Genomic DNA, 72089 nt, shown 5'->3' with positions numbered 1-72089 from the left:
TAGGATACTATTTGTTCATTTTTTTTCGAATTTATGTCTTGAAGATCTGCTTTTTATTTAACCTACTAATATTATAAATGCGAATGTTTAGATGGATGTGATGTGGATGGATGGATGGGTGTCTGAAGATATCTCTAGAATGGCAGAACGGAAATCGATTAAACTTGGCATATGTATAGAACATAGTCTGAAAGAACACATAGGCTACAATAATTCAGTTTTTTATACATCCACGCTGACGGAGTCGCGGGCGACAGCTAGTTTAATATAATCAGCTATTAAAAAAATATTACTTTACCGTGTTTTCGCCATGCGACTTGTCTAAAATCCTAGTTTTGAATCAAGCATTTTTTCATACTGATAAGAAAACCACTAACCGCATTTAAATTCACTATTTTTGGTGGTGTCTGAATGAATTAACCACAGTAATATTTTGTACTTGGCGATGACTAAATATATTTAATTTACTTTTGGCACTTTTTTGTGACTGAATTGTAACTATTTGCCTTGAGGAGGCATTTATAGTTACACCGGGCTTGAAGTGGCCGAACGCAGATGTTAGCCTAAACCTCGTTTAAGAGTAACTAAGCTCAAGGATTCCCTCAGGAACCTCGGCTCGGGTCGTTACTTCGTTATTATTACCGGATTAGACCTTTGTCGCAATCTTTCCTATGTATATATTCCTCTGCTAGTCAGAAGAACTTCTTGGAGGCATAGAAAAAGATACGACTGATTTCATTTACTTTAACCCTCTCCTACTTAATCAGCTTACTATACTTCTATGCGTTACATTTGTTCAAAATTATTAAGAATAATATATATTCTAATGCTTCTTGTTAAATGATCAGACAGAGTCAGCATCATCTCTATTATCTCCCCGTCTTTCTCATATTCCGTTCCTTCATTCATTCATTCTCTTCTCGATAATGCCAACAGGATAAATATTAATCAATTAATGAACTATTTATTTGCCTTGTTTATTCCCTGTTCATGTAATATGTTATGCACGTTTACGTCATAGGATCGCAGAGACGTCAATGAAAAGCAGACCACCGCAAATACCATAACATAGTTGTTAGTCATGGATACCTCTGACTTCTAGGTACAAAGTACATTGAAGGTATTACGAGTACTAGGAGTAGTTTAAGTGAGAATTGATTTTAAAGGAGAGGTTGGATCGTTGTTTAATTTTAAGTTACCAACTTTTGTCGCCAAATTTTGAGAAAAGATATATTATAAATAATAAAATATATTTTAGTTATGTATTATTTAAAACTAACTAAACACATTGTTATATTTTCTGCGATTATTGTAAATCATTTCTTATATGTATTTTTTATAGTCAAAACTAGATTTTTATTGATTAATGTCAAAATGGTTGCCGTCTCCTGGTACGAAATCCAAAAATAAGAGTTATTTTCCTTCTTGCTGCTTCGTTATCTATCTGTCTCTATATCTCTATCTATAATTTATAATATTTGATTGTATTTTAAAAACCCAAATGAAACAAAGTTGGAAATAAGTGAAGCGTAACCTCAGACGGCGCGGCGACATCAGTTTTTGTCATGTAAAACCGTTGTTGAGCATTGTCGGACTATCCGTTCATATTTTTACGTCTTAGAAATGACAATATGTTTTTAAATTATTCAAACTTTCGTGAGACATTATAATAAACTGATATAAAAACGGCTTAATACTCACGTATCGCTCATTATCACTCCGGTAGCGGCACCGACTAATTTTGAGCCCATCGAGGGCCGTTCATCAGGGTGAGTTGGACTGGTTTGACAATATGTTTTTTTCATGAATGAAATTGTAACATTAATATATTGTGTTATACTTCAATTTAGATTGTTTCCTTGTCTATTTTAGTGTAAGAAAAGAATATTTTTTTTCTATAGTATACGTCTAATTATCGAAATATATTATTTTATCGGGCTTATTGATTTGATTAAAAATACTTCTAAGTAATTGATTGTAGATATTAATTTTACTAATATAATAATTTCGAAAATTTGCATAGATTTTTGGATGGATCTGGATGAAATATACATATAGATAGTCTAGAATAACGCATAGGAATAATATGTTTTCTTTTTAATTTTGCGCGGACGAAGTCGCGTGCAAAAGCGTAATCATAAGGAAATTATGAATGAAACCCTAACGTCATAGGTAAAAAAAGACTCGAATCCGTTGCACAACAACGCAAAAATATCCGCAATTAAATGTTACCTACGGTTTGCATCACTTTTATGTCTAGGAGCATCTTAGAGATGAAAATGTAAACAAAATTAAATAAGCCCAAACTCTATGAGGTTATGTCGTTTCATTGCGAACATCCTATAGCCACCTTCTAGCTTCATCATTATATTAGTACTATGTCATCATAATATTGCATATCATGTTATTTACACTTGATTGCAAAATTTCAGCCCTTTCAGTCATCTGGAACTTTAAACTATTAATCTTACTAATATTATAAATGCGAATCTTTGGATGTATTGATGAATGTTAGAAAGTATCTGTAGAACGGCTGCATGGAACTCGTTGAAATTTAACATAGATGTAGAACAGTCTGGAAGAACACAAAGTACTACTCTTTTAATTCCGCACAGACGGAGTTGTGGGCGACAGCTAGATAAAATAATACAGCAGTTGTATCACCAATATCTACTGGCCTATTCTAATTTAATTATGTTAATAAACTGGCCTTTTTCTTTTTTCTTTTTCCTGTAAAATTTCGGTAAAGTATGATTAATTTATATTCAGGAAATATTGAATAAGTTTCAGTATATATATACGCATACCGCTAAAAGAATTAGGTTCAATGTTAATCAAAGCTTTGCTACGTGTAAATGTGCTGAAATTTATGTTACAATCAAGTTGTTATAATTATCAATAGTTTATTAAATTATTCAAACTTTCGTGAGACATTATACTAAACTGATATATAAACACGGCTAAACACTCACGTATATACGTCCGGTGGCGGCGTTTAAATTCAAAAGGACAAGACAAGAAACACTGCTATTATGGTTTCCATAACTTCTCTTTTTATTGTAAGACTTTTTTTATTATTTGAAATATTTTTCAAACACCCACGCACACACACACACACCCACACACATATATATATCATACTAATATTATAAATACGAATGTTTAGATTAATGGATGTACTTCAAACTCCTGAACGGTTGTACGTTTCCTGATGAAATTTACCAAACATATAGAACATAGTCTGAAAGAATAAATAATTAATTATGTTTTTTTTTAATTCCGACGATCGCTAGTACTGCATAAATTATACCCTATTTAAGATTAAACTTAAGAGAATACACTATCTCCTGTAACACACGTTCCCCTAATAATAAATATTAGTAGACAAACATCTACAAATAAAAAATCACATAAATATAACTACCACACCACCACAGTATGCAACTTAAATTTGATTTTATATATACTTATCTTCTTTCAGATTGTGTTCACTTGTATCCAGCTAACATACAGCATTGTATCAATGCAAGGTCAGTGTGACATGTTTAATATTTTTTTATATAATTATGCTACCGACGAGTTCTTGGATACGTTGGATATATTGCCCGAAGACACCCTGACACCTGGACAAATTGGTTGTGGTTGGAAAGATAGAGGGTTAAAGGTCACGGGGTAACCTCCCCGCTGGTCCGATTAAGTGCAGGTTAATTTGGGACTTAATATTACAACTGCCCTAAGGCAAGCTGAAGGACGGCGTGGAGGCAGCTGGTCAAAGCATTCGTAAAGGCATATCAAAACGAGCACGACCTACAGTAATGAAATATGCCAAGTAGAAGAAAGACAATTTTTTTCAAATTAATATATGTTTCTCTTGTCCTTGTAGATATATCACAATTGAGACGAGTGTTTGGCAAACCACGTAATGTTGGAAGTTATTGGCCAGAGATCCACATCATACGCGTACCTAAGGAGTGTGTTAACAAGACTTATTGCACCATCATGCCCAAATATTATCCACAAGAACGATTCAACAAATTGTTTGAAAATAAAGTAGGTTAATATCGAAAATTCTACGAAATATTACGTACTACTAACTAATAAACTTATTTAGCAGCCTATGTGTTCTATTTATACCAAATTTCATTAAGATCCATTAAGCCTTTCTGGTGATATCTACAGACAAACATCCATTCAACCAGCACCAGATCGCAATCCTACTAAATATTAGTGGTGTTTTGGTATATAGTTTTGGATAATATTAGTTGGATTCCTTGCGCGCGAGTGGCGCGCTTTCGTTACCAAGTCAAATGTCAGATTGATTAGTGAGGGGACATAAACGTTGATATTTTAATAAGGCTAGTGTTGGGCCGATACACCAGTACAGTGTCAGCTTTTCTTCCTAATAATAGTATGGTACTTAACATACCTAATGTCAATCAAACAACTAGTCAATTATGTGATATATATATATATATATATACATTACTTACTTCTGTATTAAAGAATAAAAGAAAAATAAAAAATATATGTTTCATATAATCTTCTATTATGATTCATCATCAGCCCACCATACGTACCCACCGAGGGGCTCGGAGCCTACCCTAAGTTAAAGGTGATTAGGCCATAGTCAACCACGCCGGCCAAGTGCGGGTTGGTTGACTTCACACATATCTTTGAATTTCTTCTCAGATATGTGCAGGTTGCATCACAATGTTTTTCTTCACCGTAAGAACGTCGGATAAATGTACATATGAAAATCGGAAATCGAAAAACACATTGGTACATGGCGGGATTCGAACCCAAGACCTGCAGATTGCAAGTCAAATGCTTGACCACTGAGCCACCAACGCTCCCGCTATTATGATTAATTGTATTTATTTCCACAGACTGTAATCTCACAACCATCACTTCTGTACGTTGACCCAAACCTCGCTAACAGAGTCGGCGAAGAGGATTACGACGCCTGTGAAAGTACTTCAGAGGTAATCTTGACTATCAAAAATATTATGTCAACTGCGATTCCATCCGCTATATTAGTTCCATATTTCATCCAGATCTGTCCAGATGTTCTGGAGTTACTTGATTAGAAAGGTCCATACAAACTTTAGCATTGATAATATTAGTAAGAAGTAAGGCTAGATGTTGTTATTTTAAGGTTTTACCCGCCGTACTTAACAGGGAGGCTAGACAAAGTAACATTCGATTAGCGATGTTGCTAATCGAAAAATCAAAAATAAATGGAAGTATTAGGAAGAAAATCCGACTCTGTGCCTGTGTATTAACGCAACACTAGCCGTTCTAAAATGTCGACGTTTTTGTCCCCTCACTAATCGTTCTGACACTTGACTTTGTAACGAAAGCGCACTCGCGCCAAAGGATTCTAATTAATAATGTCTAAAAGAAGTGACAATACCTTCAATATGTTACGTCTTTTTCCTAAACATTTTGACACGTTTTGTCGATTCTATTAGGGATAAATATAATCCAACATTGTTTAGTCACATTGTGTCGTTTAAATTTGGTTTCCTTCTTTCCATTCATCTCCTCCATCTTTTAATTGCTTGTAATTTTTACCACGTGACAGAGTGAAACAGCTAATATGTACTATATGAAGGTCTAGAATTATTTATAAATACTTCATATTAATTTCAGATTAACCCATTGTCCATGGTTAAAGATCAAAATAATATTTGGCGGTTGGTGGTGCAGGCGCCCGAACATAACTTCCGACAAATCGTTCATATGAAAGTCTGCAAGTACGTACGTTTTTTTTAATACGTAAATACATTCGTAGACATATCACCAAATCACCACCATAGTACCAAATCTTATTAAAATGCGAAAGTTTGGAAGTGGATGCTTAATGCCATAAATATAGAACATAATCTAGAAGAACACATAGGCACGACAGCTGGTTATAGTATAAAGTGTATCGGCGGCACAGTAATCAGGGTTCGATCCCCACCATGTTCCAATGTGTTTTTCGCATTTAAAATGTACATACAATATGTACGTACAAAATACATCGTGAAACAAATTGCAAAACTACAAAATATATGCAAACAACTTTCACATTTATAATAGTAAGTATTATAATTTTTTAAAAGAATTAAATATTAAGATTTAATATTAGATATTTTTTTTAGGAATCCATATAAAAAATGCCAAAATTACGGATTCCTACCTCATTATATTGTCTCGTACTGCAAACAGAGTTACGTCACCGCCAATCTTCTGGTAACCAAAGGTGAAAGCGATTTTGAAGAAATAAAGGTAAAGTTACCAGCCTGTTGTCACTGTACTTGTAAGAAAATATAATCACATCACGCTGCATAAGAAACGCAAAGACCTGCGAAGCTACACAAAGTGCATGCGCTCCTAATCGTTTTCATAACGAACGAATAGAATTATAGATATATATTCAATTTGTTTTAACTTAGCTTTCATATTTATTTCTACAAAAGCAATAAGAGTAAATAAAAATGTAAATAAAATTACCTTCTTTCATTAAGTTTTCATGCACCACTAAACAAACTTGCCTTTCTTAGTTTTTAAACGCTTAAAGTTATCGGACACCATATAAAAAAGTTCAAGAAAATATCTTGTTATTACTAAAATATAAACTATATTTTATTTTAACTAAAATTTTGTCAAATTTTTAGTGATATTTGTACATAACCACTGATTTCAACGAGTTAAATAATTTACCATTGGTTTCTGACAGAAATGTCTCTGTATAAAACATATTTTTATCTCTGTTTTGTCAAATAATGAGAGGGATGACGATATGTTTTACAGAGAATTGGTTCTCAGAAACCCACGGTTACTAAAACATTGTAAACATGTCGACTGAACGTACGTGTTTGAGAGTAAAATGCCTTTTCCGATTACAAAATGATGAAGTTCACAACTGGTCGGTAGCATGTTTAGATTCAGTTGTGACGTAGAATATTCCCTTGACAGCGACTGTCAAATGTCCAATCGGAGTCGTGTTTGTAGTACAACTGCCAGCGATATAGGCGTCATATGATGGACATGCGACAGCCTGGTAAAAGTGGGATCTCAGTACAGATATAGTCCAATACAGTATACAAGCCTTGTGGTAGCATTTAGCTAGATCTTCGTCACTAAGACCTGGGGAGAGGCAACAAACAAAAAATACAGTAAAGAAAAAAGTAAATTGAAAATATTAAAATCTTTAGCATATATATTTTTAGAGGGATCACGTTACCTTTACATCCCGGCTGTATTTTTCCTTGTTTGTTAAAAAATATATCCGCATCTCCAATAGCATTCGTCGTTCCCAATTGACCGGCGTTACAGTGGTATACATCTACAAAACCCGCATTCCCAGACCTTAGTTGTTCTTCCTTTGAAGCGTTTGCAAAACAAGGACCTGCTGGATCTAAACCAGTAATTCTCCATACATTCTCTGATGTCTCTACATTGTACCTTTCTCCAGCATACCCCAAAATATGGGCACCCAAACTATGTCCGATACAATGAATATTTTTTGAAGGATAACCATATCTATTGAAGCCAGCTAAAAATTTACCTAACCCGTTCCCGATATAAAAAGAATAAAGAACAGATCTTTCGTAACTCCTTAATTTTTCTTTAGTCTCATAAGTATATGCAGAATGGTCAATAATTATTAAATATATATCAGGAATTGTCTTGTACGTTTGTCTTACCAACTCTTCAATATCACGTTTGATAAAACATTTGTATCCCGGCACAAACACTATTAGCCGTCTAGATATATCAAGACTTGTTGTATTTGTGATGCAATCAACACCTGAATTTATTTTGCACACAATATTAATGTCTTTACTAAAATCATAAAAGTACACTTTCGTTTCACCGACTTGTAGATCTAGAGTTTTGTCAAAATTACCTGAAAATAATATAAATACAGGTAACAGTAAGCTTCTCATTGATTTCTAAGACCAAAATCCTTGTATTCGTCATGCCTCTTGTTATATTATAAATGGGAATGTTTGGATGGATGGATGTTTATTTAATGATATCTACAGAACGGCTGTACGGGTTTCGCTGAAATTTGGCATACATATAGAACATTGGAAGAACTCACAGACTACTTAATAAGTTTTTTCCTATTTCCACGTAGATAAAGTCGCGGGTGACAGCCAGTCTTTGTGAAAACAGAGCAACCCAAATGCAACTTTTATTTGTTACTCTATATAGGTATTCATTATTTTAAAATCATAGACCTGCAAGGACAAATGCAGACCTCCATATATTCAATCGAAATTAGAAACCAAAATTGACCTGACTATTTAGAAGTAAACAATTCTAAAACATCGTGAGATGTGATTGTTGTGGGCATACTAAAAGCACGCATCGCGATTGTCCAATCGACTATTTACTGTTTTTAAAAAACACCAAAACAATATTCAACATTCCCGCCATTCGACTATTGTAAACTATCTCCTAGCAAAGCCTAGAGCTTAGTTGGAATGGTAAAAGAAATATTAGTAAATTTACAAAAGAAAAACTACTGATATTTAAAAAAAAAAATTATATACGAACTGTTAACGTTCTTACTTACATTTTACTGCATCTGAATAAAGTAGACGAAAACGTTCATCAAGTCTATCGGTATAAATATTTGTGAAACAAAAGCCAACAATAACAAACACTGGTAAAACCTTCATCACTTCATTGCATTTAAAAACAAAATAAAAAAGTAGAGTAAACTTGGTCATAAGTTTATTTGTTGACGTCATAATAACCGTGTTAACATTTGCGATGATTATACGATATTAAGGTACGTTTACACTGTTATTAAGATAGGACCAAAACAACATTTTAATATTTAAGTAGTAGTAACTAGAGATTTTATTTTATATGATAGCTTTTTATTTGAAATTAAGAAGAATAGATCAATCCGAAAATGTGCGCCAACCGTTCTAGTATGAGATAAGGACAGATAGGGGAGCCAAAACAAATTAAATAAACAAGAATGATGAAATAATTATTACATACTATCTATCGCCCGCGACTCCGTCCTCATTCATAAAAAAAAACTTATAATAATATATAGATAAGTTAAATAAATGCAGCTCTTCGTGGTATAAATTAAAAAAAAGGAATGACTAGTATCCTATGCCCGTCTCCTGGCTCTAAGCTCCTCCTCATCAATTTTTAGCCATATCGGTAAAGCCGTCTTTGAGTTATAAGTAGTGTAACTAACACGACTTTCTTTTATATATATATAAGATAGATTAACACAATACCCGTAAGACACAGGATTGTCAATTTTTTTTCAATCTTTTCTTTTCTTCTTTGTTGCCTGTTGGAGCTGAAATAAGTAACAATCCAACAGACTAATTGTGGTTAGAATCCCGCTTACATTTATTTTAAAGATGTAGTTTTAAATTTTAGTCAAGTTTTTATTAGCATTCGTAATCACTTGCTTCCACTTGTACATTAAAAATTGATTATTATAATAATTGTTTATTTGTTCGTGTGAATAGGGCTTTATAAAAATGCAGACAAAAAATGTTTTGATCTCAGCGACCCAGGCGTAGTTATCATTTATAGATATTATTCGAGTCCCTCATTGGTCAAGTTTTTAATAGCACTGGATAATAACAATTGAAATTCATCCGTTAAATTAAATTATTACTCATATAACGTCTAGAACACTATCTTAAAATAGTATATTAATATTTCAGGATAATTTTAAACTTCGAAAGCTAAAAATCGATCTTTTAATAGATATTTTTTCGTTAACTAAATGAATGTTTTAAAGCAGATAGTGTCTAAGTAATTTTAATAGCAAAGTTTAATCAAGACAGTTACATTTTTTTCACAGGCGCTCAATTTATTGCTGACCCCGTTATTAAAAAAAAAAACGAATTCTTACATACAGAAACGCTTACCTTTTAAATAGTTTGAAGCATTTTCTTCAAAGAGGTGAAGTTTGCTTAGCTATACCAGTATATTAGATATTTATGTACAGTCAAACGTGTATAAGCGATAGTCCAAGAGACAGCGACATTTTTCTCGATTAGGCTTCTCACTAAATCAAGTGTCTCCCTTATTGTAGTCATCCATCGGTATACTTGCTTATTCATTTTCAACTGTATATCAATACTAGTTGTCGCCCGTGACTCTGTTCGTGCAAAATTAAAAAAAATAGCCTATGTTTTCTTTCAGAGTATGCTCAAGCTATATGTCTAATTTTATCGAGATCCTTGAAGCCATTTTGGAGATACTTTTAAACAAACATCCATCCATCTAAACATTCGCATTTATAATATTAGTAAGATTAACTGCAATATGCATTCCCTAGTAGTTTCATTTGCAATAGTTTCGTAAGAAGCAAACCCTAAAGGACGGTCGTAAAGAAATCATTTCCATTGTTCAATGCATTGCTTAACCTTTAGAATAGCAACAATAACCATGGCTATTTAAATATATAATTTGACATACAATCATTGTCCGGTGACATATTTCGTAAGAAAAGCTAATAATTTCTTCAAACTCTTAAAAGATCACTTCGAAAATAATATTACTAATTTTATAAATGCGAATGTTTGGATGGATGTTTGTATGAAGGTATTTTCTGAACGACTGAACTAAACTCAATGAAATTTAGCATACATATAGAACATAGTCTGGAAGAACATATAGGCTACTTATTAAGTTTTCTTTTTTTAATTCCGCGCGGACGAACACGCGGGCAACAGCTAGCAATAAATAAAACCATTTCTTAGCAACCCAAAACAATAAAAAAATTTAAATTAATATATTCAAACAAAATATATCTAATTAATACAACAACATAATTTACACCCACATCTCACAGGGGTAGGCAGAGACCATGGACCTCCATTTAGCGCAGTCCTAACACCTTTCACTCGCCTCATCTTATGATGTAATACATATATAATTGTAACTAAAAAATCCTAATAATAATTAAAACATGACTGTTTCATACAAAGTCAATGATCTCTTGTATAAATGTGAATGTTTAGATGGATGGATAGATGTTTGTTTGAAGGCATCTTCAGAACGGCTGAACGAATCTTGTCGAAATCTGGGATAGATTTAGAAAATAGTCTGGAAGAACATATAGGCTACTTATTTAGTTTTCTTTTTAATTCCGCGCGGACGAAGTTGCGGTCAACAGCTATTGCGTAATATTATAAGAATTGTACAGTTACGAGTCATATCTGGTTAAATTTGACACACTTGTTTGTTAATCGGAACTTCCTTGTTTTGATTGACGATCACATTTTTTTTTGTGGCCATATATTTTATTTTTGTGGATTTAACCACGAGCTTCTTATGTCATGCTTTGAGTGAATTAATTCCATTTATGCCCGACTTCGTATTGAAAATAAAAACATGTATAATGACTATTTAACCAGAAATGTAATATTTACTTAAAAATTAAGAGCTAAAAATATACATGGATTGTAAAGACTGTATAGTAATATTTAAAAGAAATTACTACGAATATTATAAATGAAAATTTTTGGATGGAACGGCGGCATCAATCTTGGTGAAATTACTTAAAAAAAATACAATAAACAAGACTAAACGTTCCTTCTGTTATATACTTGACACAAGGGTGTCGTTGGCATTGTTAAGCACCTTACCGGACTGTAATCTTCACGTCCAGGTTGGATCCTCGCCCCTTACGCACCTCACATACAAGTGTAGTATTCGATATTCAACATTTTTACCATTAATACCACGTTCTTATGGTGAAGATAACTGTGATGCAATCTGCACATATCTTCGAAGAAATTCCATTTTAGTAGACAACCAAAATACAACGCGTGGCGTGGTTGTCCGTGGTTTTCTTTTTCTTCGCCGCTCCTCTCTAGTCTATGCTTTCAGTAACCCTTAATTGTTTATGCTCCTCATTGGTATGTCCCCATATATGAGCTGATGATGTACTTGTATCATCTTAGTCATTAGTTTGGCAAAATGAATGATGATTAAAAATTGCAAATATGTTTCTAAATAACTGTCATTAGAAAAGTTAATGGGCCATTTGTCGTAACCAAACGTGAGGAGTGTGACCGTTCTGTTGGGAAACCTACAAAACCATTGTGTGTTTACATTTCGCGTAAGCTTTGTTATTTTTAAGGGATTACTGTTAGTACTAAAAGTATTATTATGTAAGATGTATAGAATAGTTCAAAGATTGCATAATAACATTATAAAGGACAAAGTTTGGTTTTTTGATACTTAGTTGATTCATGACAATGATTATGTTATATTACTTAATAATATTACAAATGCGAATGTTTAGATGGATGTTTGTTTGAAGGTATCTCCAGAACGGCTTAACGGATTAGATTTAGCACAAATGTAGAACATATTCCCGAAGAAAAGGCTTAGGCTTGAATATTAAGTTTTTTTTAATACCGCGCGGACGGAGTCTCTTCACAAGGAACCATGGCACAAGCAAGCGACTTTTTTTTATATCGCTATAAATGAAAACACAAGTTATTCAGTTGTTTTTCGTTGGAACGATTTCATATAGCGTTAATTTTTAGTAGCTTTATAGCTAAATTTATCCAGGTCAATCGTAATTAGAAAGTGTCCGGGACTTATGTCCTGGTATTAGAGCATATGTCAGGAAGCCAACGGATAGGAATCTCCGTGCTGTATTGAAAGTCCGTCTTACGTAAACTTTTCGTAAGCGCCCAACCAGTACTTTACACCCGGATTAATCAATAAAATAAAAGTAAATATAGATATAATTTATATATATTGTTAAGGTAACGATTTTCCAATTTACCCGAATAAAAAGGGACGTAGTATCCCTTTTTTATTAGGGTAAATTGGTATGTGTAGGCCAAAGATAGACTACATAATCAGAAAGGGAGATACAAGTGAAATGGTTAATCGATCGATTTAGTACACCAAATCTGTTGTGTCCATCCCGTGAGATAAGGACAGGGAGATGAAATTTTCTATTTCATTTTAAGATAATAAATTAAATTGATTTATGTATAAAATTCAATTATTATTTTATTAAAATAAATCGTAAAGCAAAGTAACGCACTACGTTATTAAATATCGTGAAATACGTCAAATTACATTTAATTATTCATTTAAGGAAATAGATTAATGGGAACATAAAATGACAGCGATATTTTGTGTCATAGATAACATAAATAATTTCAACACGTCACAAAATATATTGTGAAGAAATGTTCTAGTATTATAACCTCATTTTTGTTGCAATCCTTCAATATAAGTGACGGCATGAATTTATGCTTACTGACATTTTGTACTTAAACATTAAGATCGTGTGACAGTTTCTCAGTTGATGCGTCGACGGAATATCGGAATATGGACAGCTTAAGTAAGCTAAATAACCGTAGACTTCTGACAGCTAAATCTTAGTATTAATATTGTAATGCTCCTAATTATCTTTGACAGAGAGAATAACATGTTTTAAACTGGAATTTTGGTTTCAAAAACCCACAGTAAGTGATACAATTTTGACATGAAGAGATTTTTTTTAACAGATGATAAAACTTGCAAATATACCTTAAATGGTATTTGTAATTTTAAGACCTTACCGTTTTTATATTTTTATATTATAACATTTTATATTTTTGAACTTTATTTTACTATAATGATGTACTTATTTCACATAACTACGATGTCCTTAGACCAATTTTTACAACTTTTTGTTTTATCTCCAGTCTTATTTGTGAATTAAGTTTATAGTTAGTTTTACAAATATAATAAATTATAAAGTAAGTATAAAATACAAGATATAATTTTACTACCTCGCACAGCCGCGTTGTGGAATGCTCTGTCCCCGGCGGTATTTCCATACCGCTACGATAGGGTCCTTCAAGAAGCGAGCGTATCACCATCTCAAAGGCCGGCAACGCATCTGCGGTTCCTCTGGTATTGCTGATGTCCATGGGCGTCAATGAACACCTCGGTGTTTCAGTTGCTCGTTTGCCCTCTTCTCTTATAAAAAAATAAACATTGGAAAAACCTCCGTAACATACATTCTTTGAGAATAATTTTTTGTACTAAATCTTCTCAATAAATTTATAACATTCATCAAATACTTACATGCACCATAATTACGTCACGTAAAAAAACTGAAAAGGAGCAATTCTGTAATCCCACCATCATAATCAATTAAAAACCATCTCTAAAACCATACCAATAGAGTGTAAATTATATTGTATGCCAGCTGAAGAAATTTTCCGTAAACGCTACGCACTGTTTCCACTTGAAATTGTCAACATTATTATAGACGTGTAACATTTTAACACATATTCTAACGTAATGCTACCTCATACCTCATAATATCACATTATAACGACTCTTTGTTTCAAATATCTGCTTAAAATTATGTCAAAACTACAAAGTAAATGATATTACATAATTTGATATACATAAACAATAACACATTAATCTTACTAATATTATTATATAAATACGAAAGTTTAGATTGAAGAATGTTTGAAGATATCTGCAGAACGGTCGCATGAATCTCGCTGTTTGGTATAGATGTAGAACAAAGTCTGGAAGAACACGTAGGCTACTAATTAAGTTTTTTTTTTAATTCGGCGCGAACGGTGTCGCGGGCGACAGATAAGGTAACTATTTATTTCTTTTTCCTTATTTTAACAGGCTCTTTGTCGTTGCGTTTTTCGGTGTAATTTTAATAATTGAGTTTTTAATATAATTTGCGTTATTAGGAGTCATAGTTAATTAAAATTCTCGATTTAAACTGCAGTTATCGATCTGGTTATACACCAGTACCGTTTTATCTTTGAATTTTGGGACACGCTGTATATTTAAAGTATAAATCTAGGACGATTGCACATATCGGATATAAAGAAGGATGTACACGACTCAGATAATTTAATCGATACTTTGATGTAGGGCGTTGTGTAACTAGCAGTAAACACTAAGGGCTGTTATTATAATTTATCTAGATTTAAAACAGATCCAAGAAAGATAACTTAATATTAGAACGTGTCTAAACATTTTATGTATCCTTTTTGTAGAAGATATATCCACTTATTGCACAATATTGAGGTTAATTTGTTACAGTTACTATAAAATACGCAGAAAAACGGATCATACGAACTACTGCATATACATACTCAAAATAGAATGCATTATTTACTAAAATAAATTAATTAAGAATATAATTATGTTACAAAGTATTGCAATAAAGAGATAACTGCATTTTATTATAAATAGTACTCATATGTTTTACTGTTTTCAGACATAACTAACCTCTATAATATCGTTATGCTAAAATAAATGCAATTACGGTTTCGTAATTCACGTCGATACACAGATCATCCGTCCGGGCGGCCTCAATAATTTTTGATAACACCTGATGCTGTTATGCGATAATGCACAATCTTCAAGAAAGTGGGGATTCGATGTTTAAATAAAAGAAAATAGCGCACCGCCGGCGAGAGTGACAGCGAACCCGCAAACGACGCACGTTCGACGCGCGAGAAAGTTATACGAATTTGGCGGTAAAACTGTCAAAATCGACGCCATCTTGAAAAACATAGACAAATATATATTTATTTTTAATTTATTACGAATATTTTTAAGTGTGTATTTTAATAATTATTAGTGTTTAGTGAACTTTTTGTGAACGTGTCTGTGACTTTCGCTGTTTGAAAAGCAGGATGACTAACACACGCAAATTAAAGGTGAGAGTCATTAATTTTTATAAGTCTGTAGTTCTTCGCTTAAGGTAAGGTGATCTTTAAAAGTGAAAGACATGTGTTTGCTTATAAATTAAAAATTTAAATGAAAATATGATTCGGTACTCTTAAAAAGTAACTTTCCACTTGCGGTTACCGAACAAGTTATTTTAAAGTTACTCGCATTGCTACTTAAATTATTGAAAAACTTCATAAACCAAAATAACTTTATTCTTGTTACTCTTAAATATATCCCTGTATTCTATTATTTAGATTTATACGTACGTAAGTTATTTTATCCTGTTGGTCACGACCGCATCGTAAATTCGTAATGATGTAAATTTTCCTTACATTTCTAATGTGTTCAATAGTGGTCAATACCTTTTTAGACAGTTGTAAGTTTACTTTTAAGGAAAATCGTGAATATGGCTACATGAATTGCTGCCATTTAGTTTTTCTAAACTTTAGTCTCGAAGTTTATTCGAAATTCAAAAAATAAACTTAAAAAAAAAAGGGAGTTCTTAGTGACTTCTGTTTCTAAACATAATAGACAATCATTGAAATATTTGAGATATAGTTAAATTCAATTGTTTAATATGTATGAACGAAGTATTGGTGATTTTACGAAGTTTCGTAAATAAGGAATCTTTCTTTATGAAGTCTACGTCATGCCAGTCTATGCCAGGACATAAAATAAATATATTTTGAAATTGGAAGATTTTATTTACTATATTAATTATTATATAAAATTGTCGATGACATTTACAAGATCTGTGTATTAATTTTAGCTTTGTTTATAATGTTATTTTTGTTATAACTTAAAATATTATTTGTCCAAGTATATATTATTTAGTTTGGTTTAGTTTTGGTATATAGTTTATTTAATATCGTATTATTTATTCATTTGTTATGTAGTGGTTAGTTATTTAGTAAGATTATAATTGAATTATTAAATGTCTAGTATTAGTTAAGAACGTAATAGAATTATCTAAATAAAATAAATGATTACAGATTAGTAAAAAAGTCAAATAAATAAATGAATCTCGAGATTAGTCTCACAAGTTAAAAATCAAAATGGGCGATATAAAAGTTACGGTGAAGCATATCTGAGAAGAAATTCAAAGATATGTGTGATGTCAACCAACCCGCACTGGGTCAGCGTGGTTGACTATGGCCTAATCACCCTTAACTTAGGGTAGGCTCCGAGCCCCTCGGTGGGGACATATAGTGAGCTGATGATGATGATGATAATGGATATAGAAGTCGATGAATAAGTTTTTAAAATATTATTCATATAAAAATGTATTAAAATTAATTAAGTGAAATTTTTAATTAACATAGTCTACTTAACCACTGACAAAACTCAGAATTTTAAACCGAAATTAACTGTAACTTTGAATAACATTCAATGCGTTCGTATTAAAATAAATAGCAATATGTTTATACAGACATCGTATTTATAATTACGAGATGAATATGGGATGCAATACAATATCAAGTAAAATATAAATCTTACTAATATTATAAAGTTACTGTGTGAAGTGAGTGAAGTGGAAGCAACTCCGAGTTTCGTCTGATGAGTGTGCGTCTCGGAGGCCTAAATTAGTCCTCTTTCCCTTCCTACCCTTTTTCTTATAAGGAAAGGATGTGAAGTGGAAGTGGATTTTCCGAATGAGAGGATGCATGGAAATGTTTTCTTTCTGTGCATCCTCTCCTCCGTCGATGAAAGGTAGGCAACGCATAAGCAATTGCGTATGTCTATGGGCAACGGTCACTTTGCTATTTCTGCGATTTCACGTGGCCACTCGCTCGTTTGCCACTTTATAACATAAAAATGGGAATGTTTCGATTTATGGATGCGTGGATGTTTATTAGAAGATATCTCCAAAACGGTTGAACGGATCTCGATGAAATTTGGCATACATATAGAACATAGTCTGGATAAACCCATCCATACTAATATTATAAAGTGGAAGAGTTTGTTTGTTTAAACGAGCTAATCTCAGGAAGTACTGGTCCGGTTTGAAAAATTCTTATTTTGTTGGATAGTCCATTTATAGAGGAAGGGTTTAGGCTACATAACATTACGCTACGACAAATAGTTTTTTTTAAATTCCGCGCGGACGGTGTCGCGGGAGACATCTACTATATTTTCAAGAGTTACTTTAAGAGAACAAACTATTTTTATACAGATATAACAGTAATTTTATAGACTAGCTATATACGTGGATATCTTTATTATTTTTATTTATTTAATAAAGTCTTAACCATCAAGTCAACGAATTTAATTTGCTTCCCATTTAGGTTCAAATATTTTATAGCAAACTGACAACGTAAAAGCTTTAATTTAATATTAGCTTTAATAATATTTCACCGAAATGGGTGGGAAATTAAAGTCCACGACTGTACTAATATTATGAAGTCAACAGAAGGCTTCGCGGCCATCGACACATAACGTAACATAGCATCGAAAGTGAATCCGTTTTGCTTTCTGACTACCGCAATGCGTCGGACAAATTATCGATATTACTAACATCTGTTGACACTAATATGCGGAAGGTTGTCGATAGAAAGTGGCACATCCCTATTTGTTGGAGGAAGGAAACGTTGAATTCATTTATTTTATTCATTATTAAAATATTTGTATTAAATGCATAAAATTAAAGTTGTTAAGTTAAAAAATCAAAGTCAATGACTAAACATCACAATTTTAAAGTTTGCTTCGTTTAGAGAATCACGTAAATTAAGAATTGCAGATAATAGTGAAGCGATAGTACCCTTTTTTTTTTTTTTATAGTCAGGAAATGCATTTACGCACGCCTACGCCGGGCGGTGCAATGGCGTAGGGAGTGTGGGACTCGCCGGCCACAGAAGGTGACCAGAATACCCACTAAAACCTGACTGCCCTCTGACGCATCGGGACGGGGCCACGGGCACGCTTTCGCTCTCGTCCGCGGCCCAAGCGATAGTACCCAATTATTTAAGGAAGGCCCCGAGACATTAACAACACTTAAATTTTATACACTAAAGCGAATATTTGTCAAAAATGTTGTAGTTATAACTATGAATAACACATATTAAAGTAACCGACACGCGACTCCAATCGAGCGGTATTAAAAACAACATTTAGTAGCCTATGTGCTCTTCCAGACTATTTTCTACATATATGCCAAATTTCTTCGAGATCCATGCAGCCGTTCTCGAGATATCTTCTAACATCCATACACATACACAGGGAGAAGCACCACCATGTAGTCCATCGATTAGCGCTAAAATATTGTCAAAATTAAAAATACAAAGATAAAACAAAGGTAAAATGTAAAATGTAAATAAGTCAGAAAAGTAAAAATGTAGTTGTGAAATAAATAGTAACGTAAATTTAATGTTAAAAAACGTAAAAGCAAGTTGAAAATTGTAATTTAAAAACCAAAATTTTAAAATTGTTGTAGAAAACTAAATTAGGATGAACAAAGACTCTGACCATACATGTCAGGGGTGAAGGCGAGAGCGGCACAAAGCCGCTCTCATAAAAAAAAAAAAAAAAAAAACATCCATACATCCAAACATTCGCATAAGTAAGAAGTAAGATTGGCATAAGCAGACATAAGAAGGATTATAATTAATGAAGATATTTTATTGCAAAACAATTTGCGGATAATGTTTTCGGATATGTTAATCACAAGAATTCCGAGTCGACAAAGCGGATTTCTTCGTCCTACTTATGTATTGTTATATAACCCGTGACCCCAGAGTTGAGACGACGTGTTTAGAATCTTTAAACATTATCTTCTCACCTGCTTGTTTCGCTTGAAAAAAATCATTTCTCAAGTATTGATTTTACATATTGATTACTATTCTACCTAATCGATTAGATTACGACTATTATTAATTCAAATAACCTACAAATATTACAAAATAAAACTGATTTTTATTTCTTAATTAGCCCTGTTTTTGTGCTTAGTTATCGCGTGAAATACTGTCTTCAAGTAGCATTTTAATTATTTAGTTTAATTATTTTACTATTCTTTTGTAGAATTATTATCTATTACAAACATTAATTTGCACATTTTTAATTGGCCGTTTAGTTGACTTTATAAACACGTTTATTTCCTGATGCCTCGAGTGAGATTCGTATCTACTCTGTTACGTTAGCAAGAGAACAACAATGCGCAGGCGCACTGACGTAATGGCACGCTAACTGTCAAAAGTAATCGCTTCGTCACGCATTCTTTTTTTAAAGTGTTCCATATTCAAACAGATAGTTTAAACGTAGAACTCCATTGCAGTGCCACTTGTATTGATAAGTATTTTCGTCTCTGTCTTATCAATGAAGAAGTAAGGGACGACAGTTATGAATTAATAAATTCTGCAAAGAAAATTTGTCTTGTGGAAGTAACTTTTGTCTACTAAAGTACATTATGTATTTTACGGCTTTAAAGTACTTTACGGCACTGAATGTTACCGTAAATTTTTTAAAATAATTCTGTAGAGCTCTTCTTAATGTAGGGTTCTCAGAGTACTAAAAAACTTAATAAATCGTAGAAGTAACTATAATATGATTATAACTTCTTTATACAACGAGGAAGATAGCGTCTAGCTTTCTATTTGAAGCACTCAAAGTCGACAAATACACGTCGAGTATTATACTTATCGGTTAGAACGAGGAAACGAAAAGCCACACAGCGGCTCAGACGACTCGCGATATCCGAACTGAGCTATTTATATAAATCTTACTATCTTACTAATGTAAAGAGAAGTCTGGTAGAACACATAAGCTACTAATTTAGTTTTTAATGTGCGGACGGAGTCGCGGGCAACAGCTAGTGCAAGGACAAAAGTGTCAAACAAATTGATATATTTTTGAAAAATTGAAACAAAAATTGAAGCTCAAATATTTAAGTAATTTCATATCAAGTTCAAATAGATTTTTTTTGTTATTTGGGAAATAATAATGAATCTTTTTCATAAAAAAAGTGATCCTATAAGGGTTCCGATTTTTTTCTATGAGGTACGGAACCCTAAAAAGGAAGAAATATATCGTTACAAAAGAATGCCACTATAGAAAATATTTCCTAACTAGTCACAGCTCTACCACAGCATAACTGACACGGTGTCATAAGTGGCATGAGCTACCATAAACAATACAGGTGGTAATCAACATTGCCAGGCTTGCGTGAATTTTGAAATAACTAACTAAAGTGGCTATTGTCTATTTCCTGTTATATATTTGACAACAATATGATACATAAGATACGGTACTTAGTTTTATTTATAACTAGCAGTTGCCCACGACTTCTGCGTGGAATAAAAAAATCTAGTAATAAATAAACCCTATGTCCACCGGGGATAGTGTAGCTTCCCAACAGTAAAAGAATTTTTCAAATCGGTGCAGTAGTTTCGGAGTTTATTCAATACAAACAAACAAACAAACCTTTCCTCGTTATAATATTAGCATAGAAGAATTATTAGATATGTTTTAGTCTTGGTTCGATGAGAAAGAATATTTATATTAATACGTGAAATAAAAACTTTTCATACATTTTTAAGGAAATTACGTGAACGGATAAACGTGATATTTGTTTAAAGTTAAAGTTAATGTAGATAAGTAGAATAAGCTATTATTAATCAATAATATGTTTTATTTTGTACTAGCTGTGAGATATCGTCCGCGTGGATTAAAAAAAATAGTTACTTATGTTCTTCCAGACTATATCCTACATTTATGCCAAATTTCATCGAGATCTATGCGGTCGCTCTAGAGATACCTTTTAATAAACATCTATCCATTCATGCATCAAAAGATTTGCATTTATAATATTATTAAGATTATGGTCGAATTTGGAATAAAGTCACAAGTTTTTTACTAATTTATAAAATAAACGTAAGTACGTAATAGAGCGTCGGTGGCTCAGGGGTCGAGCACTTGACTTGCAATCTGTTCTGAGTTCGAATCCAGCCATGTACCAATATGTTTTTCGATTTCCGATTTACTTACGTACATTTATTCAACGTTCCTACGGAGAAGGAAAACATCGTCATGCAACCTGGAACATATGTGAGAAGAAATTCAAAGATATGTGTGAAGTCAACCTACCCGCACTTGGCCAGCGTGGTTGACTATGGCCTAATCACCCTTAACTTAGGGTAGGCTCCGAGCCCCTCGGTTGGGACGTATAGTGAGCTGATGATGAAGTATGTAACAGTACAGAGAGTGATAAAAATAATTCTCTCAGATAAATGAATAAACTACAGGAAGTAAAAAATTGATAATTATTACGAAACAAACACAAAAAACCTAAATTCATTAAATTAATAGCGATTTGCGTAACACCCTGTAGAACTACTTTTTAAATTCTACCTTCACGTTTTGATACAGCGTGTTCTCGTTCTATAGGTCAAAGTTTTATGATGTCAAATCAGTAACAGACCAGTTAAGTAAGCTTTTAGGTCATGTTTTGGACTTTCTAGAATAAATATATTAATGCTTTTATGCAATAAAATAATTGATCTTAAGCAATTTGTTTTTTTTAATCCAATTGATGCTTTTTACGCAATAAGTATTTTTGTTTATGTTTGTGTGTACGATTTTATTTCTTGTATTTTAGAATTTCAGTACAAGTATGTATTTAAGTTGTAAAGTAATTTTATTTTTAATATGTTTAGTATTAGTTTAATAGTGTATTTAATTACACACAATCACAATCATCTTTCGTTCGATAGTTCATATTTAGTTCAGTCAGTTCATCTTTTGAATCTTATATCTTTAAATGAGCAATTCTTGTATATATATATATATATATATATATATATATATATATATATATATATATATATATATATATATATATATATAATTGGAATCTCGGAATCGGCTTCAACGATTTTCATAAAATTTTGTATAAAGGGGGTTTCGGGGGTGATAAATCGATCTAGCTAGGAATCATTTTTAGAAAATGTTATTTTATTCGTGTTTTATCGATAATCAACTTAAACATAAACTTAACTTTTTCTATCGGTCAGATCGAAAAATATTATTCCTATTTCATCATTTTAGTAATTCGTACTTAAATATAATTTCCAAAAAACACAATTAAAAAAAATACCGAGGTCATCCAGGTACTGAGAAATAAATAATTTAGAAAAATTAACTTTTGTTACTAATGTTTACGTTCATCAATCAATCCAATTTCTTTGTAAAGATGTTTTTTTTTTTACGATTTTTTTTTCAGTATAAACACAAACAAACTATGAATATCTCTTATTCTTATGAACTCTACGTTGTCTGTGTTTAATATAAAGAAATAAAAACTTACTTTCTGTTTGATTAAAAATAACTAAAATAACTTTCTCATGAATTAAGTAATTCTTAAAAAATATTTTTACGAACTAATCTAGTTATTGAAGTTTCTAGATACGCCAAGTATTTAAACAGTGGGGCCACGAAACTTTAAATCATCACTAGGATAAAGCAACATTGCTTAGTGTCAAGTGTGTTTACAAATACTGCTAGACAAGGCATTCGATGCAATATGAACTCAAAAATAATTTTATTAAAGTTGAATAATATTTTTTTCTGCATCGTGTCTTTTTTTTAAATTTTGTACGGTCTCATTCTCCCAAAGAATTAATACAATCAGTGCAGTGTTTACTTATAGGGAAATAAACAAGTTAACAATCAGTAAATAACTGGAAGAACACACATCCTACAAATTACTTAGGCTACTATTTTTTTTTAAATTCCGCTTGGACAGATTCGCGGGCGACAGCTAGTATAGTGATAAAGCTGTTGAAAATGAGAATTAATTATAATATTATTACATCATTAAATAATACGCTAGTTTTAGAGCTCCAAACACTGCGGTGCGGCGACCGCGGTGACGTTGCCACAACTTTCGCTTTTCACTGCCAAGGCTCGCGCCGCGCACCGACAATCAGTCGGATCTTACACTTTATTTACGCACGTATACTTACTTCCTCATGATTTATTTATCGTTGGTTTCTTAGACCAAAATCTCTGTAAACCTATCGTCATCCGTATTGACAAAACTACGAGAATATGTTATAAAGATCGATTTTGATCTCAAAACATTTATATGTTATTATTAGAAGTCTAATGAATGTGTATAGATACTCCGGTCGCGGATGATATGGTTAGATTGAGTGAAAGGAAACTTGGTTAAGAACTGGTGACTGAACTGGCGGAAGAAAGGTCGATTTATTATCCAGATAAAAACCTGGTGCGTCAACCTTACATGGGATCACAGGAAGATGTTGATTGGTTCTGCAAATACGTTCGAGCGTAACATTCTGTAAAAAATTCCTAAAGCGCTATATATGAGCCTACATTTTAACGAATGCCATAGTCGTATAGGCTCGGGAGAGCGTTGCTTAGAAACGGGTTAAAAGCGACGTCATGTTGTTGTTCCCATGTTATTGTACATGGGTAGTAGATAGCTATTTGTTCAGTTCATAACTATAGAGACAATAGTGAGAAATAAAAGCAATGAAAACAAATGACTACTGATCAGGCCGAGATCAATTTTTCTATCGACTTTCCTTACAGAAGAGAAATTACACTATTTATCTAGCTTGTTAACTATATTTTAGACTTATTTCGACACAATATTTGTTGGCACTGGCATACTTATTTACCACAAACTTAACTCAACTTAACTTAATGTGAACCGTCTTAATGTTTTGATATCAAAGTAAAGAATACACATATCTCTTTTATTATTCCAGAAAGACATTGATACTAAATATATTTCATATAAATAGAGTAATATACTTATACTTTGTTTCTACAACAGATATGGGTGTGCCTATTTTGCTTGGCAACGTCGCTCGCAGCGCCTGCGCCACGCGCTCCCCTCGAGCTGGATATCATCGACATGGCAGCCATTAGCCGTATGACACCGCAGCAGTTGGAAGTACTAGCCGAGGGTCTCGCAGCTGAAGAAATTATGAGGTATAATGTTCCGCCAACACACATCGACCCATGACCAAATCGCGAGAATGCGCGCGTAGTTATGTAACCAATTTATTTGTTCACTTAATGTTATTTGGATGACTTCGACGCAGTAGAGTCCAGTCGTGTCGTTAAGGCTATAAAAAAGTTTGTCTTTATCGCTGTCAACAATTGCGTCCATTGAATTAATATTTCGATGTGCCGAAGGTAACAACTTAACTTTAACTTCCTTAAAGGCCGACAACGCATCTGCGGTTCCTCTGGCGCTGCGGATATCCATGTGCGTCGGATCAAATAATATTAGACGATTCGTTGCTCGTTTGTCCCCTTCTCCTATAAAAAAAAAACAATTATATAATACTAGCCCGCGACTCCGTCCGCGTGGACATATAAAAAATTTAATTAGTGTAGCCCACCCACCCATCCATCCATCCACATCACATCCATCAAAACATTCGTATTTAAAATATTAGTAGGTTAAATAAAAAGCAGCTCTTCAAGGCATAAATTCGAAAAAAAAAAGAATAAATAGTACTTATGTCCGTCTCCTGGCTCGAAGCTACCTCTTCAACAATTTTCAGCCATATCGGTAAAGCCGTTCTTGAGTTATAAATAGTGTAACTAACATGACTTTCTTTTATATATATAGATTTAGAACGCCTCTAGCTTAATGTGAGATGGTATGTTCGAATGAAAACCATTCACATATTTCTGTTCATACAAAAGACATAAACGACTTCATACTTTAAACATTTTATTTTTCAATAGAACAAAGCGATCGTCTGCTCAATCATTAAGTGCGGTCGCTTCGAAAGCAGCGTCAGGTATTCAGAGCAAACTCGGCCTGCTGGGTCAGGCGTCAGCCGGAGCTGCATCATTCGTTTCTTCCGCCTCCAGTAAATCTGAACATGGAGAACATGGATATTCTTATGAACCAGTAAGTACTAAGGACTACTATAAATAGTAGCTACAATCCACTATCATTATGTCTCGAGATTTTCTAATAAGCTTATCTCTTTGGTAAAATAGAAATTAATTTTATACATGCAATAAAAAGTACACTTCACTTATACAGTGACAATAAAATGAACTATCCGACGGTCACTAAAAAGCAACATATAACAAGGAATCATAAAATACATGCAAATTTTTAAATAATGAGTAGCTTAGAATACCTATTTAAAAAACAGAAAAATAACCTTAGCAAAAAACAAATGAATGCTTACTAACTAATCTTAATATTACTTTCTACAGCATGATGAAAAAGTAGACTACTGGGGCTTAAAGAAATCCATCCTGTACACTTTGTTCCAAGCGGTGAAGGCTATCACTGGAGGTGTGACAATCCTAAAGGGTCAGTTGATCAAGGGAGGAGGTGCGTTAGCCGCTAGTCTAGGCAGAGTGATATCGTCTAAAGGTGACGTGGTCAGCAATCTTGGAAAGAAGATCGTAAGCTCTGCAGCTTTAAGTCATAAGAAACCAGCAGGTAAGAACTGACAAGTTTTCCTCCAACAAGTAATACTTGTTTTACAGATCATCAACCTGCCCTTATCCCTATCGAGGGTCGGCACAGCATGTACTACTCCTCCATACATCTCTATCAGCCGTCATATCCGAGTCTACCCCCTTCTTACGCATATCCTCTTTCACACAGTCATTCCATACTTTTTTTGGTCTTCCTCTACCCTTGTAGCCATCCACATTCAATCTCATTACTTTTTTGCTTATATCATCATCATCCCTCCTCATAACATGTCCAAACCACGCTAATCTTTTACTCCTCAATTGTACTTGTTTTACAGATAATCCTACTAAATCATTGTCACTCCTGACATAATAGGCTAGAGCCCTTGGAGAGGATTTGTCAGAGCTGACACTAAACCTCTCTTACGATAAATGAAGATTCAGGAGATGTATTAAGTAAAAATAACTCTTTTATCAATTTCAATCGTTTCTCTTTTGGATGTAAAAATAATAAACTTTGTAAGAGTTTCCTTTGTTCATGATGACATTTATCACTTCAACTTACGTAACATATGCAAAGTTAAATATAATTTTGTATTGTTTACTTCACTCGTATGATCGTGTGAATTATACTTATAAATTATATAAGCTTCATTATTATACAATAATTTTATTACTAACAGAATTACTGCATTATAGAGATTGATTTATGACATTTTGTTATAATCGTCTGAAAAATATAAATTCAATTTCACTTTATGTTTTTCTTTATTTCAAGACATTTTCCTAACCATAAGAAACACATATACTGTAACTTGATGCCTAATTTGACTTTTAAAAGCATAGAAACAAAAGCATACACATTTTATTTCTTGTTTCCAATTTGTATATTACCAGCGGTTTTAGTTGGCACAAGTATTACACGAGTACTCATGTTCTTGAAGTGCCAAATTAAATGTGTGATTGTTAAATTTGTTATATAATTTCAGCGGCGGTAATATACGGTCCTCCACCTACCTCCCACGTAGAGTACGGACCACCACCCAGCGCCTATGCGGCGCCCACCGCGCCCGCACACTACCCGCACACCTCCTCCGCCCTCGCCGCGCCTACAGGCTTCGCAGCGCACAAATACCCTTCGCACATTGACGGTAAGCTTTAAAAGACAAACGAATCATCATCAGCTCACTATACATCCCCAATGATTTTTTTCGTAGATATGTGCAGTTTGTATTTTTGATGTTTTCCTTTACCATACGTCGGATCGAAAAAAATATTGGTACAAATTCGAACCCAGGACACAAGACACATTACAAGTCTAGTGCTTAACCCCTAAGCCACCAACGCTCACACCGATTACATGATATTAAATGAGCACCGCTAAAAAGTCGAACTCTCGGGGCCTTTGAGCTCAGTTACTCCATCTAACGAATACCAAAGCGACTTAACGACCTTCCAATTTGGTAATAATTATTAGTGATATGTAGGAATGGCAAAGATCGAGGTTGTCGCAGGACCCCTCGAGCTAAGTTACTCTACAATGCTAAAACTACTCTCTAAATTTAAAGCGACAACTGATAAATAAAAACAACCGTTAGCCTTCAAGTGATGCAATGAAATGACTTAAGGCAAACAAATGTGGACCTAAAATACTTCTTATATTTTCGAAAATAAGCAAAACTTTATTTAACATTCAAACTAATTTGTGTCGCTATTTTTTGTGATAGATTTCAATCTTCTTCGTAATCAAACATATGACGATTAACCTCAATATCTCATACGGTATGAATAAAAACATAATGATATCAATTTCCTATATTAAAATATTAATTTCAGTAGGATTAGCATTACAACAACTTGTTATGGAATATCATTTAATATCAATCATGAAAGTTACGAGTTATTAGTCCATTAATCGTTGGTTTCTGAGACAAAAATCCCCGTTTAAAACATATAGGCCGGCAAATCTGCGGTTCCTCTGGTATTACTGATGTCCATGGGTGTCGTTGAACACATCGGTGTTCCCGCTGCTCGTTTGCCCCTAACTGTTATAAAAAAATATGTATATTGCTATCTCTGTTTTGACGAAGATAATGACATGGATGACGTTATTTTATACATTTTTGTTGTCAGAAACCCATGATTAGTCGTTTTGAAAACGTTAAGTATATATTGAGTAAGTTTGACGACAATCAAAATATTATTTTCGATTATTGTGAAATAATAATTATGCAATCATATTAAATATAGTAATTGTATGGTAATGGTACATTTAACACGAAAACATATTTCAACATAAACATAAAAAGAACAATTTGGAAAAATACTACTTGAATATATTTTATTAATATAAATTATTGAGCTTATTAAAAGTGAGGTTATAATTCAAAATATATTTTTATTTTTTCAACAATTAATTACAGATTATTAATAATTGTCAAAAAGGAGATTAAACTTTATTAAAATTGCAAGATATTTTTAAAAGAAAAACTGGCGCACAAAATCACAATTTTTTTATCATTATAAATTTAAATTCTTAAAAAAAAATATTCAAGTAAATATGACATATGATGTTTTAGGACAGAAAAATACGATTTTTTTTGCTAATTTTTCGGACAATTATTAATAAAATTACTCAAGAACTAAATGATTCTGAATTAATAATAGAAAATAAATAATATCCAGAAACTTGTTGCTATATTAGAATCCTGATTTGTGAACAACATTACTGGCTGAAAATAATAAAATAAAAAAGAAATATAATAATTTAAATTCGGATTAAAAATAACAAAACTGCAGTAAAAAAATTTAGTACCATAAAATTTCTAATAATCTTCATAATTACATCTTCTTCTTGCATGCTTAAAATATGTTCATCGAGTTTTAAGGTTAGCATAGACTTATGTCTTACATAAGTGATCTCTGCCTCACCGGAACTAAGTATAAGCAGAATTAAATGCGGTAATACTTCCGTATTATTTGCATACATTATGAAATATTAGAGAGGTTTTCCTATATGACTTATCTTGGGTTTCTGAGACCATAATCGCCGTTTAAAAAGTATCAACATCTCAATGGCGGGAAACGCATGCGGTTCCTCAAGTATTGCAGATGTCCATTTGCCGTTCCGTTGCCCCTTTCGTTTATAAAAAAACGTATTATCATCTCAGTTTTGTTAAAGATTATGACTGGGATGACGATATGTTTCATACAGAGATTTTTGTCTCAGAAACCAAGGGTTCCAATTAGTCATTTTAAACATAATAGTCAATACTATTACGTTCTTTTTAATTAAGCAAATCTGAGGATTTCACCAAGTTTAGTTCGAACTAATCTTGGTAAGATAATTTCTATATGAAAGCGAATATAAAAATTAAGAATTTAAAGAAGCATTCTAAAGCTCTAAAATGAGATTCCTCATTAATAAGATACCTCATTAATAAGATTATTTCGTCTAAGTTAAATTATCTAGAGCTTATTATTTAAATTTAAAAAGTACACCCTATATGTATTCTAAAAATTTGATTAATTAAAAAATTAAGTACAAAATTAGGCGACATTTACTATAACTTTATACTAATTCAAATCTGTACAAAAATCCACTAAATTAAGACTTATTTTTTGATATAAATAGTTCAAATCAAAGAATTTATAAATTCATTCAAATATATTCATTGTAATTGTGAAATAAATCGTTAAATCCATTGATTCATGTTTCACAATGTCGGGGTTTTAACGAGCGTGTCCGAAATAAGATATTTTATTGCGTCCATCGTAAATGCGGTTGAATTGTAATAACAATACATAGTAATAGCGTTAAAATATTGATTTAATAAGTAGAGATAAAATATTAAAAGCACGCACAGGATTAACTAAAACATTGTACTAAAATAACAATTTTAAATTAACGACGTAAAATTATATTAAGAGCAAGAAAGTAGCCCAGAATATGACCGCGTGCAACAGCTACCATGCCATGAAAGTCACGTCAGATCGAACAAACACGGATTTACGGATAGACAAAAATTTTAATACTTGGCTATTCTTATTAACGCTTATACAGCGTGTCCCAAAATTCAACGATAAAACGGTAATGGTGTATAGCCAGATCAATAACTACACAGGGAGAAATACAAAAAAAAATCCAACTCTTTTTTTTAAGTTATTATGTTAAGTTTTGTAACTTTTCTCATAATTTGATACTCATATGATTAGATACTGTGCCTACAAATATGATGATATTCCTGTAATATTTTTTGTAGCTAGTGTTAGCTACCTAAGTAACATAGCTATCGTTGAATTTTGGGACACGCTGTATACATCATGTTCACAAAATACAATTTTTTTCGATGTTACACAGATAGTTAAATTTTATTAATAAGTATAGATATAGAGACACATATATATTATGAAAGAGATATATTAATTCATAACATTTCTGTGTGTAAATTTAGGTTACGTATATTACTCAGGTCACCACATTTGTACATGTAACTAAATTATTAATTACAGTTATCATTTATTCATTTAATTGACATAATAAATAATTCATCATAATAATATGCACGTCATAATACATATTATGTTATTTCCTCGTGAATTTATGCAATGAATTTTTCAGAATTAATCGTGATGTCATCGGTGGTAGATGAAAATTATGACATACCAGAGCCGCCTTTACCGTCTCCGGAATTATTATATAGATATTATGATTTAATAGATACTATTTGGTAAGATTCATTGATAAAGTTACAAATATTTTAAAGCTGTACACAGGCTTTGATTTTCAAATTTCGAATTCGATTCTTCTGCAAAGAATTTCTTCATCGTCTCCCAATCTTAATCTCACTGTAAGTGGGGTTTGTGTGACAGTTTTCGTCCTCCAGATTTACTTACCATTTCAATTGTCACTTATTTCTTAATCATGTCACCTTTCACACATTCCATCTCTCTTTCTAGACCTACTGTTACTGATTCTTGCTTTTTGTAAATATATATTTTTTTCTTCGCCCATCTTTTGTGTATTTTTGACTTCCTTCGATTGCCAAAGCATGTCCTAGTTCAAAATTTCGTCAATGCCACATTTGGTTGACTTCTTTATATAAACGTTCACTTTCCCTTTCGAACGGAAATACGTATTTGTGATGACGAAACGAATCGTTGTATTTAAAAAGGAAACGTATTTTGAATTCGATGTAACGTTTTTATTTACAAATTTAACTAGAATGATGTGATTTAAAGTTTTACAATATATTTGTTCATATTTACTTAAACTAATTCTGTTGCTAAAAGTAATTTTGAAGGACTTAATAAAAATAATAACATCTTAAGTAAAGTAAATTGAAGATTTCATCTTAACTGTAATATTTCTCTATTTCAGTTCTTAGGAGTTAAAAAGTTTGTTTAACATTTTTTTTACAACAATGATATTATCTTCGTCAAAATAAAGCAATCGTTTGATCGTAACCTATCGATACCGGAGGATGTGAGCTCCCTGAGTGAAAGTGCACTGTGTCAGTGACCCCGACTCGCCTTGCCTACCTTGTCCAGTCGCCGATATATTGCGTAAATATTATTGTGGTCGAAGGAAAAATACAGAGCACTACGAGTATATATTTTTTATGTTACTAAATATTTATGCCATAAATAAACATATTTATGTAATATTACAATATTTTTAGTACGTATATTTATCAGAAATTTTAACTTAACTTATTTCACAATATGAGTTAATTTATTTTACTTTTTTATTTTTTAAATTATCATATTCCAACTTTAAAGTTTGTAAAAGGTGTGCTTTACAATGATAATTCGATGATGGATTTGAACACGGAACATGTTCGGATGTAGTCTTAACCAATAGGCTATTGGGGTTTTCTCTAATCTAATTTTAAATCAATAGTATGCTATAAAAACAATATATTTAGTTAAAATTCAAGTTCTAGAGTAATTGTGTAATCTCGTATGTTAATAATTGACCTAGATGACAAATGCAAAATATATTACTTGGACATAAATCCTATACGTTGTTGCAAAATTATTATCTCGCGCAACTTATTGCCAAAGTATGATGTTACCTCATCATAATCAGCTCACTATACGTCCCCACCGAGGGGCTCGGAGCCTACCCTAAGTTAAGGGTGATTAGGCCATAGTCACCCACGTTGGCCTAGTGCGGGTTGGTTGACTTCATACATATCTTTGAATTTCTTCTCAGATATGTGCAGGTTGCATCACGATGTTTTCCTTCACCGTAAGAACGTCGGATAAATGTACATATGTAAATCGGAAATCGAAAAACACATTGGTACCTGGCGGGATTCGAACCCAGTACCTGCAGTTTGCAAGTCAAGTGATTGACCCCTCAGCCACCGACGCTCTTTATTGATGTTACCTATTGCTTAATTTAATTATTTATTTTAATTATTATAAAATCCAATTTAAACCCTATTTTTTAAATCTGAGCTACAAAAGCTCCGTAAATGAATCAACATTTAATTAAGGGTAATTAGGTAAATTGCAAAGCAACTAGTTTTTTTTAAGTAGAATATTATGATCTTTAATAGAGTTTTTCGTCATAAAACTAAGAGAGATGACATATGTTTTTATATTAATGTTTCGGCAGTGGAAACCCAATAAGATAGTTTGTATAATTTCTAGGTTATGAGAGCGGTTAACCTAGGTTACGTCACACGGAAGACACTTTCACACAAACAGACGCCCTTTACTAATATATTGTGTCCCCGATAGCGGTATGCCTTCCCTGTTTCATTTTCAATTGGATTATGAAACTGATTACATAGAAAGCAGTAACTTTATATATATTTCCTTGTATAGTAGCCTTTTGTTTCCGTGTTGTATAATTAACCCTAAATTCGATGGTGTCCAGTGTGACGAGCAACTAATTAAAAAAATCTACTGAACTAGTTTAGAGAAAATTACGTAATTATGATTATGTATATTATGACTTTACTAAAAAAAAAACAGTTTTTTGCTACAAAAAATTTCGTAGAATTAAGGATTAAAACCTGAATTATTATAAAGTAACATTTAGCATCGGCTAATTATAAATTACTTAATAAACCTTAAACGAAATTATGATTCTTACCATTTTAGTAGAAGTCGTGTTTTCCTTACAGAGAAACTTATCCATATTTGTTTATATTGTCTTTATTTTTATACGTCAGAAATTGATTTATTTTGACATTATTAGTTAGAATCATTTAGAATGGCGCGCTTTCGTGACTGAGTCAAGTGTCAGATTGATTAGTGAGGGGACATAAACGTTGACATTTTAATAAGGCTAGTGTTGCGATACACCGGCACAGAGTCGGAATTCTTCCTAATAATTTTTAGAAAGCTTGATTAAAAATCAATTATGTTACCCTTTATTAGATAAATTTCTAATTTTAAAAATCAAATGTTTAGTTAAAATGGTTCCTCGTATATTTCTGATCAAATATTATTTACATCATGTCGAAAGTTTACGATTCAGTCGAAATATTTCAAAACTATCTTGCAGATGTAAATCGTTCACATAATTATTTATAATTACAGTCATAAAGTTGGATTCTTTACGTTATGGGAAAGAAAATCGCTATCCGAAGAAAGAGTGCATTGACCAAATACTTTCATTGTATTTAGCATTTATTGTGTGAATATGTCTCAAAATAATGAATTATTAGGTACTAAACATATATTTATATTTTTAACATAAATTATTGTTTTTATGGAAAGCAATTTTTTAGGTTAGTTTAATTAAAAAAAAAACCGATCAGATTTTACATCTACAAACCAAATGAGGCCGTGTCTTAAAAACATGTATTTTTACAAATATAATACAGCCATATTTCAATATTTTTAATCTATATGTTGCGACTTTTTCATGCAAGAGGTTATTTTGCACATTTAACCTGAAAAAAAATAGCAAAGAAACATAATTGAATTATTGCAGTTACAATTGCAACCCTTGGGAATTTATGTAAATCGTGAGAAACAACTGACACATTGTCCATTTTACTGTGAGATCAGAACTTGAATGGACATTACATCATCTCAAAATGAATCGGAACTAGATTATCTGATCAAATACAATGCTTCGATGTCATAATTTGGAACGTTTCCTGTGAAATATGTCGAACAATAAACAAAAGAGTATTCATGTTAGCCAACATTATTAGAGGGAATAAATTAGATATTTAATCGATCAACTGTGTAATCGTCAGTTTATAATCTAACTAGTTACATTGTAAGATAAAGAAATAATACACTTTATACAACTATGTATTATAGTATACATTTGAGGTTTTTAGGGTTCCATACCTCATAGAAAAAAACGGAACCCTTATAAGATCACTTTGTTGTCCGTCCGTCTGACTGTCAAGACTCTTTTTTTTATAAAATTAATAACATATGTTAATAAAAAAGGGTCTTGTCAGACAGACGAACGGACAACAAAGTGATCCTATAAGGGTTCCGGTTTTTTCCTTTCGAGGTACGGAACCTTAATTATATAATCATTTTTAGAAATAAATGCAATAACATAACAGGAAATAAGTATTTATAATAAGAACAGTATTATTCTTTATTACATCAAATGGCTTTATTCATAAACTTAAATCGTGTCATCAACATTACGGTCTACTTATATTCAATAGATACTTTTTCGAGTGTTTAGTAAAAACTATTTATTTACCAAAAACCGGATATTTATTGTATAACACGACTAAAGTACGATTGACTAATCTACTTTTTATACATATCCGAAAGTCGTCCGCCAAAATTAAACTCAATCAATGTTCTAAAAACTCTCCTTAAAATTTAATCATATTTTTTTGACTTGAATATGTATCAAAGTCCACAAATTTTTTAGCTTAATTTTTTATACAGCGATGGTAAACATCTGATTTGTTTTAGTTTTGTAATACCAATAATTATCTTTTTTTACTGTTTTTTTTATTGAATAGTCTGTAAAGAGAGTAATGGTGTACCTCTTAACTCCTTAATTACTTTTCCGTGTCATTTAGTTACCACATGTTAGGTAAAACATCAAGATTTGCTAACTTTAAAAGTGTTTGCTAAGCTATAATGAGTATGCAGTTAACTATAACTTAATAATATTATAGAAATTATACTTTATTATTTGCATAAGTAACTCTCAAACAACTCTACCACACTCTAACATAAATAAGATATAACAGCACCTACAAAAAGTTTTTTTTAATAAATGAATTAGTTGTGTACCAAAATAAACATTAATCTATCAAAATATAATCGTTATATTAATTTATAATGCGTTACGCAATCTTCAATATGTTACATACACTTCCTATATTCTGGTCAAAGTGATCTAGACACTGAATCATTAGAGCGATGTTCTAAAGCGGATTAGAAAGGTGCAACACTCGGCTATTCGAGACATCAATTGAACTAGTGACGTAACTAATGACGTAACGGACTAAGATTGCAGTTGTTTTGAGACAGGACGAGGGAAGCTTGCCGGAGTGCACGCGGGCGTCGTGATACTAGCGCCACTGGGTGCCACGGCGCATGGGGACACAAATCAACATTCAACAGTCGGTCACACACCCTTAGAACCACCTCCTTCAATACTTAATACAGTTTACACAGCTGTTAAAGACGTGTTCTCATCCGCTTCCCCTTCAGTACAATCATCAGAACCACAACATCTAGCCATACCTCCTCCTTTACCAGATTTTAAACCGATGTCATGGGGCGCTGTGGACTCCTACGGTGAACCTGCATCCACCGATGCGTACCTAGATTATGACCCCAGAAATCCCCAACCGACTTTCGCTCATGCCACTTCCAAACATTCTATAGTACCAACTTTACATAAGAAGGAAGGTTTAACACCAGCTAAAATCCAAAAGATCAATCGTAACTTGAGTAAATTAGCCGCTTACATGAACAATAATGTCCAAAGATCTTTAGACGATGCTCCTCAATTTAATCAAGCTAGATTTGAGGAGATACTAATGAAGTCTGGTAAAGCATTCCTTCCGACTCCCACCTCCGACAATGACGTCGGTGTCCTCCCTGCCGAGCTCCTACCTGACTTAGAATTGACGACTTCGACGACAACGACCACGACAAGAACAACGACTGACAGCAACGCTAATAGAAGAAAAGACATCAAATTCATCCTTCGTGGTAACAAGATCGTTCAAGTTTGAACACGACTGACTATTTATATTAGGTATGTTGACTGACAAACACCATGTATATTGTAGAAGTAAAATGTAGTAATAGAATACAAATAATTAAAGAGACGATTACTAATTGATCAATCCAAAAAACGTAGCAAATTTTGCAATACCACTTTGTCATAGGATTCTTTTCTTTAAGACCTTTCTTTGACAAATATATTCGTAACCTTTGGGGACCTATTTCAACATACTTCTGTAGATGAAATCTTCAAACTTCTACAATTTACATGGTACATAACACGACAAAATGACTGAAAATGTACAGACTAATACCTGCCTTGAATCATTAACATATCTCTGTATAAAGCATATCGTCATCTCTGTCTTATATTTGACAAAACAGAGATAACAATATGATTTAAACGGGGATTTTAGTCTTAGAAACCCACGGTAAATTGATATCTTCTTTCACTTACAGCTTTTGTATATTAATCTTAATATTACTTTATTACATTTACTATGTAAAAATTCTTACACATTGTGACAATAACATTTACAAGTGTAATGTAAATTAAAGCCTTTATTTGCCCATTCTTCAAACATAATCATAATTTCACTAGGTTAGGGTTTTTAAACATTTCTGAAAAGCACACACTCTGTCGCCTTTAACACAAAAAAAATTAAAACTATTGTTACTCCGATTGGTTTATAAAAACATAATTATTTCTGTAAATATTTATATTTCATGTATATTTAACATCGTTCAAAAAACATTAAAATTCGTAAAAAAAACTTGTAAAGATCTAAAGAAAATGTATGCAATAATACTTATTTTTATGCTTTGATATTTAATTAAAATGTAAATTATTTGTTATTTTAAATGATAAAAATTATTTAATCAATTATTATTTTTGTATTTTACAGAGATACCATATTACGGCGCGTCGCTCGGTGCAGAGCAATTGCAGCATTATCTCCACTAAATAGAGTTTAAAATAAGAAATTTTATGTTTCGAATTTTTTTAATAAATTATGGTTGACAATGTTGCCCTATTTGTGGGTAAAGAATTAAAAATGTAATTATAGTTTTAAGATAAATTAAGTAAAAAAGCTTGTACATTTTTTTAACAATTAATTATTATGAAAGAAATTGTGAGTGATATCGAAAATATTTTAGGCATTTGATTAATTTTATAAAAATTAAATAGGATTATAAAAATATTTATTTAAGTGATTAAATAAAATATTTTTATCTGTTTTAATTAATTTAATAAACAAAGTTCAAATGTGGAACAAAATAAATTTAAATAAAATGCAAAATTTTAATTAACGATTATACGGACTGTTAATATTTAATATTTAATTTTAAAAGAATAAAAGAGCGGATTGTAAATAAAGTGCTCAATAAAATTATTTATAATTTGTTATCAATTAAGAAAATATTACGTTTTTGTAAATAAAATATGAGGGATTTAAATGTGATTTTATTTTAGCAAGATTGAAAAAGGGAGAATGCCTTGAGATTATATTAAAAGGTAGATATGTTTTAAAAACATCATAATATTCATCAGCCTGTGTCAGTCAACAGCACCTGGACATAAGCTCCTAATGCCTTTCTCAGTATAAGTATTTCTCACTAGACCATCAGTTTTTTTTGCCTTAAAGGGCCATTTACAGCATCACTGGGTATGGGGTGGCCGTGCGCTGGTGGCGGTTAGCCTAAACCTCGTGTAGATCTGTTGATCTCCAAAGATTCCTGTCTCTATCTGTGAGAATTTATAACAAAAGCATATAAAACCTTTGTTTGTATTATAGTAAAAAGTCACCTGTTTTTTTTCACATGGCGGCTAATACAATGACATCCGTAATCAAAACAAAGTATTAATTCAAATTATAACGATGGGTTATGAAGAATTTAGCTGTAAATCAAAATCATGCAAGAAGGTAAAAATATCTCCATATTAATTTTAAGCCAAAGAAAAACGTAGTCAACGGTGACCTATTGCTCTCACTTACAATCTGCAGTCGACGCTCATTCTAATTTATATAATATACTTTATATTGGCTACTTATATACAAGCATATATCGTCTATATTAATTCTGACTATCTACATATAGCCTCCGTGGCGCAATTGGCTAGCGCGTTCGGCTGTTAACCGAAAGGTTGGTGGTTCGAGCCCACCCGGGGGCGCATCGTATTTTGCTTATAATATCTATACTATGAACAATTTAGTGACGATTTTAATCAGTATTTATCAAATATTTCTCAGATGTCAATCGCCATATTGTTAAGAAGGAAGAAAAAAGAATAAATGCAAAATAATTCAGGTTAAAAGTTTAATTAAATTTCGAACTGAATAAAGGACTTGAATAAGAGACAATTATTTATTGCTTTTGTTTTTCTTTCATAACGTAATATATTTTTAATAATGCTCCCAAGTATATTTGGAAAAATATATTAAAACAAGAGTGTTTACCTGGGCTTTAAATAGATGCTTAATTTTTTAAATGAAACATTGCAGATATATTTTGCTAGGCGTCATTCTTAAAAAACACCCTTTGGTTTCGGAGACCAAAATCTGTGTATAAAACATATACTATTTTGTTTTAAAAAAAAGAAGTTTGGAAATTTGAAACTCAGAATGTTCTATCTTATGCCTAGTAGATTATGAAGCTATAAAGTCACTAGATGTCGCTCGCGACACCATATGCGCAGAATTAAAAAAAACTTAATATGTAGCCTATGTGTTCTTCCAGGCTATGTTCTACATCGCTGTCAAACTTCATCAAGATCCGATAAGGCGTTCCGGAGATACCTTCAAACAAATATCCATCCATCTAAGCATTAGCCTTTATAATATCAGTAAGACGTATGATATCACGCATCACTTAATTTAAAGATGGGAAAATATTAATTATAGTATACATAAAGTAGAAATAATTCTTTAAATCGGAAGCGGATGTAAAGTGAGACTAGTTCGTTGACTAACTTCCTATTTGTCGGGGCTCATTTAACTTGCTTTCTACCATAAGCTGTAATAAAATATTCCATAAACTAACTGTTTGAAAACTGTGATCTGATTTATGTTTTGTTGGTATAAATTGCTACCTTTGCTATTTATTTACTGTTTTAAATTTGCAAATGCGTAAATGGTATAAAATGCAAAAATTTCAATATAAATAAAGGGTAGCTTTGATAATTTGCGAAGTCACAACTTAATTGGAACTTATTATATAGAGGAAAGATTTTATTGTTTATCTGTATTCAATAGGCTGCGAAACTGAACCGATTTGATAAAAATATTTCACTGCTGAGAAGCTATACTATCCCCGGGTGACATAATCTATATTTATTACCAGATTTTTCTTAGTTCCGCGGAGACGACGTCGCGGGAAAATGCTAGAGTTTAAGAAATGCAATTCTGTCTACTCCAAACTAATTTTGCGACTAGTATCTATTTTTAAAGAACGTCTAAGATAACTTTTCAAGTTTTTGTCACGTTTCACGAAATAAAGAAAAAAGTAGATTCGAATCCAAGCTTGTTGATATTTTAATACACATTATTTGTTTTAAATTTGTATAATACTAAAACAAGTAATAGTTTTTTTGGTAAGTATAAATAATATATATAAATAAAATTACATTGCCTTTCTTGGTTATCGAAAAATATATGCATGGAAAAATTTATATCTCTATATATTCTAAGCAAAAATATCAAGTGGGGATGGTTATAAATGCGGACAGTGACCTATTTCATCCCACACATCGAGTCAGCCACCGTTCAACATCGATGTTGTAAACGGAATAATCGAGTGAAAACAATTCGATTTTCAAATCTTTTTTTTTAATTTTGTATTTTCGTGTAAAAAAAAGGGAAGAGAAAATTTTGCATAATCTGTTGTGACAATGACATTTCCATAGATTATATTAGTGATTTGTGTTTGGACTTTTATTTTTTTAAGGTTAGCCGTTACTTCAATAATGAAGGTTAGTACAAAGCATTTTAAATTAAGCTTAATTTAATTAAGAAATTGGTTAAAGTGATATTTAAATGAAAAGTACAAAACAAAAAAAATGGTAATTATCACTTGGTGGTGTTTGACAAACATCGTTTATGTTAAAAATATCTTTTTTTGCCGTTAAAAAGAGATTTGCGATTTTTATTTCTCTTTCTTGTAACATGAAGTAATTAACGTATATATGTAATTTTGACTATCGTTAAAAATTCACTATCGTTTTTTGTCTAATACGTAAAAATTAAAGAAACAAATTGGAAGAAAAAAATAGCAAAATTGTTATTTGGCAGATTGACTACGTCTCTAAAAACCGCTTTCCATATACTTTTTGATACCCATGTTAGATTACAATAGTACAGAATATCCAATGTTTAACAGTTCTTAAATTACCCATGAACACTTAGTGTAATATAATGACAAATTAAACCCTCTTTAACTGCAAACTTTGTGTCATTAACGTATCGCGTGACGCGTGCGCATTTCTTTGCATACGATAATTTCACGCTTGATGCGTGTAATGCAATATTACAATAATAAATACAATGTATGTAAATACACATATTATGACATAGTTCGATGAATAGCAAATAAAATAAAATTAATACTTGGGCACAAAATAGTGTTCATCGGTATTTTTATGATGTTTATATCGCCTGTAGAAAAACAGTCAAAGCAATTTAGACTTTAATTCCACACGATGATCATTTACACAACTTTAGCCGTGGACGATGGACGTTACCAGTATAAGAGACGCTGTCGCCCCAGTGAAAATCGGTCAAAGAGTAAACCTCATACGGCAAAGAGTAAGCCGAAGTTATAGAGTCGCACGGCTAGTTGCGCAAGTAAAAAAGAATCCGTATAATTCCTGACTAGACAAGACCTATCCTAAGTCGTAAATATAAATAAGTCTTATGCTACCATTGTTAGCAAAGGATATCAGCGATTTGAATGTACTTTCCAGTCTGTAACATCCTTTTCTGTTAAAATTTATGTGGATGATGTATATGAGTACAGAGAGTCCGAGACCGGTCCGTTAAGATTTCACATCGCGTCTACAACCGTTGTGACGCACTTAGCTAATAGAGCATTGCGTTCGATAGCGGTTAGACAATTATAAACATGTTACCTGACAGTAACTGTAACAAGTATTAAATAATATTATAAAATAATAGCTGTAGCCCGTGACTCCGTCCTCGCGGGATTAAAAATAGATGTTGGCCGATTCTCAGACATACTTAATATGCTCACAAAATTTCATGAGAATCGGTCAAGCCGTTACGGAGGAGTATGGGAACGAAAATTGTGACACGAGAATTTTATATATAAGATACATCTACACTATACCTATATATGTAAATCATATAGTGAAAAGTATACTTCTATGGCATGGAAACGATTTGGTGATTCAAAAGTTGGAAGAAAAATGACGAAACAATATATTGTAAAATTATAAAGACTTGTTAAAGAACATCTTAGATTTTATATCAGAACTTGTTGTCGCCCGCGATAAATTCCGCGCGGAATTATAAAAACATAATTAGTAGCCTATGTGTTCTTAGAGGCTATTTTCTACATCTGTACCAAACTTCAGAGAGATACAGCCGTTCTGAAGATACGTTTAAACAAACATCCATCCATACATACAAACATTCACATTTATAATATTAGTAAGATTCGTAAGATTACAAAGCGTTGTTAAGGAACGTCTTAGATTTAATCGCACTTATAAAGAGTAATCAATTAAGATAATGATTAGACAAAAAAGCAAAATAAATAGTCAGGGACTATTCCAAATCAAACAACTAAACGAGAGCCTATTCTGCTCTTAATTAATCAACGTCAAAAACACTTTGTAAATTCATGGAACGATTAAATCTCTTAATGATATAAGTAAACATAAAGAGAAAGAAATATTATGGGCACTATGATATAGAACTGTTATTTTAACGTATTGTAAGCGATTTGCTTCGTCGCCGTAGTAATTGGAGTGCAGAGGACCGTTAGATATTGCAGGCCGCAAGCGTTACCAGATTGGAATACTACACAAAGATAATGGTTTCCAATAAGCTTAGTTTGAATCTCCTAAGGTTACCTAACCAATAAAAAGTCTGCGAAACAGGGCTTGTTTAGCTTGCGCGCTTCGGGCGAAATTTTTGCATTGACCCATTTTTCGGTGTCGTTCGGGGAACATCTAAAGATAGCTTTTCTTAGTTAAATTATAATGATAGAGAGAAGTAGAGAAAATAGGTATATAGTAAAGTAGCGCCTAAACCCTTTCGACCACATGATTTAATATCAAGCGGGGTGGTGGTCAAGTGCTGGTTTATTCATTAAAGATCAAGAACAGAATTACATTAAAGCATTATTGTTAGTTAATTTTAAGATTACCTGTACAATAAAGTCATCGACGCGAGAAATTCGTCCGACAAGTCGGTTTCACGCGCGGCCACCCGTGGTATGTCTCTGGCCGTTCACACCGACTAATCGCATGATACGATTAATTAGCGTTAGAAAAGTGAAATGTTCACTCTGTCGTAGCATCTTCATGTCTCTATTTGATTTATTACATTTCATATTGCGTGTAATTTTGATATGCATCTAAGGAGATTAAAGTTTTGCAATTTTTATAAGTTCTTAACCTTAATGCCTTACAGCTTACAATATTAAACTTATATAAAAACTACTAAACACTCACGTATATTCGTCTGGTGGCGGCACCGACTAGTTTCGAGCCCATCGGGGCCCCTTTATATTATAATGTGTCACGAAAGTAACAATGTAGAAGATTGACTGTTTTCATCAGTTTTGTTAAAAATACCGTTTAGTTTTTTAAGAATCATAGACAACTAATATAATAGTGCGACTTATTTTATATCTAAATCTGTATTTGGTTTTTTTCTCCCTCTTGAATACACTGTCCTTGTTGCAGAGACTGGCAGCTATATTAAGTTAATAATTATATTGTCCTAAAAATTGCTACGTCTACGTTAGTGTGACAGCACCTTTATAACTTCGACTTTGAAACTTCCAAACAAAAAAGTAAGAAAGTCACCTATATAGAATTCTAAGCAGTGATATGTGCAGAATGCCTGCGAGAATATCTCCGGCAAACTCTCTTCGGAAGCAAACCGGTCATGCGCCGTGTTTCAAACACCTCCCTTATATAGACCACCTGTCTGTCACCGCACTTGACTCATTAAACATTAATTTATAAATGAAAAGACAAATTGTAATTAAGTTTAAAACAAATACTTTATATTTCAAGTGCAACAAACTTCTTTCTGAGGCTCTGTTGGTTTTTATCCAATTTACTAAAACCTTTGAACTCGGGTTAAACATTTGTCTTTAATGTATTCAATATTTTTTGAGGTTATCTTCTTCAAATACATCCTGCCAGGACTTTGTCCGACTAAAAATAAAATTATTTTAAAAATCGATTTTAAAGAAGATGTGATACTACGGGCATATTAATATCATAATTAATAAGTAGTATATTATGATTCATGACTTATTCTTTGTTTCCAGATACATCTAGTGTATATGACAATATGTTCGCTATCACAAGCGGCGTACATCAGTCGCATGGCGATGGTGCGCCCGCGCTCGCCCGCTGTGTTCCGGCCTGGCGTCGTCCTGCAGCGACCGTGGCATCAACGCGTGGTACCCGCGTACAGACCTCCGTATGTGGTGTATAGGGCACCAATGCCACATAGGTACGTATAAAACGGCAGTGAGGCGAACTAGGCTACGTGAGTTCCCGCATCGTTGGCAACGAAGGAGATGTAGGCTGGGGTAGACGCTGAAATGGATTCCTAATGGCGAATGTATTCAAAGAACAGATGAAATAACTTGTAGGGATTTTAGAAAGGTGCCTGCGTCGAATAAAATCCAAACCGCACACGTATCCCCATGATTCTGCTCATATGACCTGAGGGTCAGTTCGGCCATAAGTGGTTGTGGGACAAGGGATTCTTCTCATTTAATTATTGCTAATCCCTATAATGGTGACTTAATAACAAATGAATAGCTTGTTTGTTTGCTCAGGTATGCTGTAAAGCCCCACATGCATTTCCGTAACGCTATCCCTGGAGGTCCATGGAAGACAGGCCGGTTGCCTCTGCCGGGTGCAGACTACGAGCTGCTGCGGGCCGCGTCCGCTCCACCACTGCTGCACACGCACGGTGATACAGGTTGATTATATCAGCACTGCACTACTCTATACTGCAGTATTTCTATGACCATATGAATTATAAGTCAGCCTTCCAAATGCTGCCTTAAAAATTTAGTTTAAAAATAAGAATAGAATTACATCAATTAGCAGGTGAGAAAGATGGGTATGTTTGGTATTTTTGGTTTCCAATATGTTGTAACAAACTCTCTCAGCCTGGCGTGGAGGACATCATTACCAATATAATATTTAATCAAATCACAACTATTACTCTTCTTCTTCTTCTTTTAATTACTAGTGGTCCTCATCGTTTAATTTCGATGATTTCGCCAACGTCAACTATTACTCAGTATTGAAATCATTCTCATATGCACTAAAGTGTAGCTTAGCAATCTATGGATATCTTTGGCGTTCTTTACAACTTTTTCGCGCACAGATTGCACAAATGTTATGTCCACGGCAATGACTCAGTCAATAGCATAGTCATTATAATAATGTAAAAAAAGAAAACGATAATTAAAATAAAAAAATAGATTGAATCTAAAATTTACACATTTGACTCATTTCTATTACGTCACGATAACTAACTTTGTTACTATTTAAAAATATATAAGTAAGAATATAGTTGGAAAAATAATTTAATCATTTAACGACTATGCTAATGACATTGATTGTCGTGGACAGTGCAATTTTTGTCAGTCATGTATGACAGCAGGTGCAATACACACGATACCAGCACCCAACCTCAGCCTGTCAGAGAAGCCCATCGTCGTTGCTGAGACTGACACCACGAACACTGAGCCTGCCACTGAACCAGTGAGTAGTAGATTAACTCAGAATTATTGAAAGCCTAGGGTTATGTTGATTGATTCAAAAGCTTAATAGTGATAGTACATAGTAACATTAATTAAACGAATTGGCCACTCACCCGGTCCAATACCACAGAAGACAGGCATGAAATGGAAGCAATTCTGCGATTCGTCTGATGATTTCGCGTGCCGGAGTTCAATTTTTGTGCTCTTACCTAAGGGGAAGTGGATTAGACGGAGGAGTGGACACATAAGAAGAAAAATACCTTTCCTGTGTGTTTAACGTATAAATAATTTCGTTTCCTACAGGTTAAAACAACATACGAAGTAACTGAAAAATATTCGGAGCCCCAGGTGTATCAAATACCGGCAAAAATCGAAGCTCCTACAGGATTTTCTAAACAGTCAGTAAGTAAAAAGATTAATATCAAATTAGACATAAGGGAAGATTGCTAATTAAGGATCCAAGACAGCAATCTAGATTAAAATACACATTATCTTGCAGTCTTTAAAAACACCAGAACTTCAACAGTTTGTGCAGAATGGAGCTTCTTTTCCATTGTCAGCGCAATACGGACATCCATCTCTACCTCTACCCCAAAATCCACAACAATTTTCTATTCAGGTAATAAACTAATTTTATCTTCTTTTAAATCAAACTATAAACATAAAAAGTTAACATATGAAAGGATGTGTGATAAATTAAAACACCGTATTTCAGGGTCTCACAGATTTATCCAGCCATCAAGATCTTCTACAAACAGCAGCTGAAGGAATAATCATTCCACCGAGCGCGCTTTACCAAAACGATCCAAACTTTTTACAAAAATTACAAAGTCAATTATTACAACAATTCCCTGCAGTCGAATTTATACCTTACACCGCTGATATACAACCTCAAATTCAACAAACGACACAATCACAACTATATTTATTGGAAAACGAAGTCATAACACAAACACCATCTTTTAAAGATGAACCACACAGGAACATTGTACAAAGAGAAACTCAAGAAGCGTCTCTTCTATCTTTAGTTCCACAACCATTTACTCTTAGCAACGTGATAGAAAATGTTACTAACGCAACACCAAACGATCAACAAAATATAACAGAGACATCTGAAACAGATCTTCCAACTACAACTTCTAAACTTATAGAAAATACAACAGAACAAAGTACTACACCTATATACTACGCTCAAGTTGCTCAAAGCGTTGGTAATATCATAGCTAAAGGATTTTATTCAGCTATAAACGATGTCAGAGCAGCTGCCGCGTTAGCACAAGTAGAAAAAGTTAACGAACTTGCGCATATAGATATGTCAACAACAATTAAATCGGATACAACTCAAGAAGCTATAAAAGAACCAAATTTAGATAAAGAGGAAAAAAATGACACTAGCAATGAAATAAAACATTCATCTAATGATATAAAATTTGCTGGAGCACCATTTGAAAAAGCTGAAACGGTAAACTTTACTTATAGATTATTACATTCTCAAGAAGATTCGAGCAAAAATAATAAAAACGGTAACGTATTCGCTGGACAATTAGTACAAGCAATGATAAGTGAAGATAAAGACTTTAATAAGGGTAAAGCGAATGTATCATGGCGACCACCGTTAAGGTTATTTGCACCAGAAAATAAAGTCGACACTCCACAAAAGTTGAATGTAGTAAAAGCTAAAATACCACCAAAAACTAAACTTACATTTGATGATAAAACTGGTGAGCCAGTTTTGAGAATTTATGCGAGTTATTCTGAAAATCCAATTCAGGTAAGAAAGTTTAATCAGTAACGGTTTTAGCTCTACTAGAGCTCTCGGCGAGATACCTACGGCGCCTTTTTGCCATGTCTGGGGTTGACCGGCCCTGCATTTAATAGCAATTTAAATATACATCTCCGAATAATTCCCCCATCACCATTTTACCACCGGACGTTCAGGTATACGGCGGGAATCCATCCTTTTGTGGTAGAGGTACCGCGCGTTCGAACGAAGCGATTCGAAGCATCGTTCCTTGTGCGTACCGCAAGGGATTGGAGCAAGTTGCCAGCCTCTGTTTTTCCGTCCAAAAATGATGTTGGGACCTTCAAAAGTAGAGTGAATAGGCACTTACTTAGCTAGCGCGTACCATCTTTCGACCAAATCTCCACTTCACCAGGTGGGATAGTGGTCAAGCGCTATCTTATAAAACGTAAAAAAAAAGAATTTACAATAGGGTTATTTTCGACAGATCTACACAAGTGAAAAATAAACGACTTTCAAATACTAAAGAAATAACGATGTTATAATATTTGTTTACAGAAGGAGATAGTGCTATCAAAATTATCGAATTTAAAACACGTTAAAGAAGCAGTAACACGTAAACAAGATGCAATAAACAGTTGGAACACAGTAACTGCAAAACCATTTGAAAAGACAATACCAGATGCAAATCAAATATCACAGTTTGGTTTGAAATTACGCTCTAGAAGTGACGACTACATACCTCTGTTTGAAGAATATGAAGAATAATTAAGTATAATTAATAATCCAACGATTAAATTTAAGTATAAGATGTTATTTTGTGCGCTTTTGATAATTCAAGTCATACAAATGTAGTTCTCTAACAGTAGGTTTCTACTGGAGTAACACTTTTAATACTGACAAAATACAAATGTCACGGCAATGAAAATCTACATTTCCATTTTAATTTGATAATAATTCTGTTCTTTAATTGTAAGGTTAGAAAGATAATATTGCAGAGGCAACAAGCTTTAATTTACTTTTGAGTAACTAATTATAAATAGTTAACAGGAATAGAAAAAAAAAATTAAAAAGTGTATGTAGTTAGTTATTCTTAAATATAAAATTACTATGTTGTTTCAAAAGGCATTTTAAATATTTTTTTTCTTTATGTAACACTTAAATTCTTTACTTTTTCAAGAACTAAGTTTTAAAGTTATTTGAAAATGCTTATATCCTGTCCTGGATATATTTAATTGTAAATATATTTATATCTTAATATTTATTGCATTTATATCATTGGTATTTATTTTAAGTTTAAGATAATAAAATAAAAGACATTAAAAATATTCATAAACCTTTTATTATACAAAGTCACTATCAAAACTCAATTAGTTAACTTTTATAAAACATTCAAAAAACATTCCTATTTGCTTTTTATATTATTCGGACAGTGCAACATTAAGTCTAGTTTACATTATGCCAGTACAGTAATACAGTAGCACTGGCCTGGTATAGAACGTTGTAGCTACTGGCAGCAATTAGAGTTGAAATTATTTAAGTTGTATGCAAGCGCTGATTGGCACTACCGTCCTACTGTACTGGCATAATGTTAATCAGGTTTTTATTTGAAACAGTAACAGCGGGTTTCGACTGTCGAAGCTGGTGCATAAAATCATATTATCCTTCACATTCGCTTTGAAAAGAGAAGGACAGTAATATCTCTCTATACAATGTCATTTTAGAGAAAGAATTACCTATATTCGCATTAGTAAGATTTTAAAACAATTGTAAATTGTTTTTGTTATGAGTTTTAAAGATTTAACAAATGCGGTTTTTTGTAATATACAGTTGTAATCCAGCACTGATTTCAATCTGGACTGGAATAGTGTAAACTGGCCATAAACATGACAAAATAAACAAACAATGTCGCTAACCAATTGTTAACTTCGACAATTTATATTTGGACTAGGAAAACTGTAGGAATAGAAATATATTGTCATCCCTTTCAATCTTTATAAAAAAAAGAGACAACAATATTGCTAATATGGTAATGAAAAGTTCAACCAATCTTTGAATAAATATAACAATCCTAACTAAATTATGTTAACTGTGTTCAATTATTATATTTTGACCAATATGTATTGTTCAATCTGTGTGCACACTTGTATACATTGTATACATCTTTAGTGACACTTGTATACATATTGTAGTGTCTGTTTTGATGTATTAAATGAAAAGGATGGCAATAAGTTTTTTTTTACATCAAAAGGTGGCAAACGAGCGAGCGGCCACCTGAAATCGCTGAAATAGCGAAGTGACCGTTGCCCATATGTCTATGGGCAACGGTCACTTCGCAATTGCATATGCGTTGCCTACCTTTAATCGACGGAGGAGAGGATGTACAGAAAGAAAATATCTTCCCTATCCATGCATCCTCTCATCCGGAAAGTCCACTTCCACTTTCCATTCTTTCCTTATAAAGAAAAGGATGGGAAGGGAAAGAGGACTGAATTAGGCCTCCGGTACACACACTCATCAGACGAAACGCGGAATCGCTTCCACTTCACGCCTGTCTTCTGTGTGGTCGTGGTATTTCACCGGGCGAGCCGGGCCGATTCGTGCGAAGATGTTAAAGCGGCCTCTACCGCTGTATGAATACAAGTGTCATTACGATGTATACAATGTGTACAATGTATACAAGTATCTAGCTACAGTAAGTCTATTTTGATCTTAATATCAATTGATAAACAATTGGTTTGAAAACTAGAAATATACAGAAACAATTTCACTGTCAAAATACATATAAAAATATAGCAAGTCTGTTATTTAAAGAATTTATGCACTAGCTTTTCTTCAACAATACACATATTTATCTATTCGAAAATCAATTAAACTCATCTAGCGTTAAGATAAAAATAACTTTATTTAAACATTAAATATTGCCCGCACATTGAGATTTTATTTAAATATATTAATGTACTTTTCTAGTCATGATTTTATTATCACATTTCTATCTACATTTGCATTGAATATAAGGATTTATTATTTCATTAATTTAGCTTTTTCTTTTACCACAGCCACGAAATTTTAAGAGATTACCTGAGGAAATAAGACAATTAAATTTTAATAATATAGTTTAAAAAAAAGTTTGAAATAGAACACAAAGATGTATTTTTTTCATACTCAATATTATTACTGTACTACACAACACTTGTGTTAAGGTAGACAGACGTAAAGTTTTTATCTAGATAAATACATAGTCCAAATGTAAGTTCTTTTAAAAATCTATTTTTATATTGCCTTATATTTTACCTCAATGGACGGGCAGTAGTTACTGCATGGACTAGGATTTGGTGTTGAGTTTCTCCAGTTGGTCCATGAACCAGGGCCTTCCACCTTCCCGCTTCGTCAGGATGTCACATCCTGTCTCCGTCACTAGTAGAGTCTGCTCAAACTGAAATTACACAATTAAATACATGTTTCAACAAAGTAATATGCAACTTAGAAGGCAGCTAACACATTAATTCAATTAATAATCTACCTGCAATATCATAGATGTAGAACATATCTTGAAAGAACACATAGCCTACTTATTAAGTTTTTTTTTTAATTCCGCAGGGACGGAGTCATGGGCCACATCTAGTATTTACCTATGAGCATATTTTTCATAGGTATTCTGACAATTACATGAGCTATAGATTTTTTTACCTTTAAAAAAGTAACCTTACCTGAGCAGACCAAGATCCGTCAGCTGTGACCGCAGTCCAGTGGTCCGGCCACTGTTCATCACGCCAACCACCCTCGTTTATCATGGGCTCAATGGTGAAACAATGGCCTGGCTTCATTACACCCACTGCCTTATTCTCTGGAATTATCCATAAGGTAAACATTTGAAAAATCACCATTATTTTTAATATTGGTATTAAATTTTAAGCATCTTATTCTTCTTGTAACTATTTTTTGATTAATATATTTAACACCAATCATTTTTAACACCGCTCACTGTTTAAACACTATCAAGTACAAAATTATAACAATAAGCCTTGTAACAACATATTATGTGTCTGCATACTTATGGTACAATAAAGACCATTTTAAATCTCATCATATTATGTTAAGATGCTGTGAGTTTATAACTAAAACCAAAGCAAACAATTGTTCAAATATTTTTTATGTACAAAGTTTTAAATCAAAATATTCACTGGCAGTAAATAGCACAACCCATCTACTTATAATTAAAAAAAAAATGAAGTTCTTAAAAAAAATCTACAATATTTTAAATTAAAATACTCACTGGCATAATGTGGAACATTCGGTGCAGTATGAAACAATCTATGTATACCATGACCGCAATAAGAACGTACAACACTCAATCCATTCGCTTGTGCATGCTTCTGTATAACATTTCCAATCTCCCTGTACTTTTCACCGGGTTTCACAATATCAATTGCTTTCTGCAGACACTCATATGTGACCTGAACAAGTTTCCGACTTGACTCTAGTATGGTGCCAACAAAAAATGTCTCATTTAAGTCACCATGAAATCCTCTGTGGTAGACAGTTACATCTACATTGCATATATCACCATCCTGGAATAACATAAGAATTTTGTAATTATAATCAAAATTAATAAAAAATTATCTCATATTCACACATCTTACTATTATAAATTTGAATGTTTGGGTGAATAGGTGGAGGTTTGTAACAAGGTATCTCGTGGATAGCCTAACAGATCTTAATGAAATTTAGCGAAAATGTAGAACATAGTCTGGAACAACACATAGACTACTAATTTAGTTTTTCTGCCTTGATGAACAATATATGTCAAGAGGAAACATTACTAAGGTAAAAATTTACCTAAGAGTGAAATTTTGACTACATAATAATTATTAACATTAAATTTTTAAATGATATTCTACATAAAATATACCTGCAGTGGACGTAAATCTGGTATTCCATGACAGATAACTTCGTTCACTGAAGTACAACAGCTGTTTGGGAAGTTATGATAGTTCAGTGGACTGGGATAACATTCACGTTCAATACAAGCCTCATGGACTACTCTGTCTATTTCATCAGTTGTCACACCAACATCACAGGCTCTAAAATATCAGAATTATTGAGTCAATTTTTTACCATTAGTATTCATATAAAACCTGGGTAAGGCTGTTAAGCTTCTAAATGCTTCATTTGTTTATGCTTTTGCCTTTGATTTACTAATTAATTTTTCATTGGTCTTCACAAACATGTACAAATTTTGCACTTCCATTGAAAACAATATACAACATTTTAAAACATTTAGAACTTTGTTTACAAATGAAATATAATATTTTTATCCTTTATTAAGTTTTACTAACTTTGCGGCTTCGTCAAGTACTTCACGGCCAAGTCGACAAGCGACACGCATTCCTTCAATTTCTTCATCGTCCAAAACTTTAATCTGTCCAGAACCCTTTGCGGCGTTCTCTGAAGCCGGGAAACCAGTTGGGTGGTCGGCGTAATCTGGACGACCTATATGTGGAGGCACGGTTCTCTTTGGACCGGCCGGAAAAGGCCTCAATTTCCCCGTAAAATTAAAGGACGGCCACGGATTATACTCAACGGTCGAACCATCAGTACTTTCACCCTCTAAAACAAAATATATTCATACTAAAAGAGAAAAAGTCACTTCGCAACCTAACCTAAAAACTTACTCGCCAATGAGTGGATAATTTTGTGAGATTTCCATGATTTTTTGAAACAGTCTTGATTGCAAAAGAACGATCCCTGTATGCCGAGTTTTATGCATGTGGGACACTGTAATTGAGCGATTGATTTGCAACCGGGCGTTTCGCACATTCCAATTCCAATAGAAGCCATTTTTTGCTTTGAATTGAAGTTTGATTTAAAGTTGATCTTTTCTTTGCTTTGAAGTTTAAATACGATGTCAAATGTCAAACAACTCGAACTGTCATTGTACTTTGACAGATACAGATAATAAAAGCTATTCACTTTATTCCAGTTTCTTACTAATAAATAAAACGTTTTCGATAAAAATTACAATCTTCTATTCATTACCTAAGAATAAGAATTAATAACTCTCAAATACATGCCAGTTATAATAAAAAAAAATTACGAATAGATGCTTTAAGACCATTGCAAACATATGAGTTACCTAAATTATGGAGAAAAAGGATATTTAAATTTCTAAATCTATCTTAAGTACTTGGAGAGGAAACGCTGCGCCGCCTATACTGAAAATAGCACTTATAAAAATGTCTAGAACACAATGCAAATGGTATGCACATATTACTTGTAGGCTCTTCATTTTCACTCGTCGTTCCTTGATTTGAAATTAATGGACTATAAGGCATTTCCAAATCGGTTACTCTTGTGTTTTGAAAATTTCTGCAAATATACTTTTTATTAAATGAATACTAAAATACTTTGTTCTTGCATATACTATACAAGGTATGACGAGAAGTTATAATCTGGAATAGTAGTGACGCACGAATCCAGATTCCAGGATTATGAATGCAACGCCCACTTACGACGAGGTGCGAGCAATATAACTTCTTGGCTGTCGCGGTATTTATGACATATTCAAAAATATTAAAATGTTACAACCTAGTTTATGGTTATGGTGTTATATAGATTTCCTATTTAAATAATATAAATTAAGAATATGTTTTAAAATTAGTGGATACAAGAAATACTTACTGAATAGTGAGGCCACTTGATACAACCAACCGTTTGGTAAATCTAATGAACGTATAAGTGCGTTTCTTGACCTAATATACATATAATCCCATGTAGTTATTAATTCAGTACTGTTCATTGCACGAAAAATTACAAATATAATATAAAATTAAACATAAAAATATGAAACTGATAATTTCCAGTGAACGATGAAGTCACATTGACGTAAATGTTTGTACTTCCAAACAGAAGCGTTCTATTTTTGAATGTTTATTTATTTCCCGCCATCTCAGAACATCATGGAACTGTACAAAGAGTATTACAAAACATAAATTACAACAGAAATACAGCCTACGACTAAAAAAAGTCAATATTTAAGATGCAAATTAATTTTCATACTTTCTAGATCATGCAAAGATATTTGATGGACGAAATTATACAAATGAAATACCAATTTATAACATTACTAAGTCTGAGAACAAAACTATTAAGGGTCTGCCAGGACTGTGCCAAAAACTCTGAAACACGGGAGTAATCACTTGAAAAGTATTAATTAAGTAGCAGTGCGATGAATCGTAGAATTGTGTGGTAAATCTTCATAATATAATAAATAATAAGAAGCATTCCAGAATATAGGTCTATGCGGAAGTATAAAAAAAATCTATGAATTTCTCAGCTTGTTGCTGCTTACGAAATGTCGTTAACACGATTCTAGCGCTATAAAATTATTTTAAAATCTATTACGACTGTAAAGATAAAGAAGGTAGAGGCCAGTAACATTTATTTTAGCAAATATTGTACTTGTAAATGAAAGTTTCGCTATCTGAGCGAAGTCTTTGCTTGTGGCTAGTGCCTTAAAAAAAAATAAGAACCGTTACTCTTTCTATGCACTCAATTTTTAAATATATGATGAATACAAGGCTACATGCACAAAGGAATCCGATGATTTTTCCGCCCTCTGGAGGGTACAAAGGGCAACTCAGTACCTATATACAATTTCCTATCATTAATTTTTCATCTGTAGCTTTTGAAAGGGAAAGCAATTACGGAATATTTGGTCGATAACAGCTTTGACATTATTTTTTTTTATCCAAAGCAATATTGTGGAGAAAATTTAAAATAGTATTTATGAATGATTATCGAATTTTATAACTTTGAAATCCATTTATACACAAAGTGATGCGAAATTTCGAATAATGGGCGATCACTTGATTCCATTGATTTTACAATTAATGAGAGATCTAAATAATTCAGTTAGCATTTAAAAATTATTAAAAAGTACACATTTAAATCTAGGTATTTTACTTTCCTTAGCAGTTTTCTCGGCGTTGGATTTAATCAGATTCTATTCACAGCGAACTTTTTGCGAGGACTTAAGAATATATTTTATTTAAAAACCTGAAGCGAGAAAATGTCGGCTCATTTTCTTTATTCGGTGTTTTAATAAGCGTGTGTTTTTTTCTCGTAAGTACGTTTTGAATACAACTGTTTATAATTCAGTTGAAAACACTAGACGTATTATAAAAATAATAAATTTACTTTCTTACCTTGAAAAAATTTAAAAAAAATCCATAGAAAAACTAATAAAAAATCAAGTTACACATTATCTTATTATATATATAAAATTGTTTTTTACTCCTCCAAAACAGCTTTACCGATTTTTATGAAATTTAATAGATATTTTCAGTAGTTCTGAGGAATGGCTACTATCTTTTTTTTTTCCCGCGCGGGTGGAGTCATAGGCGACAGCTAGTTCTTGCTTTAGTTTGTTCTCTAAAATATTCCGTTAAACTTATACCAAATAAACTACAAAAATTGATTCCAACATAAGTAAGATTGTTAATAAATCACGCCTATCAAGTGTATTCCATCAGGAGCACATTATGTTTTATAGTAATGGCCGCCATTCGCCTAATTTGATCCCGCGCCCTCCTTCGGCAAACATCGTTAAAGTCTTAACAGGTAATTACCGGTATTAGCCGGTTTAAGACGATAAAATCATAACAGCTCTAAGCATAATTTGTTTACTTTATTTTGAGGGCGAGCGTTAATTTATGTGGTCGTAGCTATGTTGAAATTATAAACTTTCGTAATTTGCAATTTGATAGGACTACGGTTTATTTTAATAGGTTGAAGATTTATTATAACTTTTTTAAATGATTTTGTTTAACGTGAGTTTTCACTGTCGAAACACAACAAAAACATTCTTTCTTTTCTTCTGAAAACTATTATACGGTATGTTCCAATTGACGGTCTCTCAAATACTTGATATATGAACTTTCGTAAAGGAGTATGAAACTGAGCGTAGAATTGTTAACATTAATTTTCCGGCTGCGATTTATTGTAACCAAATGAGAAATAAATTTCAAATAAATGTAACAAAATAATATCATCTTGGGCAAATGTAAACTTCAAATCGGTGAAATTCCGTGGAAAACGCTTTAACATTTTAAAAATCATTTAACGACAACAAATTTGATTAGTGGCCAAAAGTAGAACTATCTACTGTTGAGTAGTACAAGATCCTTGTCGGACTATATTTGTCTTGTCTGATCTTGTGTGTCAGTCATGTCTAACACAAAACTAACCGTAATAACAGGGCTTTTCACCGGGATTTGAGTAACTGTACTTACCGCTTGTCGCTTACCCCAGCACTATAATCATACCTTTAGTGGCATAGGGTGGTAGGGTGCGTCAGACCGCCGCGGGCTGTGGACCGACACGGTTCAGTCGCGGACGACATTTTGAATCCGGGATCGCGTAAAAAGTTCCTGTTACGTATTTTTCATGCTTTACAAGGGTGAGTTTTTTTTACTTTTAATTTTTACGGTTAATAATAATAAATTTTAATATAGAGTCTATTACAGTAAATTATAAATATTTTGTAAGTGAAAATAAAGTTAATTATTTTTCATTGGATTTAACATAGACACTTGTTAAGTTATTAAAACTTTCGTAAGACGTTATATTAAACTAATTAAAAACTAGTTGGTACATCAAAGTATACGCGAGTAAAGCCGTGATTTTTAATACTTGTGTTTTATGTTATACATAAATTAACTATTCGATAGTTTACCTTTATCGTAGTAGCTCGTAGCGCAGAGGTCTACGGCTACACCTTTTCGTAGATTTCCAAAGCGTCACCACGCATTTCATTTTAGATTTTGGAAATACAGATTTTGTACTTTGTATTTGTAGCTTCAACAATTATTAGTAAAGGATAACAGATAAATTAATATCCCAATATATAATATGAAATATGTTATATACATATAAATATGAAATAAAATATATATTTATTTCCTTTACATTAAATAGTGTTCATTTGTAAAAATTTATATTATAACGCCTTAAAATAAAATATATCGCAATTTATTGTGATATTAAAATAAAAACAAAATAAGATATCAGTAAATACAACGTAAAATGTAACTGAATACACTCTAAGTAGCTAAGTCAATAAACGAAGGCTTGTCTGAAATGTACAATCGCCTTAAATGAACCCGCTTTGCCAAAATTATTATACTATTTTATTTCGTCCATACAATTGGCCCAGATTGTTAGAGTACAAGAGTAGAAATATATTGCCTGATAAATATATTTATATTTTTATACATATTGTTAAATTGATAAAATGTTGCTATATTAAAAAGTAATGCGCTAAAAAAATAACAAAATCACTATTTTATATTGACATTTATTATTTAAGATTAAAATTTCGATTTTTGTCACTGGCTGGATTTTTAACGAGATGGAAACCGAAAAAAATGTATGAAATAAAAAAAAATAATCTTACTAATATTTTAAATGCGAATGTTTAGATCGATGGACGGATGGATGTTGGTTTGAAGATGTAGGTTGGATGGAATTTAACATCATAACATGGATGTAGAGCATAGTCTGGAAGAACGCTTAGACTATTCACTGTTTTTTTTTTATTTCGCGCAGACAGTGTCGCGGGCGACAGCTAGTTTAATCATACTGTATTTGTGTCAATACACTTAAACATATTGGGCAATAAATTTACCATAAATCCGGCATTATTAAAATTTTTCTAGACACGGATATTGATGACGGGGTTGCATGGGGGAGTTTTTGCCGACGGATCCTGAAAACACCTTCTAAGGGGGAGAGTCTGGGAGTGCGTAATATCATTAAATTTATGTATCGCTTAGTGATTTAGTTAAAGAGTTTTATCTTAAGTTCTTTTAAACATTATTAGTTTGAATACTTTGGCGCGAATGGCATATTTTCGTTACCAAATGAAATGTCTGATTAGTGAGGGAACATAAACGTTAATATTTAAATAAGGTTGTTGCGCCAACCGGCAGTATCGGATTTTCTTCCTAACAGTTCACACTACAGAATTTACAATAATCTCTGCAGGAAACATGGTATAACAATATCTTTTGTATGTCAAGATATTACGGCTGATTTACATTTATATATTTTGGAAAAAAAAACTGTTAAATATCTTTGGGATACTGTTATGGAGTTAAGTAGTTAAGTTAGTAATATACGACATATGAACTATATGTTCATATGTCGTATATTTCAAAAGCAAAAAATAACTAGATTTTTTTTATAATAACATACTAATATGTAGATATACTCGTGTTTCCTGTTTGATTATTATTTAGATTCTGTTTACGATATATGAAAATCCTAAGAAGCAACGAATTGGAAAATAAGGTTTTCACGATGTTCGGATGATGTAAGTTGGCATTAACAGGGGTAGGATTTTGGAATTTTTCCAACAAAACCTATTTCTATACATCGAAAAAATCTATTAAGCGAGATTTACTATGCGACCTTCTAATAATAATTTTTGCCACTAAATATTTGAGTTAGGTTGTGAAATGTATATTTTGGTCTTTAAATTTTATCTACACGTTCTTTATGAGAAATAATTTTAATTAATTTATTACCAGAAGAGCTTTAAAAGTTATATTTACTTAAATAAGTGATATTATTTTGTTCTTGTAATCCCGTTGTCAGTGGTTACGACAAGGTCTAGTATCTGTCACTTTGTGAGAAGGTCGACTGAGCCCGGCTAGAATTGCAACAACTTTACAAACACACATACCAAAATATATATATCTCTTTCCTATCCTTTAATAAAATAGAGATAACAGTATGTTTTTGTACAGGTTTTTGGTAGTGGAAACTCAGAGTTCCGTAAAGAAAATGTGATCATAAACTTTACTTGCCAACATTCTTTGCTCTATAAAGCCTGTTTGTTACATAAAAGGCAACGGAACGAATTTTAATACATCCTCTCAACCTTTGACTTTTAAGAGCAAGGATCTGTCAAGCGAATGATTCCCCTTTGACTAATAAAAACGTATAACTTTGGAGGGAATCTGGCGTGTTTGTGTGATCGTTTTGTGTGTGTAAATTTTTGAGTTTTTTTTAATCAATTTTACGTTCATGTCAGTATGATATACGCATATGTGCCTGTCATTTAACCTCACCTACCGCGAAAAGAGACAGAATTTAGCACAACGACTTATTGCCTAGTCCGTTTTTCTATGATCAAAGCAACTCACACTGGTATGTATCGAAAAACGATCGCATGTGCGAATTCCAAATGAATTTTCCTTGTCAATGTCAGTCTTCATCCGTCAAAGCGAGAGACTGAATTATAATAAAATCTGATTTTACGTACCAATGCGTAACATAGACGATTTTTTTTTACATTCAAGCTCTTTATTTACACTATAACTTCGTCTACTTATTAGTTATATGCGTATTATGTCGATTTTCATAGTAATTTACAATAATAATTATTATTTTTCCATTTGTGGGTGCTTGAGAGGGATAACGATTGCTTTTGTACTATTTTTTGGTAGTAAAACCTAGGTTATAGACATTACTAACTATGCTATATACTTTAAGTGTGTTTCGATTCACCCCTTACGCATATCCTTTCCACAATTCAGCCATTATTTTTTTGCTATTTGCAAGAAGAAGCGATCGTTTACTCGAACAGACTCTGAGTTAATCTGTAATCTAGATTTCGGTAAACGGCGGTCGCAGGCAAATTAATGGCACGTCAGTTTCAGTAACCACAAAATATGGGTCCAAGTGAAAGACATACAATGTATTTTAAGTCTGTATGTCCTTTGATTATTTAAAGCAATAATTCTGACAGATGAATTAATTTTTAATTAATATCCTTCTAAGTTATAATAAAAAAGTTTTTTTTGCTTAGAAATAATTTTTTCATGTTATAAGTAGTACGTACACCGCGCGATAAGAAAAGCGTGGCGTTTTAAAAGCGCTGCTATGAACAGATACATGCATTTGTTCTATGCGAACGTTTATGTAACGTGCGATAAAACGTGCCCATGCGGTTAAGGAATGGTAAATATGCAAACTTTAGACATCTTTCAAACGTTCATTTTCAAACCTAATTTAGTTTAAAACCACATTAACTTTATACCTAGTTAATAGTAAACTAAGCGATTTACGCTTATCATTTATAGTTATATTATTGGAATTCCTCCAGCCCAGATAACATAGCGTAAGTCGCGAACTGACAATCACAGAGCAATATCGAATCCTCTGTTTTCCTTAATACTAATAAAAAATATGTTTTTTTATTCGTGTGTTTTTTGTATGTCATATATTAAGTTCATATACATAAACTAGTTGTTCCCCGCGAATCCGTCCGCGCGGAATTATAAAAATAGTTAATAAATAGCCTATGTGTTCTTCCAGACTATGTTCTATGCCAAATTTCAGCGAGATCCGTTCAGCAGTTCCTGATATACCTTAAAAGAAACATCCATCCATCCATCTAAACTTTCGCATTTATTTAAATAGTAAGATTTTATGAACGCAATCCCAATTGTTAATAATAAAAATTGTTTTTGAAAATTTTCAAGAAAAACTGTTGAGTCTATTCTAGCAAGTAAATCTAGCGCTTCTTAGTTATTAAATTTAAGTTAAATTAAATTATTATATTATTAAAAATAAATATTTAATAAGCAACTTACATATTTAAAAAAGTCAAACAAGCGAAACCTTAAATAGTAAAATGTTGAAGATCTCTCGAGACGTTTGGAGAGGGTCGACTGGGAGCTAACTTGCTGACACATTCCGAAGCATAATGCATAATAATTACGAGGCTTAAACTTCATATTCGTTTAAAAATACATCGTAAATATCTTTAATAAACACAACGTAATAAAGAAAAAAAATTAACCTTTTTAATTTATAGAAAACTGTCACCCGCGCAGTGTTAAAAAACTTATTAACTTACGTTCTACATCTACGCCAAATTGCTATGTGATCCATGCTGCCGTTATAGAGATACATTCTAACAAACATCCATCCATCTATTGTAAACTAGAATTTAATAAATGCTACACCTGTTACAAATAGCTTTTGAACTAAAACAATCGAATGAATAAAAACAAATCGAAAAGAACAAATGTAGACAATAAGTGAAAAGTTAAGTTTCACAGTTTTAAGGGCATTTGAATGCTGTGAACGAAAAAGTATGGAAAACATTTGAAAACTTTCACGTTACGAGTTCAATGTAATCAAAAAGTTGGTGTCGCCATTAACGAGCAAATGAATTTGATATTTGAAAGTACGATATTAAACGAATACTGCAAAGTTTCAATATTACGTTTACTTTAAATTAAAAAAAAATTAATTAATATAATAATATGTCACTTGGAAATAGTATAACTTCCCAACCGTGAAAGAATTTTACAAATCGGACCAGTACTTTCGGAGCGTGTTCAATGCAAACAAAGTAACTTAAAATAGTCTTTATACGGTCTTATATATGACAGAAAATCCAACTTATATTTGTTACTGAAAAATAAAGCAAGATCGTTGCTATAAAATGTTACCAAAAAGGCCAACATCATTGCCGTTTTTATTAAAAACAAATAAAATTGAAAGCCGTTAGCCGCTCTTTAAAAAAAAGAAAACATTTTTTTTTCTGTATAAATGTTTCGACAGGATATCTTTTAGCAGGAGAACTGTCGGTAAAGTGGAATCCAAAACTCAACAATTAAAATAAAACGTATATTTTACGTAATTTTGTCTTCAAACTTTATTCCTATACTTGGAGAAAATTGAAATGAAATCGTTTTTGACACTTTCTCCTTAAGGAGGCTCAACGTTAAAGAATTTGATAAAAATATCTGAGCCTTCCAAGTGGAGAAGTTTGGGCAGAATTTAATTCGGAAACTTACGCGACTGGCGACAAAAGACGTAAACTTGATTCCCCTAAAATCTTTGCGAACTTTGTCAAAAGTTTTGTATGTAACTAGAAGTGACTCTTACTTTTAAAAGAAATTATTAATATCATAAATTACTTATTTTTTACTCAAGTATTATATTTTGAAATTGAACTTAAAGGGAATATATTTTTTCTAAAGTTATTATCCTCTGTCAAAAGATCAAATCATGTCTCAATTTTTAGCCGATTTCAAAAATTTAGGAGGTTATCAATTCGTCCGTTTTTTATGTGTATTACTGCGTAACTCCACCCCTGGTGCTCTGATTTAGGATTTTTTTGACGAAACCTTACATGTGGGTTCCATTTTTTTTATTATTTTTAAACTGACCTACTTTCGAAAGTATTCATGACATTATTTTGTCACTTTTTAGTGCATTTCGTTTAACATTTTTTTTGTTTGAGAATATTTTTTTATAAAGTCGTTTTGATTAAAATGTGAGTGAAGACAATATGTTTATCTATTTAGTAGTAAGAAGAGTAGTAGGTTTTTTTTAGTAATTCCGCATGTGAATACCAAAGTATAGAAATGTAAGTAGGCTTTCAAGAACGTGAATAAATCTTAAAGCTGTTATTCCTGTAAGCAGATTTCGTGAACTTAATATAAAATGTCTGCGTATTTTTCGAGAGGTTCGTCTGCTTTGAAGTCTAACGTACGTAAGATTATGTATGTCCCACGTAATCTCTGTATTTTCTTTCTGTTATATTAGGTATAAGAAAAAATATTAAAACGGTAGAGTCCTTTCAAAATTAAATAGATAGTTACTATGACAGGATGTTTTTTTTTTAAAGATTTATTAAATGATGACATTTGGAGATATATTACATTATGAGTTATATTTATTTGAAGTCAATCTATAAAATTAACAAAATTGGAGTATCATTATGTTATATCAAGAAACAATTATATTTCGTAAACATAATGAATTTGCGTTACTTAAACCGAAACAATTTTTTTAATTTTTCTGTGCCTGTATGTCCTGTTTGTTCGCAAAGCGTCTGATTATACCGATTACCGAACCTTTTTTTTTCAGAGGGGAATGCTTTATGCATAAACCGCGCCCCGGGGGTACGCGGTAGTTATGTGGGATTCTCTTCCGGATGGGGAGCATACCCACTAAACCCCTCTGTTCCTCCTACGCAGCATGGCGAGGCCACGGGCACGCTTTCGTCCGCGACCTCGCCTGCGTCAGCTGCCGAATCAGCTCCCACTGTGCGGGAGGGCCTACATGCAGCCTCAGGCGCTGGATCCCCCCGTATCCAGCGCCCTAGGGCTGTTGCGGGGGGGCGAGGGCGGCGATATATTGCCGCTTTCGCCTCCCCACTCGTCACCGATTACCGAACCTGGACGGATTCTGAAAAGAAGATAGGTGATGCACGCAAGCATATTATAAGCTATTTTATAATATGACTACTTCGTAAGATAAAGTCTTGTAAAATAAAAAAACAATAAATGAAAGGGGTCTTTGAGTGTGTAACAAATATTTTTATGTTTTCATTTTGTATTCTTTTTGAAATACTTCATATTAAAACCGCATAATACAAGATAAAAGCTGACTAAGGCCTCGTGATATTGTTGTACTCCGTTAAGCTCACTCTAATGAGGCGATCAGGAAAAAATGCCAATTTATTGCAGCTTAAAACTGATACACTCGTCAATTTGTTCGTTTCATTATATCGAAGATTTTTTTGTACTTATTTATCTAAAGATTTGCGTTATAAAAGAGACAAGTAATAAAAAAATCTGAACATAAAAAAAATAGTTAATTATTATTAGTATTTATTTTGAAATGTAGCGTTTATTTTATTAAATTATTCTTTACATATTAGAATTCTGTCTGAATATATCTAGGTGGCCTTGCGGTTTTCATTGTTTCTCGGCCGAGCCAAAAATAACGCAAGCAAACAGCTAAAAATAGGTAAAATGTGTGAGTAGGGTTACTTTTTCATCCCTTACTTTATTAATTCTTGTACCGTTGTTTATAAGATTCATATATAAACAGTTTTTATTAAGAAAAAAACCTTATTTTTTATTACAAATAGATACGTAATTTCTTTTTATACAATTAAAAAGTTTTCGAGTTTTTATTGACCAACAAGACGAAGAAAACATCATTCTGTTTAAATGAATGAAAGATATATTTGAATATTTTTTTATCGAATTTCCAAGACGATCATGAAACTCTTTATTCCATTAGAAAAGGGAAAACATCTGTCATTCCGTCAAAGTGCTCATCCGAATTCTGTTTGACTGACAATTGATGTTTTTAATCCATTATTCTTTCCGAATGCTCGATTCCTAGATAAATGATCCATAAAAAATATTGATAAAAGTTTGATAATAAGTAAGTTGTAAGAATTTTATAGGTATTTTTAGGAAGAATCCGAAAATATGGCAGTGTATTGACCCAACACTAGCCTTACTAAAATATCGACGTTTGTGTCCCGTCACTATTCATTCTGACACTGGACTTTGTAACGAAAGCACGTCATTCGCACCAAGTGATTTTAACTAATACCGTCTAAAAGTATAAATATTAAAAAAAAATATACAGACAGTTGTGAACCTCCTCCTTTTTGGAGTCGGTTAACTTACTCCGCTGGCGCATCGACCCAAACTGGGTCTTGGCCTCCGACACAAGACATGGCCAAAGTCGTCTGTCCTGCGCCTTGTCCTGCTTGAACTGGTTGCTGCTTGTAGCTCCCACAGGTCCAGTTCTACGGCAGTTGGTTAAAAAACAACGTAAATTATAATAGTTCATATACTTTCAACCCATGACCCTTTCTCATATCGAACAGTGAAAATATGTACATGCATGCATGCTGTAATATATACTTTTAAATAAAAAGGGTCTTCGCAGATAGACGGACGGACAACAAAGTGATCCTATAAGGGTTCCGTATTTTTCCTATGAGGTACGGAACCCTAAAAATAACCTTAAAACGTAATAACATTAAAATCGTCCCTTTTAAAATCCAAGCAACGTTCAGAATTCATTTATCAGTAAATGTAAGAAGGTTTAAATGCGATTTATTATTCTCAGACATTTAATTAAGCCTATTAAGTAAAGATCTTTACTCACGAAAGTAGCCCTAAAAGAGGAACAGTTGTAACTTCAATTCAGTGTAAAACTGAGAACACACCGAGAGCAATGATTTGCAAGTGGGGTTGAATTCTGTTCTACATCGAGTTTCTTATAGATTTAATTTACACACACAAATGTCAACGCTATTTTTAATAATTCTTTTATCCCATATTTTCTGCTACGATCATTGTTTTAAGACACACTAAAATCAGGCATGTTACACCTTAATCCAATCCTTAAGAAAACATATTCGTAGTCATTTGTTACGGAAATCTTGAAGTACATAAACTTTAAAAAAGCTTTATATTGTATCTAGGAGATACAACTTTCAACTTTATTTGTATTTTGGTTATTTGCGGCAAAAAAGGTTTATCATATAATTACTTTGTTTACCTACACCAAGTGTGTCCACAACTTATTATGGATGGAGAATAAAATGTTCCGCTCTGTAACATTTTTATGTGTCAATGAAAGCGACAATAAACTTAAACCGAGAATACCGTCTCATCTACAAGCGTTTTGTAAAAAAGTATTTAAGTTAAATTTAATAGTATTTTTAAAGGTGTCATTTACATTTCAAATCTAACTTCAAGGTCATTCAAAGGACATTGTCTTTAAATAATCCTTTTTATAAAATAATTGCATGATAAATTATAGATTTCAAGCTTATTGTATCCTGTAAAAACATAGCCTTTTTATTTGTTATCGAACTCAATGTTTAAAGCAAGTTATTACCTAGTTAATTATCATTTCTTAAATCATTATCATCAAAATACAGTTAAATTAATGCGACTAATGACAAAGCTGTGCTCCATTCAGAGTAATTAGTAGAGAAAAGCTTCTCGCCGGCTCGTTACCGCGCCCCGATGTACGCATAAAGGGAGCTTTAAGCTCACGTCTTGTAATCAGCCTTAAGACAAGGAAGCAAGCTTCAACCCTTACCTAGTTGCGTCTGAATACCTATTCATGTCTCGTCTACAATACCTTACTTCTTAACATTCCAAGACTTGAATGCGTATAAAAAGTACATAACTTAAACATATATACTTTTTATTTAGATAGATTAACTTTGAGCTTCTGAAAAATTAAACCTTTCTTATTATAACCGATTCAATTTTTTCTACCACAACAATATTGAACTATTGAATTTGAATCTATTGACTAATATAAATATTTTAAATTATCATATACAGAGTGATTCTTAATGGAAGGATTTAGGATCAGCCTATATAAGTAAGTACTTATGAGGATTGTTCATGATTTTAAGGTACAAATTTAAAGAGCTATTACAACAATGTAATCTTAAGTAAAGTATGTTAAAAAGTCTAGCTCATTACTGAGCAACAAAGGGTACGCATAAAATTAAGAAGACATCTAAACAAGCGTTGTTAACGCAAGTTGACTATTCTTCTGTTTAGTTACTATTTTTTTCCCAATTTCATGTCTTCTTACTTAAATGTCCATACATTAATGATGTTTACTATGACTGTGATTTTGGATATTATTTGTTACTAGTGGGCCTAGCATGAATATTTGCGATAAGCGCCTTCATATGGTCAAAATTAGTATGAGATTTTTGGTGCATACGTCGGATACGGGGCGCTGCAAGAATTATGTCGATGACGATACGATGACATTTGTCACAATTATTCTTGCTAGGCCCATTGGTGTATAGACTGACCGCTAGAATATTCTAAAGCTACAATTAATTGGACTTGGAAAAAATCTAAAACTAAAATTACGATACAATTAAAGTAGCGTATAGATTTGGATTAAAACCTAAGCAGGAATTACCGTAAATAAAGTTGTTTAAATTATAATAAAAAGGATTGCGTGTTTATTAGGGTTAACATTAAATTTCGAATCAATTTGGCGATATCATTGTTTCTTGAACATTTTAACACTGCGAAGTTTCCCTTAAGCCTTTTATTACAGTGTCGGGATTCTCCCGCACTCGGTCACGTCGTGCAAATAAGGGATTCCTTGAACGTTGTTTTTTATTACATTCTATTTTAAGACAAGTCGAGTGATACTTATTCCCCTACTTGAGAAAATGTCGATTGAATGACATTAAAAGGACGAACAGTTTATTGCCATAATAAAATTTTAATTAGCATTTGACTTAATTTTCTTCGTTTAACACGTTCAATGCCAGTAGGGTGTTAAGGAATGAGTGAACTTACGCGAATAGGTGGCTTTGAACGTGTTTATACCTAATTTTATTTATTGCTCAAAAATATTATAAACAACATCAATAATATCTTATTTAAATTTAATTACATCCTCCATTTTATCGCAAAGCATTTAAAGTTTTTTTTATAACAGTAGGGGCAAACGAGCAGCGGGAATACGGAGTTACTGCTCAGTCGCATTTGTATTTTGTTTCTTTTTTTACGTCTATTTCTTATTTTATTCTTGAAAAAAAAAACATCTCAGTTTAGGCAGAAATATGTCAATCGTTATTATTGATAATTGTATTATTTTATATATCTATATTTTGAAAATAAAATCTTAATTCATTTGAAATTTATCTGTTTTTTATGTTTAATAAAAATTACTTCGAATTATTTATTAAATCAATTTAAACATTTAATGGAACGGTATAGAATTACTAAGATATAATCCTCTTTATTAAACTAAAGTATTCTGTTCCAATTCACACGAAGAAAAACCTTTTCAATTAGGTTATTTGATACTTAACGAAAAGCCTTCATGGTCTTTGATTGAAAGCCTTTTTTGAGGGCATTTATGTGCTTTGGAATTTAAGTCTATAATACCTAAATTCATATATAATAGCTGTCGCACGCGACTCCGTCCGCACAGTATTAAAAAAATAATTAGTAGTCTATTTATTTGTCCAGACTATATTCTATATCTTTTTTTTATATCATACGGTGGCAAACGTGTGAGCGGCCACCTCAAATCGCTGAGATAGCGAAATGACCATTGCCCATGGACATACGCAATTGCATATGCGTTGCCTACCTTTAATCGACGGACCAGAGGATGCATAGAAAGAAAACATCTTCCCTTTCCATGCATCCTCTCATCCGGAAAGTCCACTTCCACTTCCCATCCTTTCCTTATAAAAAAAGGGTAGGAAGGGAAAGAGGACTAAATTAGGCCTCCGGGACGCACACTCATCAGACGAAACGCGGTATTGCTTCCACTTCACGCCTGTCTCATGTGTGTCATCTATGCCATATTACAGTGAGATTTTTTGAGCTGTTCTGATGATACCTTTAAACATACATCCATCTAAACTGTCTGTGTATTATTGTTAAACAAGTGTTACAATAGCGGAAACTATATTTGTGTATTCATTTCAACTATAAAAATGCAAGCATTAAAAATTATGTTAGTCTTCATCATCAGCTCACTATACGTCCCCACCGAGAGACTCGGAGCCTACCCTAAGTTTAGGGTATTTGGGCGATAGTCAACCACGCTGGCCAAGTGCGGGTTGGTTGACTTCAAACATATCTTTGAATTTCTTCTCAGATATGTGCATGTTGCATCACGATGTTTTCCTTCACCGTAAGTACGTCGGATAAATGTACGTATGTAAATCGCAAATCGAAAAACACATTGGTACATGGCGGGATTCGAACCCAGGACCTGCAGATTGTAAGTCAAGTGCTTGACTCCTTAGCCACCGACGCTCTAACTTAGTCTTAATGCTTGTTAATTCGATTAATTCGATCATGAATTATTTATTATGAAACATAATTAATCTTGTTTGAATAAGGAAGTAATTATCTACTGTCATCAGCAGTCGTACGTTACACGCACATTAATTATAATGTAATGGTAACATCTAACAATTATGATATTGAAATCAAGTTAACAATAATTAACTCTAATAAGATAAAAGTTAACTGCCTTTTATATCATACTATCTGTCGCCCGCGACACCATCCGCGTGGGTATATAAAAAACTTAATAAATGTATGTGTTCTTTTAGACTATGTTCTATACGTATGCCAAATTTAATCGAGATCTGTTCAGCCGTTCTAGAGTATCTAAGCATTCACATTTATAATATTAGGAAGGTAAATAAAAAGCAGCTCTTCAAGGCATAAATTCGAAAAAAATTAATAAACATTATCCTATGTCCGTTTCCTGGCTCTAAGCCTCTAAATAATAATTAATGATTCGTAAGAAATAGCTGAAGTAAAAAAATTGACATAGTCCTAATAGAATTTTTATAGCTTTATCGAAATGAGGTGACTTTAACGAGCTTTCGTTGGCGTCTAATCTAACTTTTAACACTCCACGTTTCCGGTTCAATTGGTCGCAAAAAGCTCGGGACCCTCGTCATTATGACGGATGTGATGACTTGGAAAGCAAGGTTTTTAATAATTTTATCAATTTCAGCCAGCTACTGACTTCGACATAAATACTCATTACTTTTTTTCTTCTTCTATGTGTTACATTTATCGATGCTGGCACATAAATCCACAACATAAAAAGTATTAAGGTATTTATATAACGAATATTTCAATTTACTTTAATTATGACAACACTACGTTAATATGTTCCGTCTTTTTGTAATCTTAATACTTTTATAGTAAAACGACGATTTATTAAAAAATGTTGTCTAACCAAAAAGGTGATTAACTTTTTTCCGTTAATTTCACGTCTGTTAATGAACGAACGAAGAACGCTTCGATACAAAGCAATAATCTTACTAATATTAAAAATGCGAAAGTTTAGATGGACTGATGGTGTTTGTAAGAAGATATCTTCAGAACGGCTCTATGGACATCGATGAAATTTGAAACAGATGTACAACATAGTCTGGAAGAACTGATAGGCTACTTACTATGTTTTTTTTTAATATCGCGTATATAGAGACGCGGGGAAAAGCTTCTTGTTAATATTACGCCATGAATATTTCTTGTCAGATACCTATTCTGTGATATTTAATAACATACTATTAGAGAAAGACATACCATATTATACATTCATATCACGTTGAGTAAAACTCAATTTATTTGAGAGCGGCTCACTATTATATTCGCTGCGAGCTGTGATTCAATTTTTCGCACACGGAGTGAACAGAACGCAAAATAAGATGAGTTTTTTTATATACGGAAACATATTCTATGGTAGGTTTAGAAAAAGAATTGTGTTCACATTGTATTTAATTTATATACATGTCTAAAGATTAAAGTCTTCGGACCTATTTAGAAAAAAGTTAGTTTTTTTTTATATAATAAGGTGGCAAACGAGCGAGCGGCCACCTGAAATCGCTGAAATAGCGAAGTGACCGTTGCCCATAGACATACGCAATTGCATATGCGTTGCCTAACTTTAATCGACAGAGGAGAGGATGCACAGAAAGAAAATATTTTCCCCTTCCATGCATCCTCTCATCCGGAAAGTCCACTTCCAGTTCCCATCCTTTGAGAAAAAGCGTGGGAAGGGAAAGAGGACTAAATTAGGCCTCCGGAACGCACACTCATCAGACGAAACGCGGAATAGCTTCCACTTCACGCCTGTCTTCTGTGTGGTCGTGGTATTTCACCGGGCGAGCCGGGCCAATTTGTGCGAAGATGTTAAAGCGGGCTCTACCACTGTTAAAAAAACTAGTAAATAAACAGTATTAATTTAACTAATATTCTCAACTATATTCGTATTGTAACCAAAGTACAAACATTTCACTGAATTAGAAATTTAACAGTGTACTCGTAACATCTTACTAATATTATAAATGCGAATGTTTAGATGAATGGATTTTTGTTTGAAGATATTTAAAGTAGAACTGTATGGATCTCGCTGAAATCTGGCATAGATGTAGAACATAGTCTAAAAGAACACGTAGGATACTATTAAGTTTTTTCCAATACTACGCACGGAGTCGCGGGATACAACTTATATATGATATCTAAAAAAATTGTAGAACACTTTAATAATTTTAACCCGACGAATTTGAATTCGACGAAATTTTTGTAGCTAAAAACTGTTTCTCTTAGTAAAGTCATACTTACGTAATTCTCTCTAAACTAGTTTAATACATTTTTTTTTAATTATTCGTTCGTCACACTGGATACCATCGAATTAAGGGTTAATTAAATCTAACGGTCATCTTTTCATTGTTATATAAAAGATGTCGTGTAGAGTCAATTATAATAGATTTCGATCGATTAGCGGTTTCCATGTAAACAGCGTGCACGTATCTAGTCCCGAGGGACGTAATTAAAACATGTTTACTGAACACGATAAACTTTAACATAATAATGAATGGCCCGTTATGCAGAGTTTTGACAGACGTTAAAAGGTCGATGGTAGCGTCGGCACAAAAATATTTACTGAACTAACAAGATTAAAATAACCTTTATTCGACTGACGTTAACATCTTTAAGAATTTATAAATATTGATTTAAAAAAAATCGAAAAAAAACAAAGTTATAACACTGAAAAAAATATGCTTACCTTACTATTTTATAAATAACCTGCATAATCTGTGGGTAAAATATTTAATTTTTTTGTATAAAAATCATTTTGATTTAAATTTTATCAAAAAATATAACCTAAAAGATGCACTACACTACACTAACAAATGTGTTGTCATTGTTACTGGCATGATGCAAAAAAAAAAGCGCGGTAATTTTTTTAGGTTATCTGTACATCAGACAGATGGTCGGGAGCACAACGGGCGGGTGTCAGTTATCCTCGGGACGTCATCGTGTTCGCATCCCGGCATTGTCCCGCCCGTTTGTATACGACGCGAGTGCGTGATTGTGTTAACTTTTTAACATCGTTATTGTGTAAGTCTTTTTTATATTATTTAAAAAAAGTGTACTTTAATAATTATTTTAAAGTAATTTGCAGTAGGATTTTTTAATCTATAATCTAAGTATAAATACTAGATTTTATACAACAAATGACGTCGAGATTATTAATGATAATTAATTTAATTTAATCATTTGTGCACTGCAAATAAGACTCATGCTTACGTAATTTTCACTTACAATTTTTTTTTTTTTTGCATAAATCTTACTATTGAGGCTATATTCTGGTTGTTATTAGAAGTTTA

The 72089-nt window shown here is 32.5% G+C and overlaps 6 protein-coding genes and 1 non-coding gene across 9 annotated transcripts in view; 5 read left to right on the top strand and 2 right to left on the bottom strand.

The window, feature by feature from the left end:
* Positions 1-3450: 3450 nt before the first annotated feature.
* LOC106116061 (uncharacterized) lies at positions 3451-6438 on the top strand. The gene is made up of 5 exons (XM_013309797.1): positions 3451-3530; positions 3884-4050; positions 4887-4982; positions 5653-5756; positions 6147-6438. The coding sequence occupies exons 1-5, from the start codon at positions 3524-3526 to the stop codon at positions 6316-6318; spliced, it is 546 nt and encodes a 181-aa protein (XP_013165251.1). The 5' UTR covers positions 3451-3523; the 3' UTR covers positions 6319-6438.
* A 327-nt stretch (positions 6439-6765) lies between these two features.
* LOC106116059 (lipase member H) lies at positions 6766-8702 on the bottom strand. Its single transcript, XM_013309796.1, has 3 exons — positions 8573-8702; positions 7232-7897; positions 6766-7134 (listed from the first exon to the last, which is right to left on the bottom strand). Exons 1-3 carry the CDS (start codon positions 8676-8678, stop codon positions 6905-6907), a joined length of 1002 nt encoding a protein of 333 aa, XP_013165250.1. The 5' UTR covers positions 8679-8702; the 3' UTR covers positions 6766-6904.
* Positions 8703-15480: 6778 nt separating this feature from the next.
* LOC106115687 (uncharacterized) lies at positions 15481-37771 on the top strand. The gene is given in 6 exon segments (NM_001312213.1): positions 15481-15704; positions 24509-24666; positions 25435-25603; positions 25921-26152; positions 27120-27281; positions 37224-37771. Coding segments are annotated over 6 exon segments (804 nt in total). The 5' UTR covers positions 15481-15680; the 3' UTR covers positions 37283-37771.
* Positions 37772-38417: 646 nt separating this feature from the next.
* TRNAN-GUU (transfer RNA asparagine (anticodon GUU)) lies at positions 38418-38491 on the top strand. Its single transcript has one exon. It is a non-coding gene; the product is annotated as a tRNA-Asn (tRNA).
* Positions 38492-43902: 5411 nt separating this feature from the next.
* LOC106115700 (uncharacterized) lies at positions 43903-48244 on the top strand. The gene is made up of 7 exons (XM_013309157.1): positions 43903-44030; positions 44362-44507; positions 45198-45301; positions 45604-45702; positions 45800-45919; positions 46016-47071; positions 47600-48244. Exons 1-7 carry the CDS (start codon positions 43906-43908, stop codon positions 47807-47809), a joined length of 1860 nt encoding a protein of 619 aa, XP_013164611.1. The 5' UTR covers positions 43903-43905; the 3' UTR covers positions 47810-48244.
* A 1341-nt stretch (positions 48245-49585) lies between these two features.
* On the bottom strand, positions 49586-53918 carry LOC106115594 (methionine aminopeptidase 1). 3 transcript variants are annotated; one of them, XM_013309024.1, is made up of 8 exons: positions 53723-53815; positions 53316-53410; positions 52381-52651; positions 51954-52125; positions 51318-51612; positions 50752-50888; positions 50336-50477; positions 49586-50122 (listed from the first exon to the last, which is right to left on the bottom strand). In XM_013309024.1, the coding sequence occupies exons 2-7, from the start codon at positions 53374-53376 to the stop codon at positions 50367-50369; spliced, it is 1047 nt and encodes a 348-aa protein (XP_013164478.1). In that variant the 5' UTR covers positions 53377-53410; positions 53723-53815; the 3' UTR covers positions 49586-50122; positions 50336-50366. The 3 variants fall into 3 exon arrangements, with proteins under 3 accessions (XP_013164478.1, XP_013164476.1, XP_013164475.1); XM_013309022.1 differs by lacking the exon at positions 53316-53410 and having other exon boundaries at positions 53723-53918; XM_013309021.1 differs by lacking the exons at positions 53316-53410; positions 53723-53815 and adding an exon at positions 52717-52950.
* A 17788-nt stretch (positions 53919-71706) lies between these two features.
* Positions 71707-72089, top strand: part of tok (tolloid-like protein 1 tolkin) — a 39256-nt gene continuing 38873 nt past the window's right edge. Inside the window, exon 1 of the mRNA XM_013308981.1 lies at positions 71707-71820. The gene's annotated coding sequence lies outside the window, so the exon portion shown is untranslated. The remainder of the gene's footprint in view (positions 71821-72089) is intronic.

Source organism: Papilio xuthus, unplaced genomic scaffold (genome assembly GCF_000836235.2).
Source record: "Papilio xuthus unplaced genomic scaffold, Pxut_1.1 DF827777.1, whole genome shotgun sequence".
Taxonomy (NCBI): Eukaryota; Metazoa; Arthropoda; class Insecta; order Lepidoptera; family Papilionidae; genus Papilio; species Papilio xuthus.
This window is presented reverse-complemented; position numbering and strand designations above follow the sequence as displayed.

Excerpts from the sequence above, each read along its gene's own strand:
- LOC106115700 (XM_013309157.1), top strand. The coding sequence starts at position 43,906 with ATGGTGCGCCCGCGCTCGCCCGCTGTGTTCCGGCCTGGCGTCGTCCTG. Across the intron at positions 44,031-44,361 it reads AGGGCACCAATGCCACATAG|GTATGCTGTAAAGCCCCACA; the intron begins GTACGTATAAAA and ends TTGTTTGCTCAG. Across the intron at positions 45,302-45,603 it reads CTGAGCCTGCCACTGAACCA|GTTAAAACAACATACGAAGT; the intron begins GTGAGTAGTAGA and ends CGTTTCCTACAG.
- LOC106115594 (XM_013309021.1), bottom strand. The coding sequence starts at position 52,882 with ATGGCTTCTATTGGAATTGGAATGTGCGAAACGCCCGGTTGCAAATCA. Across the intron at positions 52,126-52,380 it reads GTACTTGACGAAGCCGCAAA|AGCCTGTGATGTTGGTGTGA; the intron begins GTTAGTAAAACT and ends CTGATATTTTAG. Across the intron at positions 50,478-50,751 it reads ACGGATCTTGGTCTGCTCAG|TTTGAGCAGACTCTACTAGT; the intron begins GTAAGGTTACTT and ends GTGTAATTTCAG.
- LOC106116059 (XM_013309796.1), bottom strand. The coding sequence starts at position 8,678 with ATGAAGGTTTTACCAGTGTTTGTTATTGTTGGCTTTTGTTTCACAAAT. Across the intron at positions 7,898-8,572 it reads TTATTCAGATGCAGTAAAAT|GTAATTTTGACAAAACTCTA; the intron begins GTAAGTAAGAAC and ends TATTATTTTCAG. Across the intron at positions 7,135-7,231 it reads AATACAGCCGGGATGTAAAG|GTCTTAGTGACGAAGATCTA; the intron begins GTAACGTGATCC and ends GCCTCTCCCCAG.
- LOC106116061 (XM_013309797.1), top strand. Across the intron at positions 4,983-5,652 it reads CCTGTGAAAGTACTTCAGAG|ATTAACCCATTGTCCATGGT; the intron begins GTAATCTTGACT and ends TATTAATTTCAG. Across the intron at positions 5,757-6,146 it reads GTTCATATGAAAGTCTGCAA|GAATCCATATAAAAAATGCC; the intron begins GTACGTACGTTT and ends TATTTTTTTTAG.